Source organism: Pelobates fuscus, chromosome 1 (assembly GCF_036172605.1).
Source record: "Pelobates fuscus isolate aPelFus1 chromosome 1, aPelFus1.pri, whole genome shotgun sequence".
In the NCBI taxonomy this organism is placed as follows: Eukaryota; Metazoa; Chordata; class Amphibia; order Anura; family Pelobatidae; genus Pelobates; species Pelobates fuscus.
Window position 1 is genome coordinate 68795394 of NC_086317.1, and position 68400 is coordinate 68863793.

General features: G+C 41.9%; 1 protein-coding gene across 1 annotated transcript; it reads left to right on the forward strand.

The window, feature by feature from the left end:
- Positions 1-2342: 2342 nt before the first annotated feature.
- Positions 2343-40397, forward strand: BAZ1B (bromodomain adjacent to zinc finger domain 1B). The gene is made up of 19 exons (XM_063449561.1): positions 2343-2693; positions 8402-8518; positions 9453-9597; positions 10532-10730; positions 11117-11238; positions 14412-14609; positions 15132-16809; positions 18426-18564; positions 19011-19147; positions 20252-20360; positions 21123-21221; positions 21350-21527; positions 24731-24916; positions 28485-28632; positions 28997-29144; positions 29269-29390; positions 34354-34490; positions 37748-37851; positions 38947-40397. The coding sequence occupies exons 1-19, from the start codon at positions 2578-2580 to the stop codon at positions 39275-39277; spliced, it is 4413 nt and encodes a 1470-aa protein (XP_063305631.1). The 5' UTR covers positions 2343-2577; the 3' UTR covers positions 39278-40397.
- Positions 40398-68400: the final 28003 nt, after the last annotated feature.

Sequence of the window (68400 nt, forward strand, 5' to 3'; positions counted from 1 at the left end):
GCCAGCCAGCCAGCGCTTATTGTCACTAGCCATGTTTACCGGCCAGCCAGATCTTATTGTCACTAGCCATGTTTAGCAGCCGGCCAGCTAGCTCTTATTGTCACTAGCCATGTTTACCGGCCAGCCAGATCTTATTGTCACTAGCCATGTTTACCGGCCAGCCAGCCAGATCTTATTGTCACTAGCCATGTTTACCGGCCGGCCAGTCAGCTCTTATTGTCACTAGACATGTTTACCGGCCAGCCAGATCTTATTGTCACTAGCCATGTTTACCAGCCGGCCAGCCAGCTCTTATTGTCACTAGACATGTTTAGCAGCCAGCTAGCTCTTATTGTCACTAGCCATGTTTACCGGCCAGCCAGATCTTATTGTCACTAGCCATGTTTACCGGCCAGCCAGCCAGCGCTTATTGTCACTAGCCATGTTTACCGGCCAGCCAGATCTTATTGTCACTAGCCATGTTTAGCAGCCGGCCAGCTAGCTCTTATTGTCACTAGCCATGTTTACCGGCCAGCCAGATCTTATTGTCACTAGCCATGTTTACCGGCCAGCCAGCCAGATCTTATTGTCACTAGCCATGTTTACCGGCCGGCCAGTCAGCTCTTATTGTCACTAGACATGTTTACCGGCCAGCCAGATCTTATTGTCACTAGACATGATTACCAGCCAGCCAGATCTTTTGTCACTAGCCATGTTTACCGGCCAGCCAGATCTTATTGTCCTAGCCATGTTTACCAGCCAGCCAGCTCTTATTATCACTGGCCTTGTTTACCGGCCAGCCAGCTCTTATTGTCACTAGCCATGTTTACTGGCCAGCCAGATCTTATTGTCACTAGCCATGTTTACCAGCCGGCCAGCCAGCTCTTATTGTCACTAGACGTGTTTAGCAGCCAGCTAGCGCTTATTGTCACTAGCCATGTTTACCGGCCAGCCAGCTCTTATTGTCACTAGCCATGTTTACTGGCCAGCCAGATCTTATTGTCACTAGCCATGTTTACCAGCCGGCCAGCCAGCTCTTATTGTCACTAGACATGTTTAGCAGCCAGCTAGCTCTTATTGTCACTAGCCATGTTTACCGGCCAGCCAGATCTTATTGTCACTAGCCATGTTTACCGGCCAGCCAGCCAGCGCTTATTGTCACTAGCCATGTTTACCGGCCAGCCAGATCTTATTGTCACTAGCCATGTTTAGCAGCCGGCCAGCTAGCTCTTATTGTCACTAGCCATGTTTACCGGCCAGCCAGATCTTATTGTCACTAGCCATGTTTAGCAGCCAGCCAGCTAGCTCTTATTGTCACTAGCCATGTTTAGCAGCCGGCCAGCCAGCTCTTATTGTCACTAGCCTTGTTTACCGGCCAGCCAGCTCTTATTGTCACTAGCCATGTTTACTGGCCAGCCAGATCTTATTGTCACTAGCCATGTTTACCAGCCGGCCAGCCAGCTCTTATTGTCACTAGACATGTTTAGCAGCCAGCCAGCTCTTATTGTCACTAGCCATGTTTACTTACCAGCCAGCCAGCTCTTATTGTCACTAGCCATGTTTACCGGCCAGACAGATCTTATTGTCACTAGCCATGTTTAGCAGCCAGCCAGCTCTTATTGTCACTAGCCATGTTTAGCAGCCGGCCAGCCAGATCTTATTGCCACTAGCCATGTTTACCAGCCAGATCTTATTGCCACTAGCCATGTTTATCAGCCAGCCAGCTCTTATTGTCACTAGCCATGTTTACCGGCCAGCCAGCTCTTATTGTCACTAGCCATGTTTACCGGCCAGCCAGCTCTTATTGTCACCAGCCATGTTTACCAGCCAGCCAGCTCTTATTGTCACTAGCCATGTTTACCAGCCAGATCTTATTGTCACTAGCCATGTTTACCAGCCAGCCAGCTCTTATTGTCACTAGCCATGTTTACCAGCCAGATCTTATTGCCACTAGCCATGTTTACCAGCCAGCCAGCTCTTATTGTCACTAGCCATGTTTACCAGCCAGATCTTATTGCCACTAGCCAGTCGGCTGCAGTGAGTGTGTTTAGCAAAGCAATCAACACAAAGCAAAGCGGATACCCGGATGTTGTTGCTTTTTAATGCGCATGTATATAACAATAAAGTTCATCGTATTAAAAAAAAAAATCACAAAAAAAAAATCAATATTTAATGACATTCTGCGACCCCGTTGCGCGCGCACGCCGCAACCAATCTTAGAAGGCGAAGGTAGAGACAAAGGGGGCGGGGCCAGCCTTTTGCCGATTATCCAATTAGAGGAGCGCAGAACGTCGCGCCGGCTTAGCCCCGCCCGATAGGGAATCTGGCGGAGGCGGTTGAGAGGGCGTGGCTAAACGGTCATCGCAGTCAGGCTAGTGTGCGCCCCGACAAGGAGGCGGAGGAAGCCGGCGACGGAAGGGAATCTCCCGCCATTTTTCAATCCTTTCCCTTTATTTAGAGTTTGTGACGGAGGCGGGCGGGAAGCCGGCGGCGGAGGTTCGGACGGACGAGCAGGCGTTGTGTAGCTGCAGGATCTCGGGCTGAACGGGCCGGCCTCACAGGGACCGCTCTCCCCCGGACACACGCACCGCTCCCGGGATGGCGCCGCTGCTGGGCCGCAAGCCCTTCCCTCTGGTGAAAGCGCTGAGCGAGGCTCCCGGAGACGGGGAGGTGTTTACAGTGGAGCACTCCGGGGAGGCCTTCCGGAGCCGGGAGTATCCTTCCTGACAGGCCGTGATGGCGGGAGGGAGGACGGACAATGGGGATTAACCTGCTCGCTGCCGGGGACTGCCCAAACATCCCAATAACGGGGTCCGACAACTAGTGACCGGCTGTCCGGGAACTACAACTCCCATCAGGCTCTGCCAGCCTTCACGCTTGGAGAGCATCATGGGAGTTGTAGTTCTATAACCGATGGGCGAATTAGACCTCCGGGCAGCCAGGCACCTGGGATCCTAACTCATAGTGCTCAGGCTATCACACTACTACAACTCCCATGGTGCTCAGGCTCACACACTACTACAACTCCCATGGTGCTCAGGCTCACACTACTACAACTCCCATGGTGCTCAGGCTCACACTACTACAACTCCCATGGTGCTCAGGCTCACACTACTACAACTCCCATGATGCTCAGGCTATCACACCACTACAACTCCCATGATGCTCAGGCTATCACACCACTACAACTCCCATGGGGCTCAGGCTATCACACCACTACAACTCCCATGGGGCTCAGGCTATCACACCACTACAACTCCCATGGGGCTCAGGCTATCACACCACTACAACTCCCATGGGGCTCAGGCTATCACACCACTACAACTCCCATGGGGCTCAGGCTATCACACCACTACAACTCCCATGGGGCTCAGGCTATCACACCACTACAACTCCCATGGGGCTCAGGCTATCACACCACTACAACTCTCGTGGGGCTCAGGCTATCAGACCACTACAACTCCCATGATGCTCAGGCTATCAGACCACTACAACTCCCGTGGGGCTCAGGCAAGCTGAATGACAGGCTGTGTAGAGCAGGTGGTGTGCTGTAGGTTAGATATTACCACTTGTTTTACTGTCTGGGGGCAGCTGGTAGAAGAGGTAAGTAGCAGTTCGTGCCCATGCTCTCCACTGATGGGGGTTTCTTTGTTCCTGTTGTGTGGATGCAGTGAGTTCACTTATAGGGTATGCTGGTTGGAGAAAGGACTGTATGTGGTTTGTCCTGTTGTCAGGACAGAGTTCTCAGCCATAGAAGTGTCTGGTGTGGGATTGTGCCAGAATCTGATAGCAACTGCGCGTTCCATTCTGTTCTGTCTTTAAGGAAGTGAAACACTTGGTTATTTCATGCTTAGTGCAATATTATAGACTTGGAGTGAAGGACATGTCATACTGTTGGCTGCCTGCAAAGTGCTTCCACCTCCTATTGGAAGAGGTGTATTGCAAATTAGTGAGGTGTTCTTTGTTGTTTTTTTTCTTTAGTGGTCGTAGGCATAAATTACTAAAACATATTCATCATTCTGCTAAAGTCTGAATTTAACAAGGACACAGTTGTGTTTCATTAGGTATTCAGTACTTATATGAAAACTGTTAATCAGATCTTTCACACTTGTGTATCATTCTGTGCTACAACAGTCTAATCCTCTTCCCTTATGTACATTCCTAGCTATTAATGCATTGGCTTGCAATATGATTGTGTGCCTCTGTGCTCTTTTGAACTTCATGCTAACCTTCTAAAAAAAAAAAAAACACCTGCTTTCTGTTAATTATGCAAAATAAGTAAATATGTTTTAACCCTTTGAAAACCAGTTCAAGAAAATCTACTTGTTAAAATCAGCAAAGATTCTCTAGATGTATTTCTGTGCTATAGGGTACCATCGTTCAGTACTCTATATAAATGTATCATAGCTCTTCCTGTCTAGTAGATGGGTGGGAGGAGATTTGGAAGTTCATGTGGGAAATTCATTGGTTTCCTCTTTCCTGTGATGCGGTCTGAGGCCTTGTTACACCTTTTTAGATTTGTTCTATTGTGTGGTAGTGTGACTGTATTCTATGAAGTTTGTCTTAAAATCATTACATTTTTTTGTTTTTAAAAGGAAATAGTAATTCTGTGTGTGTGTATAGGAAAACTTTCGTAAGCCTAAGAAAGCATATTTGAAGTTTTGTTTTCTTTCAAGTGTTTAGCAGTTATTGCTCCATTGTTTCTGGGGGCTTTGTCTTCAGGGGTGATAGTTACCATTTAACGGGGGGATGAGAAAGCATCCGTAGACACTGTAATTACGTTCAACTATTTAAAAACTATAGATTCATGTTTAAGTCGCATGCTCCACATAAAGTATTCAGTCATGTCTTCCACATTTGATAGAGCTGTGTGAACACTTTCCTTCGTGGGTCTAACAATTTTTGTGTCATATTAACATGGGCCTATCTTGTATCACAATTGTATAGGTCTACTTAATGCTTGTTTCCTGCTGTGGTGCTGAGATGCCAAAATTAACTATTTCCTAAACTCTATGTAGTAGGCAGCTTTTCAACGTCTGTTGCATAACTATTGCTTGAAGTAGGACATACAATGAAAACATATGTGACATTCGACACTCTTATAGAAGGGGGGAAATGGAAATATGTATGTATTTTTATGCAGTTTTAAGGCATGGCTAGTGTAGTATTTGAACGTTTTAAGCAGTGTATGTGTTTGTTAAATGGTTTTACATTCCTGCTTGCATACGCTATAGTCTTTAAAGGGAGACTATAACAATTCTTGTATAAGGTTTGTGTCTGTTCAGTAGACACTGGGTTGTGAAATGGCCAGTAGGAGTACATCGTATTAATTAGCAGGTGTTTTCTGAACAGTAAGAAAACTGCTACACCCAGTCCCTCCATTTTAGTAAAACTCTGAATTTATGGTATCGGAGTTTGGGTTGTTTGCGTTCCTCGCTATTGGGGTAAAAAGGTGATGCCATTCGTGTAGTCCTATCAAATTGTCAGTGTGTGGAAACTTATTGTATATCTTTGTTAAGTAGACTTTTATGCTGACAACATGAAATCTAGTATTAAGTTTGAAATGTTGTGTGGGTCCCAATTTAGCACTGTTATAAAAGTGCCAGTTTCTCTCGAAATCTGTACTTTTTATAAACTGAAAGAGGACCCTCTGTTAACTCGTAATCCCCTAATGCAAGCTTAGCTTAGTGTTTCTTTACAGTCTGCTGTAATGGTTATGATGTAAGGAGGTCCCTGGCAATGTTTGCCCTCTTACCTGGATACCTCTCTTATTCCTGTGATATAATAGTCAAGCACTGTATTAAACTCCATTATCTCCAAACATAAAAAACACACATTTCCCAAACGCCCCAAAAATACCCTAAAACACACAATCCCCCGATGGCCCCGATCAGGGTAAACATATCGAACAATCACCCAGATCGGTTCAGGAATTTCGTGGAAGTTAGTTTTGGCCGACCGTACACATGGTCCCATTCCCAAAACCATTCCATAGAATCGCGGCTAAGTGCCGCTGGGGATCGACCGGGAACCGCATAGTTTTTATGCCGAAGATAGTTATAGGGCATTTGCCGCTAAGTCCCCCTGAAGTCTATTCGCGGTTTTGGTCCATGCGAACGGCTGCCAGTGAGCTAGTTTGGCTCTATGGAAAGTGCCGAGCCAGGGGGAATAAAATATGGGTTTTACAGTCGCTGACCTGGCCATAGTCTTTTGGCAAGAGGCTGGCAAGCAGGCCCTTCCAAGAACAAGTGACGAGGGTCAGTTTTTCACACCGCCCACACCAGTAACAGACAAGAGAAACTGTGACTAGGCAGTAAGACTGCAGGGACATGATCTGTAGACCAAAACGGTTTAATTAAAGACACTCGAGGCACCCACACAACTTCAGCTCATTGAAGTGGTCTAAGTGCATATTCCCAGGTCCTTTAAAGGGAAACTATAGTGCCAGGAAAACAAACTCGTTTTCCTGGCACTATAGCTTCCCCCTTTGTGAAGGTTCCTCCCCCCATGGTGTAGAAGAGGTTAAGAACACCTATCACTTACCTGGGTCCAGTGCCGATGTCTCTTCATTACAAATTATCTGCAGCCATTGACACAATAGTATCTCTGCCCAATGTCTAGAAGTTTCAGGGAAAAACACAGAGACACAGTAGTCCTTACTTAGACTCAGTATATCTTTTTATTAGTTTGGATTTCAATGAAATTCCAACATTGTCCGTGTGAGTATTTTTTATCTTTATGAAATACTCACTTGACAGGCCAGGTTGACAGTGCTGCTCTAAAGGAGCATTGTGTTTTAGTGGACCCCCTATTTTTTTTTTATTGTGTGTGTGTGTGTGTGTGTTTGTATATATATCATTCACAAACTTGTTTACATCTGATTTGAATAGTTAACATTTCATAGTGTGTGTCACTGACCATGACCATGCAGGAAACTCTGAAAGTGTGTTTACACTCTAAAACTGAACCTGTGCACAGGCTAGGACTCAAATGCCATAATGAAACCAGGGACATGCCAGCATTCTTTTTGCTTAAGTGCAGCAACATTTGAAATGTAAGATACCAACCTTTCAAGGCATAATAACTGCAGGATTCTTACAATCTGTATTGTTGGTGTGCATTGATTACTTTGATGGTTTTCTTTGAGTTGTGTATGTGTGGTGGGTTATATTTATTGTAGAGTGGAACCTTGGAACTCGAACTTAATCTGTTTCAGAAGGCTGCTGTTTACATTGCTGCATAAGAACGCCTCCACACCTGATAACCAGATAGCTTCATCATATCACCTGATAACCAGATAGCTTCATCATATCACCTGATAACCAGATAGCTTCATCATATCACCTGATAACCAGATAGCTTCATCATATCACCTGATAACCAGATAGCTTCATCATATCACCTGATAACCAGATAGCTTCATCATATCACCTGATAACCAGATAGCTTCATCATATCACCTGATAACCAGATAGCTTCATCATATCACCTGATAACCAGATAGCTTCATCATATCACCTGATAACCAGATAGCTTCATCATATCACCTGATAACCAGATAGCTTCATCATATCACCTGATAACCAGATAGCTTCATCATATTAATCTGCAGCAGCCTAAAAACAAATATGCTCCTTAGGTTCAGAGTTGGAAAAGGTTTAGTATTTTTGATTATTGCTTAATGTCTGCATCCATTCTGTAAGTTGATTAATCCGCCTCTGCACAGGCGACAAGTTGCATTTACTAACCAGCAAACACACAGTACTACACAAAACACTTAATTAACGCTCTAACCGAACTAAAAGGGCAACACAATACAGAAGTGTATAAAGCGCGAAGCAACCAACTGTGAACACAAAAGTTCAACTAAACAGGCAAAGACAAATCCGCCTCAGCGCAGGCAACCAAATGTATATACTGTGTTAAACCAATGCATAAGCCCCTGCGTGGGCAATCACTCGCTTTATTACAAATCAGTTTGATGCATGAAGATATATTGTGGAACCAATAAAAATATTCAAAACACACAAAAAAAAAAGCCATAAGAGGTGCTTCCTAGTCCAATGCTCATAGAGATGCATTGCTTAAATGCATCTGAGGAGATGCTAATTGTTGCAGCGTGGTGTTTTGCTGCGCATGGGCAGTAGCATCCTAATTCTTTCTTATTGAAAAGCATTGGATTTTCTAAGATCAAGCTTGTTCACAGCTATAGAGGTGGAGCTACATGCTCCAGACGGACGTGGAAGAAAATGTGAGTAAAATTACCATTTTACTGATATTGGAGGGGAACTGGGGATCTTTAATAGTTTAACACGATAGTGTCAGGAATACATGATTGTGTTCCTGACATTAGTGTTTCTTTAAAATAACGTTTCGGTCATGCCAAGGCTTGTTTGCATTTTCCTGACCTATTGTACTACAGAGAGTATGAAGCACGTCTGGAACGATATGCAGAACGGATCTGGACATGCAAGAGTACGGGAAGCAATCAGCTGACTCACAAAGAGGCCTGGGACGAGGAACAGGAAGTGGCAGAGCTGTGAGTAGTAGTACTTTAAGATGGCTTCTAATTTTTATGTATACTAATATAATTCTGAACCTGATTAGCTGAGTACGGTACAATGCTACAGTACTGAATGTAAACAAAGTACAATGCTAAATGTAAAAAGAATGTGGGAGGAAACATATCAGTCATGATTAACGTGTCCGCTTACAGTTGTAAACTAGTGAGTCTGTCCCTGGCCTTTATTTTTCAGCCAGTTTCTTGGTCATACTTTGTTTTGGGTGGTCTTAGGTGGGTTTTTATTTTACTGTTTAAATGAATATATATTTTATATACAGTGGTTTTCCCACCGACCTAAAACAATGTTTTATTTTTTGGGGGGGGGGGGTCGGTCTTGTGCAACATAGTTATAGCAGACTCTTATTTTACTGTGCCTCAGTGTATGTAAAGGTTGTAGGGTTTTTGTTTTTATTTTGAGGGATTTTGCAAACTGACCTCTGGCTGCCCTTGCCATAAGGAGAGAGCATCCAGAGGTAGATTACCATCTAGATCTGTGGTTTCTAAACCAGTCCTCAAAGCATGCCTAACAGTCAAATATTGTGTTTTTAGAAAAAAAGAGAGGAAAAAAAAACTGGGTAATGCCTTAATCATGTACCAATAGGTGTGTCTTGAGGTCTGGTTGTGAAACCATTGAGATGGTGGTGTAAGGATGGAAAAATCACAATTCTACTTTGACTAGCCCTACCTTGTGGTCTGATCTATCTATATCTTGTAAAATTGTCATGTTTGAATAAATATTGATTTTCTTGACTCGATATTTCCAGTTGCTACAAAAAAACCTTAGAATTACTACTTGGGATCTTGATTATTGTGCAGTTTGTCATGAACCCCATTAATACAAATGAACGTTACTTGACTTTTTTTTTTTTTCTCTCGTGTGGTAATTTTTTTTAAATTTTATTTTATGTAGCTTGAAAGAAGAATTCCCTTTGTGGTATGAAAAGCAGGTGCTAGAGCTTGTTCACCATAACACAATCTCCTTGGACAAATTGGTTGACCAGGCTTGGATGGAGATAATGACAAAGTATTCTGTAGGGGAAGAGTGTGAATTTGAGGTATGCACTTGAGGTTGGCTAATTGCACTATTTTGTGGTCTTCGCCTTTTCTTTTTTTTATTACACCACTAGCATTTACCTCTTTAAAATAAGTTATAGATGTTGTATAGTATAAGATTTTATTTATTATAGTTTTAAACTTTACAGTTTTGTCCACTTTAAATTAAAATATTCAGTGTTTTTTTTGCCACTGTAGTTTTATTTTTACCAGTACAATTCCAACTTAGAACTGAGCCCCATGAGTTTATAATCTAGTATTTTAGCACTTCTGAAATGTCCTTAACAAGAATTGAGTTTGGAGTATGTTTGTTTGTATTGCATCAGGACTTCTCATACCATGTACAAGGTAGTGCTTTCTGGTGCCTTGTAAGTACTGTAAGGGTCCTGCTGCTCTGTTAATGCAGCTAGCAGAACATCTGCAAATGTAATATGAGCCAGCTGCGTTGCTCCTGTCTACATCACAATAATCCTTTACTAATTGTCTCCAGCAGCCAGCTTAGCCATACCCTTTCCTTGCTGTACTAATTCATCCCACCACAACCCCTGCCTTTTCTCTGCTGTGCTATGACTTCACTGCTATCACACTGCCTCTTCCCTGCTTTACCCTTTGTTCCGAACGCCAGTCCCACCTCTTACATGCTGGGGGATGCCTCCCCCTTCCAACATGTAGGACACAATGTGACTGCTGCCACCTTGTGGGGAACATAAAGATGTTGATGACAAGCACCCAACACAATACCATAATTTAAAAAATAAGTTCAATGACTAGGACCCCGAAGCAAAACTGGTTTTGATTTGGGGAAGAATTTCTTGTAGAACCTATCTGTGCATGTGTGGTGTGTATTGGTTTGCATGATAAAACTAGCTTATGAAAGTCTGTGGTGGTTTATTAATGGTGTAAGTTAAAGTCTCATTTATATTAAATTTTGCATAGGTGGGACCAGAAAAGTACTTGAAAGTGAAAATTGAACAAATGCATCCTCTAGAGACTGATGAGATGCTGGCTACAGAAAAAAAGGCTGATGCTGCTTGCGATTCTCCATCAAGTGATAAAGAAAACTCCAATCGGATAGCTCAGGACAACCAGTTGAAAGAAGAAAGTCGATTAGATACACTGAGCAGCCTTAGAGAAAGTATGTACTGTGGCTATTTACAAGTCTCCTTTTTGTTTCCTGAAAATGTTACCTTGTGCTGGGACATACCTGTGACTTGACCGGACAGAATGGCAAAATTGTTTCTAGAAAAGCCTTGCTGCAATTCATTCACTAAAGCTAGAATTGATAGGGGAATAAATAAAAAAACTCTTTTAAAAATAATGGAACAAATTCTCCCATTCCGATATCTTTGTAGCTTCTGTATGCCTAATACATGAGCATTTCTCTTGCTCTCCATGCTCTAGAAATTCCTATTTAATAACCCCCTCCTGTGACACTGTAAATCTATATTTCCTTTTACCGTATGTTTTGTATTAACATGAATTCATAAACCTTTTCAACCTTAATGGTTTTCTATTCTGCAGGCGACAGGGCTAGACGCTCTCCTCGTAAACTTCCTGTAAGCTTAAAAAAGGAGGAGAAAAAATGGGTTCCACCCAAGTTCCTGGCACACAAATATGACGTGAAGCTACTCAGTGAAGACAAGGTAAAGTACATCAAGCTGTGTGATCGCCTCCTCTTTCTGTCCCACACACTTAACTGTTTCTCTGAGTGTGTTTTCTCTCTTTAGTGTTGTCCTGCTTTTACATGCCTTACTATTCAATATATTAAACCGCACATTTACTATTTACATGTTGAAAATGTCTGTATAAATAAAAAGTTCATGATTGTCATTCCTTGCACCAATTATAGAAAAATAGTAGAATATGTCAAACGAATGTGTGGTGAGTGTGCTTGTAAACATGCTTATGTCTATATATCATATGTATGTATGTCATTGCTAAACACAGAAATCTCACTTTAACAATGCTCTCACTACTGCAAGGGATTCTGGGTAGGCAATTGCAAATGAGCTCAACAAAGAGCCTCATAATTACACTTTATACATGGATTCCTTAGTGTGTCTGCTGTATAGAACAGCTTTGAAATACAACTCAGGAAGAGGAGCAAAGCCAGTGAACTCATGGATAGCTGTTTTGTTGTTAATGCTTGGGGGGGGGGGGGGGGAGATTGGTAATATATGTAAATGTTTTAAAGAAAACATGAGTGAGCAGGCAAAACACACTTCTTTTATTTCTTATGGGATTCATATTCAACTGTAGGTTATAACAGAATGGCACAATCTTAAATGAAAACATGGCAGCAAAGAAAAAAAATGAAATGACCCCTGTTAAAGTCTGCATACCCTTAGTTCTTAATATTGTGTATTGTCCCCTTTAGCATCATTGACCACGTGCAGTCTTTTGTAATGGTTGTCAATGAGGCCCCTAATTCTGCCAAAAATGCATTCATGTCATGCAAAGTCTTTGGTCATCTTGCATGAACCACATGTTTGAGATCTCCCCAGAGTGGCTTGATGATGTTTAGGTCAAGAGACTGTGATGACCACTCCAGAACCTTCACCGTTTTATGCTGTAACCACTGGAGGGTCAACTTGTGCTTAGGGTCATTGTCATGCGGGAATGTCCACGAGTGTCCCATGCGCAGTGTATTTTTTGGGGGAGTATTTTTTGATAACTTGCAACATTCATCTTGCCATCAATTTTCACAAAATTCCCCCGTGACTTTAGCGTTCACTCACCCTAAAAACAGTGAGACCTCACCATGCTTCAGTGTTATTGCTTGTTCACTATAGGCCTTGTTGACCCCTCTCCAACCACAGTGCTAATGGTTGTGACAATAAAACTCTATTACTGTGTGCCTGTAGCAGTGAGGCGTGTCAAGGTGTTGTCGGGCATATTGTAACCAGGCTTTTTTTGTGGCATTGGTGCAGTAAAGGCTTCTTTATGGCAACTCGACCATGCAGCTAATTTTTGTTCAATTGTTGTATTGTGCATTTTCCAGAGCAGCCTGTCTTTCCCCTAAGGTTACCTGTGTGTTTTTCTTTGTATCCCAAAGAATTCTTCTGGCAGTTGTGGCTAGAATCTTTCTTGGTCTACCTGACCATGGCTTGGTATCAAGAGATCCCCGAATATTCCATCCACTTAAGTGATTAAACAATACTGACTGGCATTTTCAAGGCTTTGGATATCTTTTTTCATCTTTATAAAGTTCCATTACTTTATTACGCAGGTTCTTTTCTGCTCCCCATGACTCTGTATCTAGCCTGCTCAGTGCATCCATGTGAGAGCTAACAAACTCATTGACTAATTATACACAGACACTAATTGCAATTTAAAAAGCCACAGTGTGGGACATTTACCGTTTTTAATTTACCGTATTTTTCGCTCCATAAGACGCACTTTTCCCCCCCTCAAAAGTGAGGGGAAATGTCTGTGCGTCTTATGTAGCGAATATGAAGCTTTACTTACCTGTCTTGTAGCGTTTCTCGGCAGCACAGGGCGCACCGCGGTACTGGAACTTGAATTTCATGTTCCGGTTTCCGGGGGGACTGAAAGGAAGTGCGCACTCAGCTCAGTGTGCGCACTTCCTTTCAGTCCCGCCGGAAACCGGAACATGAAATTCAAGTTCCAGTACCGCGGTGCGCCCTGTGCTGCCGAGAAACGCTACAAGACAGGTAAGTAATTATGGGACAAGGGGAGGGGGACAGTATGGGAGGGGGGATGAAGACTATGGGGAGGGGAGGGGGGATGAAGACTATGGGGAGGGGGACAGTATGGGAGGGGGGATGAAGACTATGGGGAGGGGAGGGGGGATGAAGACTATGGGGAGGGGAGGGGGGATGAAGACTATGGGGAGGGGAGGGGGGATGAAGACTATGGGGAGGGGAGGGGGGATGAAGACTATGGGGAGGGGAGGGGGGATGAAGACTATGGGGAGGGGAGGGGGGATGAAGACTATGGGGAGGGGAGGGGGGATGAAGACTATGGGGAGGGGAGGGGGGATGAAGACTATGGGGAGGGGAGGGGGGATGAAGACTATGGGGAGGGGAGGGGGGATGAAGACTATGGGGAGGGGAGGGGGGATGACGACTATGGGGAGGGGAGGGGGGATGACGACTATGGGGAGGGGAGGGGGGATGACGACTATGGGGAGGGGAGGGGGGATGACGACTATGGGGAGGGGAGGGGGGATGACGACTATGGGGAGGGGAGGGGGGGGGGAATATTCTGAACAAACTGTCCCTTAGTAAGAAACACTATGGGACAGTTTGTTCAGAATATATTGTTTTCTGGGTTTCTTCCTCTAAAAACTAGGTGCGTCTTATGGTGAGGTGCGTCTTATGGAGCGAAAAATACGGTACATTTTAATCAGAGTGGGTCACCTTGTGTGTCTGTAACAAGTCCAAACATTCACGGGTATGTAAACTTTTGATCAGGGCCATTTGGTGGATTTCTGTTATGATTTAAAAAGAAGCCAAAAAAGTGATATGATCACTATCCTTCATATAATCACTAAGACACTGATCAATAAGACTTTTATTTTTTGTTTACATGATCAGTCATATTTTCAAAATCAGTGCCAACGTTTCACAATTTCTGCCAGGGTATGCAAACTTTTGAGCACAGCTGCATATCATGTTATCAACAGCATGTATGGTTGCAGTTTTGGGGGTCCTCCTTTAACCAGACATCTCTGGCTTCAACTGGACATTCAGGTGTTAATTGGAGAGAGGGTACATTTAATCTATCTGGGAATTTTGACTTGAGTGCTTTAATAGAAAAAACTAATTTTACTATTTTCATTTTTGGCATTTAGGTAATCAGCCATGTTCCTGTAGACAGCTTGTATAGATCAGAGCGTCCACCCAATAAGGAGATCCTTCGTTATTTTATACGTCATAATTCGCTGCGAATTGGCACGGGAGAAAACGCACCATGGGTGGTGGAGGATGAACTTGTGAAAAAGTATGCACTGCCAAGCAAATTTAGCGACTTTTTACTAGATCCACAGAAAGTAAGTTGTGACTTTTTTAAATGTTATGTTTAAGTATTTTGGTTCTCAATTTGTGGTTTTGCTGTGGGTTTTTTGTTTTTGTTTAGTTATTTGCACATAGGTGATCTTTATCAATATTCCTCAGTGGTAAAGGAAAATATCATCTTGGTTACTGAGCATGCTTCTAAAAAACAAACCAGGTATTTCCACCTTTCAAACCATATAAAGAGGTTGTAAGTATGCCTGAAGTATGGAAAGATGGCACATTCTGTTGGCACTGCTTCAGTTTTAAAATGTCTGTTTTGGAGTATTATCTGATACTGATATTTCGTCTGTTTAATGTAAATGTTTTCAAAAGAGCAGAGTGCTTTCTATAGAGCATGCTTACAAAAAAAAATTGTGAGATGGGTGGGATTTTTTTAAATTTTAAATCTGGAATAAGGAAGATACAATTAACCAGTCTGTATAAATGGACAACGCTCTAAGCTTCAGATTTTTTTTTTTTTACCTAATTTTTATTTTTTACATTTTTTTTCCCTCTAGTATATGACTTTGAATCCCTCTCCTGGAACAAAGAGAAAAAGCTTATGTTCTCCAGATCGAAAACAGGCCAAGAAGGCCAGAACAGATGGAGGTAAAAAGTCTCCACTCAGCCCCACAATGTGGTGCCAGGTTAACCTAAAGAAGACAGTACTACATGGGTCTCCGCTGAAATTGAAGAATCTGGGTGATCATGCCTCACAGGAGGAAATAGAACAACTGATGAAGATGATGAGTTCAAAATCCAATTTCAATGGCAACAAGAAAGGTGGGAGTCTCACTGGAAAGAAACAAGATAAGAAAAAATCCAAAGGAGGGAAGTCACAGCTTCTGAATGGTCAGAAAATATCTGGTAAGGCTCGCTCTCCTAAAAAGAACTTGAAGAACCCAAAAATGAAGCAGATGACTTTACTGGAGATGACCAAAGGCTCCTCTAAAGTGTCACGGCCATCAAAAGGTAGCTCTGGCACTCCGAAATCAAACAATAAACCCCATAAGCAGCTACCTCCAGTTGCTCTCCATTTAATCTCTTATTACCGCGACAATAAAGATCGTGAAGATCGCAAGAGTGCACTGTCTGCTTTCATCTCTAAAGCAGCGAGAATGCTTTCTGCAGAGGACCGGAACAGACTACCTGAAGAACTGCGGGAGTTGGTGCAGAAAAGGTATGAACTTCTGGAAGAGCGGAAACGCTGGTCAATGATGACTGAAGAGGAGAAAGAAGAGCACATGAGGCAGAAAAGGGCAGCATTGAGAGCACGGATCAATGAGAAAGCTAAGGAGCGCAAAGCGAAAGAGAGAGAGGAGCGTCTGGAGAAACTGAAGAGGTATGAAGATCAGGAACTGACTGGAAAGAACTTGCCAACCTTCAAATTGGTAGATACCCCTGAAGGTCTTCCCAACACACTCTTTGGGGATGTAGCAATGGTGGTAGAGTTTTTAAGCTGTTACTCAGATCTTCTACTGCCAGATGGACAATATCCAGTGACCTCCGTTTCTTTAATGGAGGCTCTTGCAGCAGAAAAGGGAGGCTTTATGTACCTTAACAGAGTGCTCGTAGTGCTTCTTCAGACTCTTTTGCAGGATGAGATCGCTGAAGACTATGGGGAATTGAACATGAGGTTATCAGAAATTCCGCTTACCCTGCATTCTGCTTCAGAACTTGTACGCCTCTGCCTTCGTAAGTCAGATTCCCCTGCTGGAGAAAGTGAAGGGTCAAACAAGGAGGAAGAGGACAGCGAGGGCTCTCCAGTCTTTCAGGATGATGAAGTGGAAGACGAGTTTCTGGAAAAGTTGGAGACATTTGAGTTTTTCGACCTTACCACAGAAGAAAAGCTTCATATTCTTGCTGCTCTCTGTCACCGTATACTAATGACTTACTCTGTGCAGGACCATGTAGATGCAAAACAGCAGTGCTCTGCTGAGCTGTGGAAAGAAAGGCTTGCTATTTTGAAAGAGGAAAATGATAAAAAGCGAGCAGAAAAACTAAAACGAAAGGAACTTGGGGCTAAGGGTAAGGAAGAAAGTGTGCCCCCCAAGATTGCAAAAAAGCCAGAAAAGGTTGTAAAGGCAGACCCAGTGGATCAGGAAGCAGAGGATATGATCAGTGCTGTGAAGAGCAGGAGACTACAGGCCATGCAGGCAAAGAAAGAGAAGGAGGAATCAGAAAAGCTGGCAAAAGGTGAGGGCTGTATATTTACTTTACAGTGGTTTACCAGTGTCTTTAGTCTTGCATGGAATTAAATTTTACAGCAAAGCTGACTGCATATTGCATTTTTATTGCTTTCCTTATATTGCATAAGTTAAAAAAAAAAAAAAAAAAGTTACAGTCCCAATATATACTTGTGAAAAAACTTTTTATCAATGTGCAGCAACCCAGTGGAACTTTGTGACTTCAAAAGTATAACAAATACATACGGGTGCATAGTAAATTTTCCAACCGTAAATGTGTTAAAAAATAAATATGAAGTGTAAGCCACTTAAGTGCAAATAAAGAAACATGTTATTTGCTAAACAGGCTTAGCAATTCTTAAAGGACCACTATAGTGCCAGGAAAACAAACTTTTTCCTGGCTCTATAGTGTTGATAGGTCCCCACTCCCACTGGGCTGAAGGGGTTAAAACCCCTTCAGCCACTTACCTTTCTCCAGCGTGGGGAACTCTCCTCCCTCCGTCAGTGCCGCATGCGCGGCAAGAGCCGCGCGCATTCAAACCGCCCATAGGAAAGCATTTCTCAATGCTTTCCTATGGACGTCCAGCGTCTTCTCACTGTGATTTTCACAGTGAGAACAGCCTCTAGCGGCTCTTCTCGGAAACTGCTATGTTTACAACTGCATGGTAAACACCAGAGGGACCTGGGACCTGGCACCCAGACCACTTCCTTTAACCCCTTAAGGACCAAGCTTCTGGAATAAAAAGGAATCATGACATGTCACACGTCATGTGTCCTTAAGGGGTTAAGCAGCAAATGAGTTGTTTCAACCTAAAACAAAACTGATATAAAGAGGGGAAAAAATAGTGCAGATCAGTAAAATAAACAAATTTAGATGTTTTCTATATGAATAAAAATTACAAGAAAGGAGTAGATAAGTGTCACTCCACTGTCGGGCATAGGGAGGACTAATTCCTAGGAGCAAGCTTCTTTGACTGCAGATGAAACCACAGCCAGTCACCTGAATATTTCTAATTGAACTTTGTTCCAAAGATAATTAAAATTAAGAGCACATCTGCAGCTGTCCCAACTCTGTATTCCTTTGCCTCCTCAGTCTGGACCTGGCGTTTTTCGGGTATGCTACGGGTATCGCCTAAGGCTTTTAGGGCTTTTTCAAGTGCATACTGAGAACAGCTGCAGAGGTGCTTGGACTTTCTTACATTTCTTTTCACCCAATTTCGTTTCTGTTCCTTTTTAACTTTAATTATTTTTGTAATAAAGTTCAATCAGAAGTAACAAAAAAGGGAGTAATCGAAGCTATGCTTCTAATAAAGATATACAGCAGCCACCAATGTAGGCAATCGGACAGCTAGAACGCTTTATTTTTGAGCAAGTAGTGTTTGGACTCTAGGCTAGAACTTAGAGGTTCCTGATTGGTCTCTTAAATTTGTGTGGGGGAGGTCTGCCTACAACTGGAATTAGAAGAACAGTCGAAGATTCTTCACAAGCGAACCTTTTCAGATATTTCAAAATAGGCTTCCGCGTCCCCTTCTGAATATTATTAAGCAGATGATATTTACTCTGATGCCGGTGCACTAACATTCTACATACATAAAGATGTTAACGTTTCTAATCTCTCCTATGCAGAGCGAATGGAAAGAGAGGCTGAGGAGGAGAGGCTACGAAAGCAGAGAGCATCACAGGAGAAGGCATTTCACGAGGGAATTGCTAAGGCCAAACTTGTGTTAAGAAGGTCTCCGATTGGTACTGACCGGAGCCACAATAGGTAAGTAAGAGATGTAAATTTAAAAATAAAAAGGCTTATTTCAAGTGTCAATTTCTGGAGTGTAGTTCACTTTTAAGATGTAAAAACAGAATGCCCTGCTGTGTGCTGTTATACATTCTTTAAAGGAACTCTACTCTCAACTTCTTTTCAATGAAGCAGTCATGAGGGCTTGAGTTTCTGGGTGCCATCTTACTTTAAAGGCAGACTCCAAGCACAGTAACTGCTGTAATGGTTATGGTGATTAGTGTTCCCTTAAGTTTTAAAACTGCCTTTTAATGGTTGACCAGTTTAAGCTAAGACTATTCCCAGGGATTTCAGCCCACACAACTTAATGGGAAAGGAGCACAGATTGCATCATCCTTGTATAGGAGCTTGGTTTTAAAAACATCTGGATTTTGGTCTCGACACGCTTTTATGTCCTAATGTTTAATTTGCTTTCTTTACAGGTATTGGCTTTTTTCTGATGGTGTTCCTGGGGTTTATATTGAGAAGGGATGGGTTCATGACAGCATCAATTACAGTTTCAGTCTTCCTGAACTGGAGGATGAGGAGGAGGATGAGGACGACAACCAGGATGCTGAAGGTAAGTTAACTTTAGAAAATTGTCATGCAAATGACACTAGGTTGTTGGTTTTTGGAGCAGTGGTATTTTTTTTAGATAGAATATATCTAAAATATATCTATATATCTCTGACAAATTCATTTTATGTGTTTCATCTGCACTAGCCATGCCTAAGAAATTATGCTCATTTTTGGTGTACTGTTACACTTTTGTGGTGTGAGAAAAATAAAGAATAAAAGAATAAAAAAAGCAAAGTATGCTTATGACACGCATGCAAAAGTCATGAAAAAATGGCAAACTGTCTCTCTGCATGCAAAAGAGAGCACGCATTGATTGTGTGTATGTACATATTCTTTGGAGCTTCCCATTGAAGTCATGCTGTGGCATCGTACAAGCAGGTGAAGAGTTCAACTTTTGCTAGAGCAAAGCATGTGCTAGTGCAGTGGTTCCCAACCAAGTCCTCATACTCTCTAACAGTCCAGGATTTAGTGATTTCCCAGTTGTGTCTAATGTGTTTTTATAAAGGGGGTGGAAAACGACTTTAGACTCAACAGGGTAATTCCTAAATCCTGGACTGGTATGGGGGTATTTGAGAACTGGATTGGGAACCACTGTGCTAGAAGGATTCACACTGGCCTCTAGAGTAGACCATAAATTCCGGAGTTGGTCTCCGAACAGCTCACTCTAACCCTTCCCGAGTGGCATCTCTGCAATGCTCTTTCTCTAGGGGAAATGGCAACTAAGAATAAGTATTCTTGGCTGGCACTTGTCCTAGGTTCTTGCAATGTCAGGAACGTTGCAAGACTTTTTTAAATTGCACAATTTGGTTTCTCACAATAACTAGGGCTAGGACACGGTAGGTACAGACAATGCAGGAAGCAGGTAAATATGTGGCGTGCATCGAAATTAAAGCTGTACTTTGAATGAAACAGTTGTCTTGAAATTATGCATGTTCCTTCAATCTAGAGCAGCTCTTAACCTGTAAATGTACCAATTAAGAAATAAATGGCTATTAAATGACGTTTGTTAAAATTTTTGACTTAACTGTTCCATAAGCTTATACACATATAAACTAGTACAAACAAAGGTTGAGTTCTAATTTTTTCACTCTTTGGTTTTGTGCAGGTAATGCAGAGAGTGAGGATGCAGAAAGCAGTGTTGGTGGCCCTGAGGATTCTGTCCAGAAAGAGATACAGGTGGAGACCACTGTTCCCAAACAGGGGCAGAACCTATGGTGCGTACACAATCTGACTTGAATGTTGCAATTTGCATTAAATGTCCTTTTAAATAGTCACTCAAAGCACCATGATCTCTTCAGTGACTTGAAGTGGTCATAGTGCCTGGCCTTTATATGTGCAGCATTTCCCTATAAAAAACTGCATTATGTAGCAAAATTCTGATCTGCATGTATTGAGATATATCCCTTGGCTGCTGGACGTGTAACTCCACTTCCAGCAGTATAATTTCTGTGCATAATGGATATGTCTTCCGCATTCTGGCAATGGGCAACAAGTGGTGGCAAGCAGTGACACATTAAGTATTTCTGACATGTAAAGTTATTAACTTATGTTATTGTAAGGATGCAAGAGCACACCATTTAATAACATTAGAAGTTGAGATGTTCTTGGATGTCTCCTAAATGCAGTACTCCTACAGTACACCTAGATGGCCACAAAACGCAAACAGATGCAACTTTCTCTTTTTCTGTAAAAAAATAAATACATGTATTTCTCTTTAGTCAGTTACAGATGCCGGGGGGCAACATGTAGATAACTCTTTGCCCTATAAATGTGAATCGTGTCATACTCAAACTGCTTGCTTTACCTGTATTGGGGGGGAAGGGGGTGTTAATTTCTGTAGAAAAGGAGATGCACTGCTAATCTGATTTTTGAAAACTCACTTTTTGACATCTTTGTAAATCCTCTTGGATATAGTGTGATGGCTCAAATCACCATAATGGCTCTGTGTCATGAACTGTTTCTACTTGTTTGTTCAGGTTCGTTTGTGATACCCAGAAGGAAATGGATGAACTGCTGGAAAGCCTACACCCCCAGGGAGTTCGAGAAAGCCAACTGAAGGATCGTCTGCAAAAGAGGTTAGAAACCTTTGTCACAAATTGTTACTCTTGGAACCTGCAAGTTGTTTTATTACCTCATCACATAGTCCTGCATGCTCCCACATTCCATCTGTAGTACTTAATTTAAGCTTGAACCTTGTTTTCAGATATCAGGACATTATGCATTCCATACACCTTGCCCGCAAGCAGAACCTTGGTTTGAAAACCTGTGATGGCCATTATGAGCTTCTTAAGTTTCTGCGAAACGATGTGATTGAGGTGGCAACAAGGTTACAGAAGGGAGGCCTAGGCTATCTGGATGACACAATAGAGTTTGAAGAAAAGGTAATAAGTTGTGCTTTCTCTTCCACGTGGCGTCTCAAACTTTTCAATATATTTGTGCTGGTAGTTCCAACTTCCTTATTTGGACACATATTTTTTCAGACACTCTAGTGTTGTGAGAAATGGATGGATTTTATTTGTTCGCAATGATTCCAAAGTTCCACGTGTGAAGAAACTGGTTACTATGGATATTTACTTTCTAACGAGCAACTTTTGTATAGGGATTGCAATCTGTGCATTCCGATGTTATATGAAACTGCATAGTTAATCAGAAAACTGACATCAGAAGTGAATCGCAGAGAATTTATAGGAATTGCTGTGCTTGTTAACCCCTTAAGGACCAAACTTCTGGAATAAAATAGAATCATGACATGTCACACACGTCATGTGTCCTTAAGGGGTTAAAGGACCACTATAGTGCCAGGAAAACACTTTTTCCTGGCACTATAGTGCCCTGAGGGTGCCCCCACCCTCAGGGACCCCCTTCCTGCCGGGCTCTGGGGAGAGTAAAGGGTTAAAACTTATCTTTATTCCAGCGCCGGACGGGGAGCTCTCCTATTTACAATGCTTTCCTATGGACGCTTGCGTGCTCTCACTGTGATTTTCACAGTGAGAATCACGCAAGCCCCTCTAGCGGCTGTCAGTGAGACAGCCACTAGAGGATTTGGAGGCTGGATTAACCCTATTATAAACATAGCAGTTTCTCTGAAACTGCTATGTTTATAATAAAAAGGGTTAATCCTAGAGGGACCTGGTACGGAGACCACTTCATTAAGCTGAAGTGGTCTGGGTGTCTAGAGTGGTCCTTTAACATCAAAATGTTATTTTGGCTTACAATACTAGTGTCAAAAGTGATGCAAAAGGAGGGCAATGTGATACCTGGCATGCAGAAACCCCCTCCCCCCCCTTTTTTATATTTTTTTATTTTTTGGGGTTTCCCATATATTCTAGGTGTTACTCCAAACACCATGACCACTGATTTTGAAGTAATCATGGTGCCTGGAGGTAGTATGTGCAGCACTTCACTATAAAACTGTGAACATGCAGAATTTAACCCACCTACTGCTGGAGGTGTAACTCCACTTCCTGAAACATTATTGGTGTGTCTCCAGCCAGCCCGGAACAAGACTTCCAGGTGGCTAATGTGTACGTTTTGCATCTAATGCTAGCTAGCCAATAGTGGCATGGCAAAACACGTGGATAAAATACTAATTTAGGGGGCGGAGCTTACTAGCTGGACAAGATGGACACAATATTTGTCTGCTCCCAACAACACACAAACTAAAGCCAAATATTGCAAAAAAGCAAGAACTTACCACTGCTGACTACCTCATCATCCTGACCAGGGTGAATTTATGCGTTTCCGGTCGCCCCACGCCAAAAAGCAAGGCTGCGACCTACCTCCAGCCGCCACGCTTCTCCCTGGAGTAGTTCCTGGGCGGCTCCCTGGCACACAGTGGACTCTGGAACACCCGATACTCACCCCTCCATCTCTGGAGCACACAGGGGCCATGGGTCGACTGTCCCAGAAGCCCAAAGACAGGAACATAGGAGTCATGCTCCAAAAACCCTCGCAAGCTAAAACAACCCCGGCAGGGGACCACCTTGAAGCTGCCACATCACAGCAAGCACTGGAGGCTCCTGAACCAGGGCCCACTCAGACACCCGAGGCGGCCCTATAACCCCCCCCCCCCCCCCCCCCAAGAGCACACAGGTGGGTCAGCCACAGCAACAAAGGACTATCTCAAAGCGTTGCTGACAGACCTGCACAAAATTATGGATCCAGGCAGTCGCCACAGAAGGCACAGAACGAGAGGTTAAATCAATGGTTACCACGCTCAACAAATTGGTCCTCCAGCTTCAAAGTAACAGCACTCCATGCTCATACAACTAACCACACTGGAGGATCGTAAGTGCCACAACCACGTGAAAATCCGCGGATGAATTGCCTCATTATACCCGGAGGCTATTGGCCACTATATCACCGCCAGGGCTGGCCAAGAAGATGACCCTGGATGGGGCCTACAGAGTTGCTGAAAACCCCAAAAATACCAACTCAACGCCGCAAGATGTTACCTTGAAATGCACCTCTTATGCAGACCGAACCCGCATCATGTCTGCCCTGAGGTCCAAAACTCCTGTACAATTTGAGGACTCACAACTCATGTTTTATCAAGAACTCTCCAAATCTACCCTGCAATGGCACAGGACCATGGCGCCTTTTAGAACTAAACTACATACGGTGGGAATACCCTACCGATGGGGACCCTTAAGCTACCTACAAGTGACCTGGAATGGGACAGTTCATATACTCCGATCCAAAGAAGAAATCGGAAATGTTGATCACCATGGGCCTCACACCACCGGCACCAGCCAGCGCAGTAACCTGGGACCTGGTTCTGAGCATAAACAGCATACCTTTAAAATTACATACTAACAGGTCCTTTTGGAGGAAACCCAGCTTACACACCCATACAGCTATAACGGTAAATCTGATCGGCGGCACGCAACCAACTCGCCCGCTTGGTTAGGGGCATTTCCTATCTGTGCAAACGCCATGTAACCTGCTTTTACTATCTTTGTGTCGATGCATCCCTTAACACTCTCATATGTTCTGCCTTATGCCCACAACAGCAAGTGCCACAGATCCCATTCCATGCGAACACCCACTATATGTGGAAGCATTCCCGATTGGAAGATCCTCAAGGGGTACAAGGGAAACCTACATGACCGAAATAAAGCCACCTGACCCACTCGGGCCATACAGGCCTCTCTACCTCCTGTCCTACTTATAACTGCAACCCACTCTTCATGCTCAGTATACCAACTTCACTAACATGACCACATTACTGACATGTTATGTTATTGTCCGTTATGTCTATTAATGAAAAAAGTGCTGCGTCCTCATATGCCAAGTATATGTAACCATCTGTTTTAAAATAATTTCCTTGCTTATGCTCTCTTTGCCACAATAGCACCATTGTTACTACGTGCACTGCAAAAATAAAGAATAAAAAGGCCATTTGTCTCAGTATATTTTAAATGGACTTCTTGCCTACACTTTCAAAGTTAAAAAAAAAAAACACTTTAAACCACTTACTCCTGAATTTTATTTGTTCCATGATAGCCTGTGCTTTCAGGTAAATGTTAACACCTGGTAGCCCTTTTTATAGAAGTAATGCTCACCATGTGTCTTCTCTTAATAGGTCCGTTCCCTGGAGAGTCTGAAGGATTTTGGGGAGTGCATTATATCTCTTCAAGCAGCTGTTATCAAGAAGTTCCTCCAAGGGTTCATGGCACCAAAACAGAAAAAACGCAAGGCACAGTCTGAAGAATCTGCAGCAAAAACTGAGGAACAGGATGAGGAAAAGAGAATGGCTGAAGAAGCAAAGGTTATTGTTTGCTTGCTAAGATTGCTTGTGAATGTCCCTTTTCTTTTCCTTTCATTATGCCTTTCTCAGTGATGGTTTGCTCTTGCTATTATAGCTTACACTTGTTTCTGTACAACCTTTTCGATAAATGCTTTTACTACTGACACGTCTTACCCTCTTAAGGTTTTCAAGAAAAATGCTGACCAAGTTGCTTAACCCCGTTACGACACATGATGGAAATATTCCGTCATGATTCCCTTTCATTCCAATAGTTGTGTCATTAAGGGGTTTAAGGAACACTGTAGGGTCTGGAACACGTGTATTCCTGACCCTATAGTGTTAAAAACACCATTTAGATGGCTTGCCCCATTTAACCACCTTAAAAGGAATTAAAACTTATTTCTAGTGCTGCACATGCCCTGCCCCAATCCTCCTCCTTGCTGGCATCAGAACTTACAACTTATTTAAAAAAAATATATTTTAGCCAATTCAGTGCTTTCCCATAGTAAAAGCATTAAATTGGCTGAAACTGGAAAGGAGACGAGGGCCAAACACCAGCTTGGCCAATCTTCACCTCCATGAGAAAAATTCAGACTCCAGGCAGAGAGTGAAAACGCTGAACAGCAGTGCTGCCCACTGTGCAGCACTTCACCAGTGGCCACTGGAGGTATCCCTAGGGGACAATGTAATCATTGCCTTTTTCTCGGAAAAGGCAGTGTTTGCATGAAAATTCAACAAGCTGTTTTGGTGACTATAGTGTATCTTACAAATGTAATGTCTCTCTAGCTGTGTGAAGACAACTCACTTCCCCTCCTTGTTGTTAAATGCTCACATATCCCCGATCTGGAATGAAGAAAACACAAACTACATGGCAATCGTGAGACAGACTTCTCAGGTGCTGTAGGCGTATTTTCCTTCCCTTAATGTTGTCTTTCAGTGAATGTATAGGTGGTTGTAGGATCTCTGCATCTATACGATCTTATTGTGCTATAACCTATATACTGATACTGTTTTTACTGTTCCTTATTGGATGCAATTTGCTAAAGCATATTTCTTTACTGGAGTTTGAGACTCTTAAGTCCTGTTGTGGGTTCACACTAAAACTGTGCCAGCAATATTTATGGTTGTATTTTGGGGGACTGGGAAGATAAATATTTACTTGAGCTAAAGGTTTATAATGCTGAATGAAGGATGCATTTTTTTTTTTTCTAGTATGCAGGATATATCCTTCAAATCTATAGTGGGTTTTCAGACATGCTTAAATAAACTGTTTGAAAGCTTAGCCACTGTTCAGAGAGCAGTAATGCCACTCATCGTCCTTTTGCCTTGTCAGCTGTGAAGACTGCAGGATAAGCGCATATTCCTGTTGGGTTATTAACACCCTGGCTTAGTTATTCATTAGTTTGGAAGCATGACCGTGAGCATGGCTTAGCCTCTAGATACATATTTGGAATATACTGTTCAGTGCCCAGTTAAAACAAATGTGGATGGTCTCTAGCATTTTTTTGTTCTATGTCACAAGAAGGGTACACAGTACTTCATGCCTCCCTTTATAGCCCTGCATGGATCAGGATCAGACTTTGAGTGCTGTCGTTTTGTTTGCATTGTTTACGTTCCAAACATTTTTCCACAAAGAACATCAGGTTCCTTAGGAAGGTGGAAATAGCTTTGTTTATGTTTGTATCAAAGTTCCCCTTTTATGGCCATGTGAAGACCCACTATTACAGCGGGCATAAATATAGAATAATTTTGTGCAGTGTCCACATGGTGGCAGCGTCTGCTTCAGTCATGGTGGATTTTAATTTTTTTTTTTATTTTAAATGGTAGACTTCAGAATGTACTGTATGTTCTTCAATTATCTGATTTTATAAATGTCTGATTTCCACCACAGAAATCTCATTACATATTGCTCATTCTGCCCTCTCGGTTTAAATTTATCCCTACACTCCAACTCTGCCCAGTCACAAATAAGATTACCTGTGATGGGAGAATAGCCTTTTATATATGTTGTACTTTATTAATATTATTGGTATTTATATAGTGCCAACTAATTCCGCAGCGCTTTACAATATTATGAAAGGGGGAAATTTACAATAAATGAGACCATTACACAATGACACAGGAACAATAGGTAGATGAGGGCCCTGCTCAAAAGAGCTTACAGTCTAGAGGAGGTGGGGTACAAATACACCACAGGGCAGCAAACAAGGTGGGAAAGTAGCAGAACTGGAGGAGAGTGGAGTATGGCTCTTTTATGAGAGACAGACAGATTTAGAGAAGTATAGATAAGTTACTCTGGGAGTACACAAGTATTTCTGAACAGATGTGTTTTGAGGGACTTCTTAAACAATTGGAGACTAGGGAAAAATCTGATGGGGGTAGGCAGGCTGTTCCAAAAGAAGGGAGCCGCCCATGAGAAGTCCTGCAAGCCAGAGTTAGCAGTAAGGGTGCAAGCAGCAGAGAGGAGGTCACTGGCAGAGCGGAGAGACAGAAGGGGCATATCTATGAATCAGGGAAGAAATGCAAGAGGGGCTAGTGGGTTAGTGCTTTATAGGTAAGAGTTGGCATTTTGGATTGACACCTATATGATACAGGAAGCCAGTGTAAGGATAGACAGATGGACGACGGGTGAGAAAGATCAGCCTGGCGGCAGCATTCATTACCGGTTGTAGCGGGGCAGTTTGGATTTTGGGGAGACCAACTAGGATAGTTTTACAGTAGTCCATGCGAGAGATTACCAGAGTATGAACAAGCTCCATGGCAGCATCTTGCATGAGAAAGGATACCCTCCTGCAAAAAGTATTTTTTTTTTTTTTATTTTTTTTTTTTTCTGTGGTAGCAGTTCTTTACAAGGGCTGGATATACCTTGGCAAGCTGTAGGCTTCATTCTCCACAAAAGGTGTACCAGTCTATTAACCCTATGAATGATCTAGTTTCCCAACCCTCCTCCCCTCCCCCCCCCCCCCTCCCCCCCCCCCCCCATTGGATAAGGCTTGCCAGTCTGCCTACAACATGCTCGCATATTGGAGAAGACAACGGTTGGCTTGCTTTGCATCTGTTGTTTTAGTATTGTGTCAATGTTCATTTGTCACATGACTGTAACAGACCTAATGTGACAGGATAATCCTGTGCCTGTATTTTGTGGTCTCTTCTGATTTAACCCTTCTTTAGATGGAATTCCTTCCTGGCCACAAGTTCCTGAACATTGTACAAAATAGTATCTGAAACATTCTAACATAATACAGTATACTACAAATTACTGATGGCAAAGCAAGTTGGTTAAACAACCTGTAGGTTTATGTTAATCAGCAGTCCAGCTACTATTCCCATGTGGTTCAGAAATCTTCCAAAAAAGGGTCTGGATTCCAATCCTAGGAACTGTAGTTTTTCAGCAGTTGAAGGGCTGCATTTTTGTCTTTTTTTTTTCCATTTTTTATATAAACCTATTTTCTCCATTAATGCCAAGATATGCTGGAACAGATTAACATTGGTCATATAGTTGGTTTAGTGTTTGAACACCTAAACAAAACTATGTTAGCGACATAGAATAGCTTGGAATTTAAAATTTTTTTTTTTTCATATTTTACAGGTTGCCTCAGCTGTGGAAAAGTGGGCGTCTGCTATCCGTGAGGCTCAAACGTTTTCCCGCATGCATGTGTTGCTTGGGATGCTAGATGCCTGCATTAAATGGGACATGTCTTCTGAAAATGCTCGTTGTAAAGTCTGTCGCAAAAAAGGTAAATCGTAAGCCAGACTTATAACATGTGCTTGAGTATGTACGCTAGGTTTGGCAGATCACCTTTATTTTTATGAACAACCTTAACTAGTTCATGCTTATGTGCCGTTTATGTAACTCACTGCCCTGTAGTATACAGTATTCATGTGCTGCAGTAATGCAACAACTGAACAATTTGTGTATTTTTGGTTCTAGTCTTCATGTCTTCCACCGTGCATTCTGCATATTGCTGGGCAGCACTTTTCATACAGTATTGTGTTATCTGGTAGATCTGAGAGGCCTAACTGGAAATTGTAAAATAAATGGTGTCTGGATAGTAACATTGCTGTGCTGAGTCTGACTTAAACTTTCAATCTTGTTTGCAGGTGAAGATGACAAGCTAATACTCTGTGATGGGTGTAACAAGGCATTCCATCTCTTCTGTCTGCGCCCAGTATTGCTTAATATACCAGAAGGAGAGTGGCTGTGTCCAGCATGCCAGCCAGCCACTTCCAGGCGCAGTGCCCGTGGCAGGTAAGGACCCAGTATTGGCAGCTCTTCATAGTCTTGGCGTGTATAAGAATTTATACCAGGTATTAGAAATTTGGTTGTGAATGCAGTCTTTATAAATAATGGTTCTTCTGTCATTTCAAACCAGGAATTATGCTGAAGATTCCACAAATGATGAGGATGACGAAGAGGAGGAGGAAGAAGAATCTGAGGAGGAAGACGAGGACTCGGAGGATGATGACGATGACAATGAAGCAATGGGATTGAGATGTAAGTAAAACTGTGGATACTTATTTAAGATCTCTTCTTGTAATGTCAAACTTTTTATTTCATATAATTTTTTAAGTGGTGGGAAAACGGGCTGCTGTTTGCCTGCTAGTAGTGATTGGTTACTCCATGAAAGCAGGGCTCATTGTATACTGGTGAATCCATTAAAACAAGTTCTGCTTCCACAACATGTTGATTTTAATTTTCCATCTTATCTTTCAGTAGTTCATTGGTACACATAAAATAAATTGCAACGGTCCAGTGAAATAAACATAGGTGTTAAAAATGGCCTGTGTTAGCCTCTTAAGATCAGACCATGTATTTGTAATTTGAGGCCTGGAAGCTTGTTTGTGCTTTTGAATTGTTCATTGCAGAATGTCAGCAGTTTTACCAAATGTCAATAAGCTTGTCCATACTATGCACAGCAGACCACTTCTCTTCTCTACCTTTATTATAAATAGTATTAGTACAGCGACAAGCTTCTGTGCTGGCATTTTGGATAGCTTTTTTTTTTTTTTTTTTTTTTTTTTTAAACTTTACTACTTCATATAATTTAGAAGGCAGTGCACATTTGTAAATTAAAGGGAGTTTCCGGGCAGTACAATAACTTTATTAGAATGCAGTTATTATGCCAGGAGGGTCCCTGTCACCGTTAAGGGCTTAGCTCTGATGTTTTTCTACAGATTTTGTTAAAGGCTTCAATCAGTAAACCTTGGACAGGGAGGCCACTGATTGGCTGATACTCCTAGCTATACAGTGGCTCCTTGTTCACAAAACCGCTTGAGATAAATACATATGTACCGCACTGTTCAAATACAATGATAAAAATCACAATTTAGTAGATCTATCCTCAGAGTGCTAAACTACCAGAAAGTAAATGGACCAGTTGACTGACAGCCAGAGGGGTGGAACGAGGTTTATTTAGAAAACTGCCAATTTCTACTGAAATCTGCATTTTATTTTTTAATGGGGCACACTCTTCACACTTCTGCAAGGTAAAGTTATTTTAGATGTCTGGAGTGTTTCTTTTACGTGTAATAGACTGCACCCATTCCTTATGCCAGTGCACATCCCAGTGGTTTGTCTGCTTGACACTTCTGTCGGATGGCTGTCACTTTTAAACATTTGTAGGAGGCAGTTTAACCCAGGCAGAGAATGTTTTGCTAGTTCCTTTCTGTATTTGCATTAAGTACCTGCCAGAATCTTGTTTTTCATAACTAACCTTTAGGTCATATGGTAAATTGCATTTTATTTAACCCCTTAAGGACCGGACTGTTTTTGCGATGTTGTACATTTGCGACCAGGCATCTTTTTACACTTTTGTGGTGTTTGTGTTTAGCTGTAATTTTCCGCTCTCTCATTTACTGTTCCCATACAAATTATATATTGTTTTTTTCAGGACAAAAGGGGCTTTCTTTACATACCATTGTTTATATAATCTCATGTAGTTTAATTTTAAAAAAAGTAAAAAATATGATGAAAAATTGAAAAAAATACAGGTTTTTTTACTTTTATGTGAAAAACATTTTACTCATCTACAAAAGCGAATGAAAAAAACTGCTAAATAGATTCAAAATTTTGTCCTGAGTTTAAAAATACCCAGTGTTTACATGCTTTATTGCTTTTTTTGGCATGTTATAGGGCTATAAGTACAAGTAGGATATTGCGGTTTCAAAACATACATTTTTAAAATGTATCAATAGTGACATTGTAACACTATTATCTGTCATAAATCGCTAAATAACACCCCACATGTACATATTTTTTTAAAAGACAACCCAGGGTATTCAATAAGGAGTATGTCCAGACTTTTTTAGTAGCCACTTAGTCGCAAACACTGGCCAAAGTTAGCGTTCATATTTGTTTGTGTGTGAAAAAAGTAAAAAAACTAAATTGAACGCTAATTTTGGCCAGTGTTTGTGACTAAGTGGCTACTAAAAAAGACTGGACATACCCCATTTGCAATACCTTGGGTTGTCTTCTTTTGCAAATGGTATGCCATCATGGGGGTAATTCTCATTCCTGGGCTACCATACGCTCTCAAAGGCAACGTAACCAACCTGGCCATTTTCAATGTAAAAATATTTGACCCTGTAACTTTCATAAACTCTATAAAACCTGTACATGGGGGCTACTGTTATACTCAGGAGACTTTGCTGAACGCAAATATTAGTGTTTTAAGACTGGAAAATGTATCACAACCATTATATCATCAGTAAAAGTGCTGTTTGTGTGTGAAAAATGCAAAAAAAGTCACTTTCACTGACAATATAATCGCTGTGATATGTTTTACTGTTTTGAATCACTAATATTTGTGTTCAGCGAAGTCTCCCGAGTAAAACAGTAACCCCCATGTACAGGTTTTAGGGTGTCGTAGAACGTTACAGGGTAAAATACAGTGATTGCAAATTAAATTCTCTGGACTTTCGGCCTGGGTTGGCAGGCAGGTCCCTTGAATTGCAATCAATAAAATAACTTAATTATGTAAAAATATTACATAAATACGCACGTAGAATTTAAATATATATGCATATTTATATATTTGAAGTCTAAGTGTATATTTATATAATTATTTATGTAATTTTGTATATGGACATATGAATAGTTCGTATTCTTTTTATTTATTTATTTATATATACATAGATATATACAATTTCATTCTAAGTGTATTTTGATATCAAAATACAGTTAGAATAAAATTTCGTATAGATATATAATTTTTTTAAAATTTTTTACATGTTTAATTTCATTTAAATTACTTATTTGTATTTTATAATATATATAGTTATTATATATACGTGTGTAATTTAATAAGTGCATTTTTATAGTAATATATGTACATATTATAAAAATACACTTAGCAGGACATTATATATGATATATAGACATAATATATATATATATATATATATTATACCTATATAATTATTTTTTTTTATTTTAAATTATTTTTTTTTTCTGATTTTACACTAGCAGGGAGATTGCCTGTCAGCACACAGTCCCCCTGCAGGTGGATACATGGACACCTATTGTGACCATGTGGTCGCCCTGTTGGGCAATCGCATGGCCACAGGGGTCCTAATTCGCCATGGGGAGACTGTCTGGGCTGCAGGCAGTCTCCCCACAACGGGAGCGACGGTCTTGAACCGTCCTCGGTCCTTAAGGGGTTAAACATGAGCTTTCTGTATTGATTTGAGAAGTGCAATAAGATATGGCTGCTTTTCTTGTTAGCTGGCAGTGTCTACTCGACGCACAGCAATTTTTCCTATTGCAGATTTTTAAGCTGCTGCCTTAACCACAGAGCATTTCCAGATCACCTCACAGGCCTCTAGGAAATCTGCACCACCTCAATAAATGCTGTTTTCTAATATGGTTATTGGTATTCTGTATGCATGTAACTGCTATCTATGATGTCTTTAACACTTCCATAGCTTAGTGGGCACAGTAAAAAAAAAAAAAAAAAAAAAATATGTAGGTGGTGGAGGCCATGCTATGCCTTTTCTGAAAAAAATCTCAAGCTTGCATTCCTGAGTCGTTATTTTTACTTAAAAAAAATAAATAAATAAAAACCCTAATCTGCACGCAATAAGAACCCTCTCCCAGTACTAGAACGGTCCTCTCTAAATAAGCCAGAAGGTTAAAACGATACTTAGAGACTGTCAGGACATATAATGCAATACACCCATTTAAGTTTCACCAATTAAAGTGCAGTGAAGTATTTTGCTTTAGAGGTAAAGGAATGTTTGTTTTCAATTTTTTTATGCAGTAGAGATGGGGAGAGAGGACTTTAAATTACTCAGTTTTAGTGTAATTAGAGGTTTTTCTGCATCACCTATAGGCAAACTATTAAACCGTGGCCTCCTTGGTGAATCAAGCATTAATAGATTCCCTGGTATGTGCTAGAAGGGATACAAATTATCTCTCTCTCGCTCTATCGCAGTCTGTCTGTTTCTAAATGGAAAACCGCATATAACAAGGTCCATACTGGGGCCCAGTGCAATCCTGATAGAAAAAGGACAGGAAGAACTTTCCACTTTGAGCTTTAGAAGGCATATTTGACCCTGACTTGACCACAAATGGCACAATGTATCCTGATAAGGTTTCTTATGAGAAGGTTAGGTTTCAAGTTGGCTGTGTTGGAAAGGGTTAATTGTAGCCTTTGCCTTACTATGGAACTTCAAAGAATGGGACATTGTTGGCTCTTGCACACAGGAGCTGCCCGCACAGCATGCTGTCGGCAGTCGTTTCATTTACAAGAGGCACGTTTGTGTGCGAGTGTGGGACATAAAGATGAAAGTCTAGGGATCCAACAGGATCAGAATTTCTGTGCAAGCGACAGCCGCCTCTCTAGGGAATGCAGTTATAGAGAGGCAACAGGCGTTAAAGCTCAATGTTTAGCCCCTGTCGTAGTAACCGGACACGTGTTTGCCCCCATCCCCAAGTCGGTTAAGTTCCCACTGATTAACTTGGCAACTGTGAGATCCCGCTGTGTGGCCTTCTTTTTGTTTGCTCTCCACTCATCTCTCACCGGCAGCAGCTGTATCGCAGTGTTTAAGTGGGGGAGGGGGGGAGGTGGGAACAAATGTCCCTTTCTTCCTCCACAGTTGTCTCTGGAGATCAGACCTAACACTTTGCATCTTTATAACTTGTGTGTGCCCTTGAGGCGTTCCATGAAGTAGTAAGTGGAAGGGAGTGTAGCATGACCCAGGATGCCTAGTTTGTTGGTGTAATAAAGTGCTGTATAAATTGAGGCTGACATGCTAGTGAAGTAAAATAGTAATTTAATACAATGTGTCTTAAGCCAATCCATTGGACTTTTATCTGTTGTAAATCTATATTTGGTACACGAGGCATTAATTATGTTTTATATCTCACATACTCCATATTTTTTAAAACCTGCTGTAAATCTATTTTATTGACTTCATACTGATTTTTGGGGTTGTTTTGCTTTTTGTCCCTTTTTTAGTGAGATCCCGTAAAACAAAAGGCAAAGCAAGCAAACTCCATCGTCAGCGTGGGCGTCCTTCCAAGCGCAGTCAGCAACCTTCTCGCTCATCTCGACAACGCACACCACCAGACAATGATGCAGATGTGGAAGAAATGGTAAGTCTGGGATATGTCATTATCCTAAGAGATTGAACATTCTGGTAAGAGAAACGACGCACAGTGTTTGAAGCGTGGATTGTCAGAAATTTAAAGTGTAGGGATTTAAATGCCTGTATTGCAGGGCTTCCCAAACTTTTATGGGCCGAGACCCACTTTTCAAAACAGTAATTTTTCGAGACCCACTTGCTTTTAATGCGTATTTTAAAAAGTGAACACCATGGCAATCAGCTTCAGAGGCATACAATTGGCACACCATGGCAAACCGCTTTAGAGGCATACAATTGGCAAACTATAGCAATCAGCTTTAGAGGCATACAATTGGCATACCATGGCAATCAGCTTTAGAGGCATACAATTGGCAAACTATAGCAATCCGCTTTAGAGGCATACAATTGGAACATCATGGCAGCTCTAAATACATAAACTTGGCATATCATGGCAATCAGCTTTAGGTGCAAAAACTTGGCACATCATGGCAATCAGCTTCAGAAGCATACAATTGGCACACCATGGCCAACAGTCAGATGCATAAAATTGGCACACCATGGCAATCAGCTTTAGATGCATAAAATTGGCATAACATGGCAATTTGATATATCATGGCAGTTTTAGAGGCAGAAACGTTACACATCATGGCAATCCGTTTTAGAGGCATACAACTGTTTACTCACAGACTCAGTCAGAATCAGAAATGCTGTTGTCCTGCTCTTTCATCCAGGCACCTCACGTTGATTATCCTAGTGGTGGAACTAATGTAGAGAGGACCCTGGTGCAAGTAGGTTTTCTGGGCCCCCATCTAGTGAAAGTGTGACCAAAAGGTAGATCTCCATCTGTCGGAGAACTTCACAATAATATGCCAGATGGAGATCTACCATTTGCACATCATTGCAGGGTTATATTTGTGAGCAGTGTTTGAATGTAAGCATGTTCTTGTATTAAGTATATGTGTGCATGTATGGGTGTATTTGTATATACTGTTGCTTATGGAATGTAGTGGTGTACTTGTTTGTAATGTTTGCGTTTGAATGCAGGAGTGTTTGTATATGTAGTGTAGGACTTTAAATGCAGGTGTGCTTTTTGTGTGTAGTGTTGGTGTTTGCATGAAGGGGTGTTTGTAGATCATTTTAGTGTTTTAATGCAGGGGTGTGTTTGTATGTAATGTTTGATTGCAGTGTGTGTGTGGTGGATGCAGTGTGTGTATATTGTGTTTATAAAATATACATATACACAATGTGCGTTTCAATGCAAGTATATTTTTTTTGTATGGAGTATGTGGGCAGTGTATACACACACACACACAAATACACACATTGACACAGCGATACACATGATGACACTTAGTTTCCCACACACAGATACACAGCTACTCATGTACACAGATACACACAGACACACGCAGAGACAGGAGGTGAGTGTGACAGTGTGGGAGGGAGTGTGTGTACTGGTAACAGTGTGGGAGGGAGTGTGTGTACTGGTAACAGTGTGGGAGGGAGTGTGTGTACTGGTAACAGTGTGGGAGGGAGTGTGTGTACTGGTAACAGTGTGGGAGGGAGTGTGTGTACTGGTAACAGTGTGGGAGGGAGTGTGTGTACTGGTAACAGTGTGGGAGGGAGTGTGTGTACTGGTAACAGTGTGGGAGGGAGTGTGTGTACTGGTAACAGTGTGGGAGGGAGTGTGTGTACTGGTAACAGTGTGGGAGGGAGTGTGTGTACTGGTAACAGTGTGGGAGAGAGTGTGTGTACTGGTAACAGTGTGGGGGCAGGGGGAGAGAGGGTTACGGTGGGTGGGCAGGGGGAGAGAGGGTTACGGTGGGTGGGCAGGGGGAGAGAGGGTTACGGTGGGTGGGCAGGGGGAGAGAGGGTTACGGTGGGTGGGCAGGGGGAGAGAGGGTTACGGTGGGTGGGGGGCGGGGGGAGAGAGGGTTACGGTGGGTGGGGGGCGGGGGGAGAGAGGGTTACGGTGGGTGGGGGGCGGGGGGAGCGAGGGTTCCGGTGGGTGGGGGGCGGGGGGAGCGAGGGTTCCGGTGGGTGGGGGGCGGGGGGAGCGAGGGTTCCGGTGGGTGGGGGGCGAGGGTTCCGGTGGGTGGGGGGCGGGGGGAGCGAGGGTTCCGGTGGGTGGGGGGCGGGGGGAGCGAGGGTTCCGGTGGGTGGGGGGCGGGGGGAGCGAGGGTTCCGGTGGGTGGGGGGCGGGGGGGAGCGAGGGTTCCGGTGGGTGGGGGGCGGGGGGGAGCGAGGGTTCCGGTGGGTGGGGGGCGGGGGGGAGCGAGGGTTCCGGGGGAGCGAGGGTTACGGGGGGCGGGGGGGAGCGAGGGTTCCGGGGGAGCGAGGGTTACGGTGGGTGGGGGGCAGGCAGAGAAGGGGTTACATTGGGGTGGGGGGGGGGGGGGGGCATTGTTTGAGCTCTGTGCCCTACCTTCATTAGACTAAGTGAATATTGCACATTCAATTATCCTAGGAATACTTCCAGCAGGGTGAATACTTCCAAACAGAGTGGACCAATGTCCATGCAGAATATAGTAGTAAAAAAAGTGCTCTGGGCACACCTGGAGGTTTCTTTGAAGGGCAGTCTTTATTTGGAGTGCAGAATAAAATACGTTTCCACGTGACAAAGGTTCAGTGTAGTCGAAACGTATTTTACTCTGCCTATCCAATCTCCAGGTGTGCTCAGAATGCTTTTTCACTACCAATTAACATTCCAGTTTTCTCCATCTTCTCACTAGTCAATTTACCTTATTGCCTCCCCCATTATGTATGCCCCTTTAATTTATTCTCTACCTTCGCATACATTATTTGGCTCCTCTGCACATTCTATCTCCCTCCACACAATTGCTTCGTAACATGCCACTTTGACGATTTCTAATAATGTGGTTGCTTAGTAATTCATGTGCTACTGAGATACTCTTCTAAAAAATAAAGTTCTAGTTTTAAAACCTGCTGCCTAAATGCACATAAAATGTGCATGAAAACTGCTGCACACACAGCACGTCTTGGTACTCTTTGGAATCTAAAAAGTGGATTTTCACTCTTGCAATGATTTTAGTTTTGCTCAAACAAGACACTTTATATCAGTATTGCAACTAGCTATAAACTATTTAATATGCTGGTTTAAACCGTATAACTGTTTAAAATCCATTTATAAAGATATATTAGTCTCATTTATGCAGAACAACCAATAACATATCTATATTGCTAGCTGATCATAATACAACTGTTTACAACTTTATTTTATAAACCAACCTTTTCATTCTTTCTTAGATACGTCATAGTAAGCCCCCCTCCAGGCGCCAGAACCAAGAGCTGCAGAAGTGTGAAGAACTGTTGTCCAAACTTATAAAATACAGATTCAGCTGGCCTTTCAGGTGAGTCTGTTTACCATTACAGTATACCAAGCATAAGTGACATTGTCCCAAATGGTGTACACAATGTCTCTCAGGATGACAATTGGGCTACACTTCATCAAGCAAATACTTTGATTTGCAGTGAATGTTAAAGGATCACTATAGTGCCAGGAAAACCTACTCGTTTTCCTGGCACTTTAGTGCCCTGAGGGTACTCCCCACCCTCAGGGTCCCACTCCCGCCAGGCTGGATGGAGAGGAAAGGGGGCACTTGCCTTTCTCCAGTGCCGGGCTCCCTCGGTGCTGGAGACTCTTCTCCTCCTTTCCCCATCATCGGCTGAGTGTGCATTCAGCCAGTCTCCTAGGAAAGCATTCTCAATGCTTTCCTATGGACGCTGGCATCTTCTCACTGTGAAAATCACAGTGAGAAGTGCGGAAGCGCCTCTAGCGGCTGTCAATGAGACAGCAACTAGAGGCTGGGTTAACCCTAAAGTAAACATAGCAGTTTCTATAGTGGTCCTTTAATATGTATCTATTTAAATAAAACCGTTGCAAGCAATAAATATAAAATATAGTGTTAGCGCTTCTACAGGAAATTATAAATAAATAGAATAGACTTATTCACAGCAATATTTAATAGTATCAACAGACGCATCAGCTCAAAGTTTTTGCATAAAACATAGATGCACTTCGCAGTGGCATCTGACATCGCAATAATGTCAAAACTACAAATCAAATGCCCTTGTGATGTGTAAAATACAAGCCAAACCTAAAAAAAAAGGCCAGCAGGCTAACTGTAAAATATACCCCTAAAATAAAACGGTCTGCTTTTATATTTTTAATTGGAAATTTGTTGAAAAATCATGATTTTGGCCTGGTCATTCATACTTCAATTGTAAAATTAGCAGTGACCCTTCCATTCCATCTTGGAAGTACTTCAGAGTGCTTTCTAGATTTGCTATCCCGCAAACGGTGACAATTATGAAGTGCATATTCCAACCAGTGGTTCCCTATACTAGTTTCCCATGAGCTGTTTGGATCATTCATATAAATCTTTTATATGAAAACCCATTTTTTGTTCTCATTTATTTTTTATTTTTGTTTATTTGCTATTCAGGGAGCCTGTGAGTTCTGAAGATAACGAAGAATATCTCAAGGTTGTCACAAGCCCTATGGACTTCCAGACCATGCAGAGCAAGTGTTCATGTGGTAACTACCAGACAGTGCAGGAATTTCTCAATGACCTTAAACTGGTATTTGGGAATGCAGAGATGTATAATGATCCAGGAAGCCCTCAGATGTCTTGTTTGGAGAAAACTGAGCAATGTGCTAAAGACCTCCTCAGCAAGCACCTCCCAGGACATCCTTACCAGAGGAGGCATCGTAAACAGCAGGCTCCCCAGCCAGAGCCTACCAACGCTGGCAGGGGGCGCAAGCGGAAGAAATGAATACTTTGACTGGAAAGGGGACGGGGTAGGGGTCAAGGGTTTGAGGGAGAGGAAAACTGGAGGTTGTGGGGACAAAAGCTGTAGGTCATTCCCCCAGATCTGAAGACCAAAACCTGCTTTTGTTGAAAAGGAAAGAATTTAAGGATGGCTCATTAAAAATTTGGATGTGTGGTTGATTCTTCTCTGGCGTCTGCTGAAGCCAAGTTAAGGACAATTACAAATCAAAGTTGATTAAAACCAAAAACATGGTTCCCATTACTCAACCTTGTAAAATTTGCTGCTACCCAATACTATGTTAACCCTTTTTAGTTATTAATGTCTGCAGGCTCACTGCTGATTTTTTCTTTTTTTAAGTTTATGTAAATGTTAGGTTCTACAGTGCTTTGATTCAAACTCTGTTTTTGTACTTGAAGAGTCAGAGCTGCACATAGAACAGTCATAAGCACTTATTGATGTATTCAGGCAGTGAAAAAATTGAGCTTTCAGTTCCTCACCACCACTCTGATCTCTAAAATAGCAGAGTGTTCCTGGCCCTGTTTACATTGTTTCGTAAGATTTCCACACCGACCACTGTTTAAACCTAGAATGTAGTGGTGTCTTGTAATTTCTCAAATCTGCTCTGCTCTCGTTAATGTAGAATAATACCATATTTTTGTAAACATGTCCCAGACTCTCAATTGGAGGCAGCGTTGAGGCTGGGTTAGATCTTGTACCCCATGTCACCAGCACCCAAGTATTGTATTGTTTCTGCCGCCCTATCTCTTTAAAGGCTACCAGCAAACCCTTCTAACACAGGCCGGTTTTGGAGAGGAATGAAAACAGACCTTGCTGTCCCCTCTGCCTCCCCCTCCCTTAATAAATAAATAAATAAAAGATGGGTTCTTTTTAATTCTTCTTCTATGCCGACACAGGTATCGACCGTCAAACAGGAAAGTCACTTTTGTGTAATTTTTTTTTTTTTTTTGTACTGACCTATTTCCCCCCCTATTTTCTAGATATTCAATGTTTGCTTGTGATCTTGTATAAAGGGAGACTTTGTCTGGATTTGGCACATGTACAGTACAGTTTATATGAAAACAAGTGTTTGCCTTTATTAATATTAAAACAGAAGGAACCACGTATAACTGTTGTAAAGAGTTTGCTTTTAAGCCATGTATCTATTTCTTCCTTTTTAAACTCTACAGTTTTCTAGAACATGTCATGTCCACAAATATAAACCACCTTTGTGATCTTTTAACTGTTTTTAGGGATTTGTTTCAAAATAGCAAAGAAGTCTAGAGTTGTGTCCATTTTAAAACTGGATGCACAGATAATGCACTACCATATGTGTAGATAAGATTATCCATGAAAGGACATGCAGACAAATGTAAGCCAATCCTCGCAATCCCATTAATTTCAGAGATTGATCAATACTCTAGTCAAGGAGCACATTAATGTTTGTTCTTATCTCAAAAGAAAGAACAGATTTAAAGTATACAGAAATAAAAAAAAGTGTGGATTGCTTTCCTTTTCTGGGCAGCAGTGTTAATTTTGTCATCTAATAATGTTGGTAGACTCAAATTTTTGATATTTAGTAGACTAAATGAACTCACATGACTAAAATGACACAAACGACTTTAGTCAAGACTATGACTACAACTAAATTTGCTGCCAAATTAACACAGGGGGGAGGGAGGCGACAAAATTAACCACATGGAGGGCGGTTGGGGTGGGTTTCAGGGGACTTAAGACATCCAGGGGGCTTTAAGAATGAGACGCATGGAGGGACTTGTGGGGCAAATTAGATGATTGGAGGGGTAACGAGACTCCCAAATGGGGCTATGAAGAGTAAGATGCACAGAGGGGAGAAAGGGCAAAAGAGTCTTTAACTAAACCCACTGGAGTTTAGTAGTGTCGACTAAAACCTACTGGAGATTTAGTTAACTAAAAAAATTCAGATGACTAACACACAACTAAAACTAAAATGGCTTTTTAGTTAAAAGACTGACTAAAACTAAATTGAAATTTGCTGCCAAAAATAACTGCTGAGCAGTGCTGACTTGCAGTAATAAAGCCTTTCTTTACATTTAGTTCAGATGCAACAACCTCCAAAAGCCCTTATGTGATTTAAAAATATATATATTTTTTTTAAATAATTTTATAAATCTATTATCCATGAATTTACCATAGAATGGGTCGATTCAAGCTTGCAGTGCCCCATTTAAATCCCTGGTTTAGGATCGGATCTACCTCCAGTTGCTTTGTGTCCTTTTCAAATGGCTTTTTTTTTTTTTTGGTCCTAATGTGCTGAGGGCCAACCCAGAGTTCTGTTGGCATGGATTTAGATTAGGAAAGCTAGGTGTTTTTGCATTTACTATTCATTGGTAAATTTACTGTTCAGGTGAATAAAAATAAGAAGCCCTCTACATTCTTTATTGTGGTTTCTCACCGGGTTTAGTGAAGGGGACCTATTGTCAGTGAGTCAGTAAGCAGTGAGTTGTGGATTTGCTTGCCACTAATTTTATGTAATGGGTACTCCACAAACTATTGGCAAATGAGAGAGTGGTTACTGAAACGCCACATGAGGTAGAAACTGCCTGCAGACATGTTACTACTAAATGCAAGCTCACATGTTTTAATGTACCGTATATATTCGAGTATAAGCCGAGTTTTTCAGCACATTTTTTGTGCTGAAAAACCCCAACTCGGCTTATAATCGAGTCAATAGTCTGTATTATGGCAATTTGCATTGCCGTAATACAGACGGGGGGCTGTGAGAGAGCGTTACTTACCTCTCCTGCAGCTCCTGTCAGCTCTCTCCTCCTCCGCGCCGTCCGTTCAGCACCTCGGTCAGCTCCCAGTGTAAATCTCGCGAGAGCCGCGGCTCTGCAACACATACACACACTGCACTCACGCACTGCTGCACTCGCGCGCGCGCACACACACGCGCTGCACTCACGCACTCGCACGCGCTGCGCGCGCTGCACGCACACGCGCGCTGCACTCGTACGCGCACACACGCACACGCTGCATTCATTATATACACACGCTGGAAATAAATATTCAATTAATATAATTTTTTTAGGATCTAATTTTATTTAGAAATTTACCAGTAGCTGCTGCATTTCCCACCCTAGTCTTATACTCGAGTCAATAAGTTTTCCCAGTTTTTTGGGGTAAAATTAGGGGCCTCGGCTTATATTCGGGTCGGCTTATACTCGAGTATATACGGTATGTCTTTTTGAAACCTGTTATGTCCCCATTCTCACACCTTATTAATTCCTAAACGGAATCATTCTACTGGGCACCAATGGGTCATTGATTTAGAAGCATGAACAGTGTTATTAAAACTGCATGAATACTGTATTCAGAAAATATTGAGACCCCCACATTGCAGCCTCATACTGCATTTGTTTTATCATTTTTTTTCCCCACATCAATCTACACGTCAATTTTTTTTTATTTTTTTTATTTTTTTTTAAATATCCCATTAATATAAGTATTCATACCTTTTTGCTGTGATATAATACTTCAAATGTAGCTCAGATGTATGATTAGGGTCCACCTGCGGCAATTCAAATCATTTGGAAAGGAGCACCGCTATCTATATATGGTCTTATAGCTGATATACAACTTTATCCAAGCAAAAATCAAGCAATGAGGTCAAAGGAACTACCCGCAGAGCTCAGACATGATTGAGTCAAAGCTCAGTTCTGGAGATGGCTAAAGAATGTGAACAATTTTTTTTTTTTAATTTATTTTTGTTGTCCACGAAATCGATGAATTGAGAAGCTGAATCTCTTTCACGCCCCCAAAGCTAATCATGTCTCACAGCAAGCATAGGATGCCAAGCTAAAGTTTTTTTTGGTTTTTTTTTTTTAGCCAAAAACTTGGCCTAGCATCACAAGCCATGCAGGCCGCTTCACAAGATGGCGGAGGCTCGTTGGATGATAACAGCCCACTCTTTGACCCAGGGCACGCCAAGTCTGGCGAAAACAAGACGAAGCAATGTCTCCCCGAAGTCCTGGACACCTTATCCACCAAACTAATCCACTCCTGGACGGCCTTCTGGACCTGGATGCGAGAACAACACATACAGAAACCAAAATGGCTGAATACGCAACAGCTCACAACGATCTAGCGGACCATGTGCAGCAACACACAGAATCTCTGGAATCAAAGGTGATTTGCTGTGGAGGATAGATCCAGGAGGAACAACCTCCGATTAAGAGGAATTCCAGAAAGAAGTCCCTCCGGCTGACTTACCCTGATATGTCCGCAGCCTACTGAATGCTATTGCCGGCCGATATGCTGCTACTGGACCGGGTACACCTGGTCCCACGCCTAGAGATATCTTGCTGCGTGCTCACTATTTTCATGTTAAAGAAATCATCTTAAAGAGCAGCCACACAGTAGTCTAAATCCTTTCACCAAGTGACTGCAACCCTCCGAGACAATATCAGGTACTGATGGGGCTACCGTACCAAGATGTTGATTGTGAAGAACGGGAAACTCACCCACTGCAAACCCCTGAGGAAGGCCTGAAGATCTTGCAAGTCTGGGGTTTGAAAATATCACCTATGAAGGCCGTGCCGACCTCGCCTGCAAAACTGACCCAAGAATGGACAGCCACTTAGGCAGAGATACTGTGAAAACAACGAACTTTACTCACTACAAACTATCCAGGTTGCTGGTTTACACAAGTATTGCAACCCTGTTATAATCCATAGATCACCTCAGCACACTAGCTTCATGTGATCTCGCCTCCTTCTATTGCTTAATTAACCCCGTTAATTGTTCTGTTATACATTATCCTACATGTATCTACCAAGCCCCACGATGGGTGGGAGAAATCACTCAGATCCACACTAGCCTAGTTAGAGAGGATAGTGATAAATCTGATTGTGTCTGGAAACAGTCTGTGTCCAAGTAGGCAAAGTAGCTCAGAGAAAATAGCCGGAGCTGCAGAGATTGAGTATGCCCAGTAAATTCCCACAACCGCCTGATTAGGGTACACTCCCTTGCAAGTAGGGGGATCATGGGCTCCTTGCCCTAGGTAACATTTAACCATCTTGGCACTCCATTGCAGTACACTCTCGAGATACACTCTGCTTAGGGGGCCTGTTGCCCACAGCTATTACCAGGTCACAAAAGTGGGGTAAATGCCTAAACTGTTTACTATGTTGACCACCTACTCCATGTTCTGTTGTGTTCAGTGTTATACATTTTACTACATTGCTTCTCAACTTTATGTATTCAAAACTACTTTCGAGCCCAGGTAGCCACTAACCCTGTATGGTAGATACGGATACCCCCATAGTGCAAAAATATTGCACTGTTCCCCCTTGGAGGGGACTAATGTACATACTTTATTTCACCCTCCCCTGATTGCTAGTCAACCAACATGATCTGCAACCAACGATCCGGCATACAGCACCCCCACTTTGGTACCACCAATATGAAAATATATTGTCACAATACCCATGGTCTAAACACCCCTCACAAGTGTCGCAAATTGCTAAAGGATCTCAAATGTGCCTCTGCGGACATTGTGTGCTTACAGGAGACGCATTTTGTCAAACTACAAATGCCCCCCTTTGGCAACAACCACTACCCAAATCAGTTCCATGTGGCACACACCTCTAAAGCTAGAGGTGTATCCATACTCTTCCTCAAATCACTTTCTTTTGAATTACTCAAACTTACCACTGACAGTCAGGGACGGTATATCATAGTACTATACACAATCAATGATATAATTTACACTATCATAAACATATATAGCCAAAACTCCCAACAAAGGGACTTCTTACATAAAGTACTATCTAAAGTAGAACACATCAGAACAGAACTTATGATGTTTTGTGGGGATTTGAACCACATTCTAGACCATTCCTTGGATACGTCACTACACCCCACTGCAACTAGGCACCAGCACCTCAAACCGCATTGCCAATCCCTGACCAAATTACTACTTGAGTTCGGTTTGTATGATACATGGCGAGTGTTGCACCCATCAGACCGTTCTTACACCCGTTACTCCCAAGCGCACAAAACGCATTCAAGGATTGATCTTATTTTGGCCACTGGCCCACTATTGACCAAACCTCATGTCCATATTAACACAATTTACCTCTAGAGGCTTTGCCCCTTGGAGATTAAACAAATCAATACTAAGGGATGACACATTCAAACAAACGATGCACACCGCGCACTCAGAATATTTCTCTCATAACACTCATGATGGGACAACCCCCCCACCCCCCAATGGTATGGCAGGCCCACAAGTCAGTCATGCAAGGCCTCTTCTTAATTTAAGCTTTCTACCTCAAAAAACAATCGCCCAAAGAGCACTTGACACTGTTGTGTGATTGCCGATATGCCACGGCAAAACACTACTGCAGGCCTCTACTGACAACCTCACCAAATGACATGTCCATGGCAAAAACGACATGATGCAACAAATCCGAGGGTATCACCAAAACAATAAAACGGGTAAACTCTTGGCCACCATATTAAGGCTCAAACAAGGGCACAGAAAAATCCTCTATATCCTAACCAATGGGGGGGACAAAACTCTACAACCCTCAAGACATAGCTGACGAATTGGCACAATACTATGCAACATTATATAACCTAAAAGAGGATTCTACCCTATACCAACCCACGAACATAAATAGTTTTCTAACCAGAATTCCAATGCCGATCCTCTCCCGAACACTCAAATACAGTCTCCAAACCCCAATAACAGAACGAGAAATAATTAACATGATATTTGCATTCCCTCCAGGGAAATCGCCAGGACCGGATGGTTTCCCCAATATTTATTATAAAACATACACAAACACGTTGGCCCCACAACCTACACAACTATGCTCACGCAGGAGACACCTGAAGACATGATCATGGTGCACATTACCACTCAAAAGGACAAAGTCTGTGCCCAATCTCCCTTTTAAACACAGACATACAAATATTCACAAAAAATATGTGCAAGCAGGCTGTCTACAATTTTGTGAGGGGAAGACAGGGGAGTGACGGCACACTAAAGGTACTTGACCTGATGCAGACGCTGCGGGGAGGGGGGCACAGTGTATTACTCTCCCTAGATGCAGAAAAAGCATTTGGTAGACTACACTGGCTTTTCCTCCTCACAGTGCTGCAAAAATATGGTTTCCCGGGAGAATTTATATCAGTGGTACGGGCCTTATATGGCAATCCAGGTGCCAAAGTGTCGGTAGGGTGTTTTACCTCTGCCCCATTTCACATTTCAAATGGCTCTAGACAGGGTTGCCCCCTTTTGCCCTTATTGTACGTATTAGCGCTGAAACCACTCACGACACTTATCAGAAACAACCCTGACATCTATGGCATACAAATAAAAGATACTGAATACAAGCTTACGTTGCTTGCAGATGACGTCCTCTTTACTCTAACGCGACCCCATATCTCTATCCCATCATTTATCGAAATACTACAAGAATACAGTAGGTGTTCTTTTACAAACTTAATGTAACTAAAACACAAGCTATGGGAATTAATATGCCAAAAAAATTACTACAAAGCCTAAAATCCCAACATAAATTTGATTGCAGATCAGACAATCTGACATTTTTAGGGGTTGCCTTCACTCCCAATGCCTCCTGTATTTATAAAGCGAACTATATACGGTTATTGAAGGAGGTCAAAACGACACTAGATAACTGGCAAGGGAAATATATCTCATGGACTGGCCGTCTGGCGTCCATAAATTTAAATATCTGTTCCGCACATTACCCATTTGCCTTCTTAACTCATATTTTAAAGACACATAAAGACTGCTTATCTGTGCATACAAGATACCTAGAGTAACGGCAACCACGTTATATATAAAAAAAAACTGCAGAAGGAGGGATGAAAGCACTAAATTTACATACCTATTACCAAGCAGCCATCATCAATAGCATAATACCAACCCAAACTCACAACACACCACCCCAATGGGTGACATTAGAAAATGGGGTGATGCAAACACACACAGTACTATCCATGATATGGCTACCCAAACATATTAGGCCCAAACAGGTGACAATGCTACCTACTACGGAGACAACCATTTTTGTGTGGGATAGGAATAGACATAAATTCTGTTATGAAAACAGAAGAAAGCCCATACTCCAGGGCTATGCTCATCTCAACCTTACGCTCAGCAATACCAGATTTTAGCCACAAACTTTGGGAACGCCACGGTGTACACTTTATTCACCAGCTTTTCCAAGATGACCAAACATTACTATTGTCAGATATACAACACAGATATGGTCTCCCATCGGTGGCGCAATTCTCGCACCTACAAATACACTCATGGTTAAAACAGCAACATGCTTGGAATGATGGAAATGTACATGAACACCGTCTGACGAGCTTTGAGAGAACAATGCTTCAAAATTACGCCAGCAAACAAAGCATTCTCAACATTATATTCTAGCATACTAAAACACGACTTAACTCTAAGATACCCCTTTGTCGTAGCATGGGAGAAAGACCTCGGTCTGACATTCACAGAAAAAAACGTGGCGGGAGATATTTATTACTCCTAAACGACTTACACGTAGCGCAAATCACACAGAGCTGTCACGAAAAATTTTGTTTCATTGGTACTTGCTGCCAACATGCCTCAAACAAATATACCCTGAGGTATCAGACTGTTGCTGGAGGTGCACATCAGGAACGGGCTCCATGCTCCATATCTGGTGGGAATGCCCAATATTGATACCATACTGGAAAGCAGTAGCCACTTTAATTCATGGTAGCACAGGAATCACCTTACCTATGACACCCGATTGTCTGCTGCTCCATAATTACCCACCCAAATTACCCATCACATATACCAAATTAACATCACAGCGCTGGCTATGATAGGTAAAACCTGGAAAAAAACTGAAGCACTGACTATAACACAGTGTGTCCAATTGATTGACACAACCCAATACTATGAATCCTAGTGCAGGGCGGCTCTCTCTACCAAAGCTACATTTTGGAGCTCGACCTGGCACACGTGGAATGTTTTTAGTGAACATGGCACCCTAGGTCAGTCAATTGAACACGACTCGAAGTCTGGACAGCCGAGTTCCTAATAACTCAACTTTCCTTAACTCAAGCTTCCAACGGCTTATTATCATAAAATGCCATTCGCAGTTGCTATCGGAAAGCCAAGGCATGCAACTTTGACCTAACACATGTTGTATTAAGCTGTCTCTGCCCCATCTACCTTGTCCCTTTCCCATCCTAACCCACGCCCCGCATCCCTGTTCATTAAAATAATTCATATTGCTGCATACAATTGTTTTTTGTACCAGCTATCATTTATCTTCTGTATCATTTGTATGACTTGTAATACAAATTGCATATTATGAACATGAAAATTACATAATAAATTAATTGTTTTTAAATTGCTTTAACTCTCTTCTTTGCCCTGCTGTGCCCCCCTCCCCCTCTCCCACTCCCCAAAACTAATCTTTCAGCTGATAGCTTTGCGTGTTACTTTACAGAGATATAACAGTTAAGGAATGAATTATCCCCCCTTATCTCCTCTCTATCTCAACCTCACTTTGACCGTACCATCCCTACCCTCCAAGCCATTCCTCCAGCTACTGAACAGGAGGTGGCTGCACTTCTCCTTTCCTCTCGTCCCACCACATCCCATCTCACCTCATCAGATCTCTTGCCCCTTGTCTTGTGCCGTCCTTAACACACATCTTCAACTACTCTCTCCCCTCTGGTGTTGTCCCTGCTCCTCTTAAGCATGCTACTGTTGTACCTGTCCTAAAAAAGACATCTTGACCCAGCTGCCCCTTCCAACTATCGTCCCATATCCCTGCTCCCTTTTTCCTCAAAGCTTCAGGAAAAACTTGTCTTTACCCGTCTGACTTGCTTCCTCAATTCTAACTCTCTCCTTGACCCTCTTCAGTCTAGATTTTGCCTCCTGCACTCCACTGAGACTGCTCTTATTAAAGGAACACTATAGTCACCTAAATTACTTTAGCTAAATAAAGCAGTTTTAGTGTATAGATCATTCCCCTGCAATTTCACTGCTCAATTCACTGTCATTTAGGAGTTAAATCACTTTGTTTCTGTTTATGCAGCCCTAGCCACACTTCCCCTGGCTATGATTGACAGAGCCTGTATGCAATGAAAAAAAAACTGGTTTCACTTTCAAACAGATGTAATTTACCTTAAATAATTTTATCTCAATCTCTAAATTGAACTTTAATCACATAAAGGAGGCTCTTGCAGGGTCTAGCAAGCTATTAACATAGCAGGGGATAAGACAATCTTAATTAAACAGAACTTGCAATAAAGAAAGCCTAAACAGGGCTCTCTTTACAGGAAGTATTTATGGAATGCTGTGCAAGTCACATGCAGGGAGGTGTGACTAGGGTTCATAAACAAAGGGATTTAACTCCTAAATGGCAGAGGATTGAGCAGTGAGGCTGCAGGGGCATGTTCTATACACCAAAACTGTTTCATTAAGCTAAAGTTGTTCAGGTGACTATAGTGTCCCTTTAAAGTTACTAATGACCTAATTGCAGCTAAATCCAAAGGCTACTACTCCATACTAATTCTTCTCGATCTCTCTGCTGCCTTTGACACTTTTGATCATGGCTTCCTTCTCTAAACTCTTCAATCTCTTGGTCTCTGTGACACAGCCCTCTCATGGTTCTCCTCCATGCTCTCCCAATGTTCTTTCAATGTCTCCTTTTTCAATGACTCCTCCTCCCCTCATCCTGTCTCAGTCAGAGTCCCTCAAGGTTCGATTCTTGGTCCTCTTTCTATACTGCCTCTCTTGGCAAACTCATTAATTTGTTTGGATTCCACTACCACCTGTATGCTGATGACACCCATATATATTTCTCCTCTCCTCTAACTGCCTTTCTTCCATCTCTGACTGAATTTCTTCCCACTTTCTGAAACTCAATCTCTCTAAAACTGAGCTCCTTGTCTCACCTCTTCCTAATACTGATCCTCCTCTTTCACTCTCCTATTAAGTTAGTGGTACACACATTAGCCCATCCTTGCAAGCTCACGATCTTGGCGTTATACTTGATTCTGGCTCATTAAAATCAGTTGTACTCCCAGAACTGTGTCGTCTAGTTACTGAGAGGGGAAAGGGCTAATCACTGCTCAGCACCTTGTAACAGCTTGTGGAAGATTCAGCAGGGAAAGTTATTGTAATGACTATAGCTCCCAGGACTGTGTATTGTCCAGTCCCTGGGAGGGAATAGAGATAGTTCCCTACCGTGTTCCAGGGCTGAGAGGCTCCAGGAGGACCACAGTCAAGCCACAGTAACTGCGACAGAAGCATTGAGGTTTTACCTGGTTCCAGCTAGGAAGCGGTCCTTGGCGGAGGGACCCAGTCGGTGTACAGGGATCTTCGCTACAGATCTGCAGAGATGAATGGCAGAAACTTCCCAAATCCAGCTGTGCAAAGCTTATTGCATCATGCCAAAAAGACCTGAGGTTATAATCACTGCCAAAGGTGCTCCAAATAAGTAACCCTTTCTGTACTCCCCGGATTCCAGCACCGATGTCATCCGAGGGGGGACGAATGCGCAAGCGCAGGCCCTCCTCATAGCAAAGAATTGCTGCAATGCTTTCCTCTGGGGATTTTACAGACGCTGGATGTCATCATGCGATTAAGTCTCCTAGCCAGCAGGAATTGGCTCTTGTGGCTGACTGACAGTCACTAGAGGCAGTCTTAGTCCTGAAATGTAATCATTGCAGTTTATCTAACACTGCAATTAATTACACTGCAGGACTAAAGGGGAGAGGGACATTGCACCCAGGCCACTTCAATGAGAGAAGTGGATGTGGCTGTTTTTAGTGTCCCTTTAAAAAGTCTAATATTTCAGTTGTTCCAGTGTATTATATTTTTTGCAATGGTACCAAAAATATGTTTTTTGCTCTATCATTATAGGGTATTAAGTTAGGTTAATATGAAAAAAAATATGACTTTCAATAATTGTAGCAGAAAGCTTTCAACATAAATTAAGCTGTATACTTTTTGAATGCACTGTTTATGGAGCATGAGCTAACCAGGGGAGCTCTGATGTGGTGTAAAAACTGCTTAAAGTTTTGCTAAACAATAGGGTTTTGAAGTAACTGTTCTAATAACACAAAAAGCTTGCTATTCCTTATCGGCATGTGTGCTACCTTGTGTAAATTCAACATGCATCTTCGGGAAATATTAAAAATTAAAGGAATACTATTGTGAGAAAATCAGCCTTTTCTAACTTTGTTCGTGTAAAATTTCGGATGTTTGCTTATATTTCGTTTATTTGTTCGTTAGTTTTCAAACTACCGAACGACCGACCACCCCTCTGGCTCATTATTACTAAAGGAAACCGTCAATTAAGCGCTCTCTATGTGTGGCCGCCGTTCGTATAGCCAAACGCCACGTGGAAGAGAAAACGGCGGCCATCTTGTTGGCACGAAAGGAGGCAGCAGGATTTGGTCGTTGAGTGTCTGGAACTAAAATCGGACAATCGTCTTCCCGAAACCCTGCGCAAACTGGCGAACGCCTACTTCCTTTTCTCGAACAGCTAAGAGTAGTTTGGTTCCCACGAACCAGGAGAACAATCGCTGCTGTGAGCCAGAGGGATCCATTCGTGCATTTGTTCGGTTTTGTGACTTAACAAAATAGACCGACCTCACAGCCTAAACACACAAAACTGTTTCTGGAGAGGAGCCTCGTGTGCGGTTGGTCAAATGGGACTTCCATGAAATTTGAAAACCTCTGAACCGATCTGGGTTATTTTTGGATATGTGAAAAAATACACTAATTTACATACACAGTATGAAATAGTGAGAGTGTGTAGCGCTTAATTTAGTGAACTTACTCCACAGGAGATCCCTCAGAGTATAAAGGGTTGATAATCTATTTGAACAAAAATAGAGAAAAATATAGTGCACACTGTGTAAAACGTAGTATTAATACACCACACAATAAAGGACACACTCACGTGGTTTAGAGCCTATTAGGATTGGCTCTGATCACTTGCGCCTTGTGTCCTTTTAGGTGACACACACCTTACTCTCCAAACGAAATTTTTCCTCAAAAAGGAGAGAGAAAGACAGGGGAAAATCGCCCTAGTATTGAAATCTTTAACGTAATCTGATAGCAAGTTTAAAAGCACATAGGTGAAGATTGCTTCTCACCTGAAAGAGAGCCTGTGACCTGGCTCAAAGTAGATCAGCAGATGAGTCCTTTTAGGGATGACTCTTTCCCTCTTTGATAGGATGGAAAATGCACCAAATATGTATTCTAATAAAAAAATAACTATTTATTTCACAAATTATAAAATCAACTGATACATACAATATAAGGTGAATCCGAAACGCGTTTCGCCGGTTCCGTCCGGCTTTCTCAATCGGTATTTTCCATCCTGCTTACTTCCTGGTTATAAACCCCGCCTTTCGTCCTGATTGGATGCCGGAAATTTGGTGTCATCCAATCACGGGCGTCGCTGCGAGGGAGGGCAGAGTATTTCCAGCTGTATTAATTTATCCCTTAATGCGGACGTCATCACGCACGCACGTATGATCGTGCGGACGGCGTCACTTCCGGGAATGTGAAAGGGTTGTATTTCTCCTGTTGATCTATGAGATCCAATCATTTTCTTCTATACGTGTCACTTCCGGTCTCGTAGGTTCTCTCCTTTAGTCTGTTATGACAGTTCAAACGTCCATTTTAAGTGATGGCAAAAGTCCTGGAAGACCGGAAAGGTCATCCATAGCATTATAAATATCCTTCAATCCTAGAAATATGCTCATAATGAGCATAGATGACAGACAATAAAGTGCATTAATGGACTATAAATATACCAAGGTGATAATACACATCTATACATAGAGGGGGGCATATTACAAATTAAAAGATAAAAAAATTGCATAGAGGGGGGCATATTAAAAGATTAATAATATGATACATATGTGTTAATGATGTTTTAAGCCACTAAAAATCTTAAAAATAGAAATATAAAATATATATAGAAAAGTATCAAAAATGTGCAAAATAGCAATTTTCATATAAATAAATTATATGTAAAAATTATAAAAAGTGGCATAGTTCGAAGTCATCATTAAGACCATATGGTTGCATAGTGTTCAAATTAAAAATCCATTTCATCTCTGTTTGTCCAATTTGTTTATTGAGATCGCCACCTCTCCAATTACCTACTATTTTTTGAATTCCCATAAACTCCATTAATTGGGGGTTACTGTTATGTTGATTCTTAAAATGCAGGGATACACTATGATTCAGGAAACCTTTCTTGATGTTTCTGATGTGTTCCTGAATCCTAGTGTTCAGAGTTCTATTAGTTCTACCTACATAGGCTAATCCACAAGGACATGTAATCATATTGATTACTCTGGTTGTATGGCACGTGATTATTTGTTTTATCTTGTAACTTTTGTTTTTATCTTGTGGGTGACAAAATTCACGTACTGTCCTCCTATTGTTGTTGGAGCCCTTGCAGGCCCCACACATACCACATCCGTAGAATCCAGTTTTTTCTTTAAAAAACTGGTTTCTTAATTTCCTGCAGGGTATGTGATTTTTTTATCAATGTCCTTCTGAGATTCGGTACTCCCCTATAGACAATATCCGGTGTATCTGGGAGTATTGAGTTTAATATAGGGTCATTTTTTAGGAGTGGCCAGTATTTTTGGATGATTTTCTTTAAACGTCTGTTGTTATAATTAAAATCACAAATGAACTTTACATTCTGAGGTTCCATATTTTCTTTTTTTCTTTTGTACTCTATCAGTTTTGTTCTATCTACAATTTCTACTTAGCTAAGGGCTTGTCTTAAGAGTTCTTCTTTATAACCCTTTTCCCTGAAGTCTTCCATTATTTTTTCCGACTGTTCCTGAAATTTATGTGAATCAGTGCAATTTCTCTTCATTCTCAGTAGCTGCGCCTTGGGGGCGTTTAACAGCCAAGGGGGGAAATGGCAGCTATTCTCCCCTATATAACTGTTCACATCCACCTTTTTAAAGTGGGTGCAGGTCTTGAGTATATTCTGTTCAACATAAATATTCAGGTCTAAAAATTCCACAGAATTCCTATTAAAATTGCTTGTGAGTTTTATGCCCCACTCATTATTGTTCAAGTGATTTAAAAATGACGTGAGTGATGTCTCGTCTCCCTCCCAGATAAAAAATATATCATCGATATAGCGGCGATAGGTCACGAGGTTCGCATCCCATCTATGGTCACCATAGATAAATGTTTCCTCCCAATACGCCATAAACAGGTTTGCATAGCTGGGCGCGAACCTCGTGCCCATCGCCGTACCGCAAATTTGTAAAAAGAATTGATCATCGTACCAAAAATAGTTGTTCGTTAAAATCCAGTTGATCCCCTCTATGATAAAATCTATCTGTTTCTGTGGAAATTTTTTGGAGACTTCCAGAAAGTGCTTAGTTGCTTCACAGCCTTTTGTATGAGAGATTATTGTGTACAAGGAATTGACGTCTGCCGTTACCAAATAGTAATCCTCTTTCCATTGTATATCTTTAATTACTTGTAATATATTAATGGTATCCTTCAAGTAACTGGGACATGTGCAAACTATAGGCTGTAGACATCTATCTATATATTGGGATAGTTTGCTTGAGATTGACCCTATCCCAGAGACTATTGGTCTCCCTGGAGGTCTATCTTTATCCTTGTGAATTTTAGGTAAGTAATAAAATACCGGGATTTTGGGGTATTGTACATTTAAAAATTTGTACTCCTTTTGATTAAGAATCTCCATACTTTTACCTTTTTCAATCAGATTGTTATAGCTGAGTTTAATTTCTCTAGTAGGGTCTGTTTTTAAAATGCAGTAAGTGTGTTTATCATTCAAAAGTCTCCATGCTTCTTTATTGTAATCTTCCATATTTAAAATTACAATACCCCCCCCCTTATCAGCCGGTTTGATTACCAGAGATTCATCATCTCTCAATTCTTTCAAAGCCTGTCTTTCTTGGATGCTTAGGTTATAGTTTTTCATTTTAGGTTTCTTTATTTTATTCATTTCACTCATCACCATCTTTTCAAACGCCCTCATTTCGTCTGAAATGAAATGGCGAGGAAAAAATGTGGAGCCTTCTTTCAAATCTGTGTGTATAGTGTCTGATTCATATTCAACTACAGGATTCTTAGTGGCCGGATGCTTTAGAAAAAACTTTTTCAGACACAATTTTCGTTTGAACCTGTTTAAATCAAGATACACGCTAAATCGGCGGAGCTCAGCCACCAGCCTGAACGGACGCCATACATGCAAGCTCCTCCAAGCGACAGAGAAAAAACCCTAAATAAACCCAAAACGAACACCCAGACGGAACCCAAAACCCGCCAGTCACGTTCCCCAATATCCCACAAGGCGATAGATGCCTTTTTTTCAGCCAAAGGCCCAACCCGGACGAAAACGGAAAACCGGGGCCTACCCCACGTTGTCCCTGCCAAGCCTAGAAGCACTCCTCCGGCAACGGGCGAACGACTGCTCTCCCCAGGCACCACCGGAGGCCTCACCCCACACGCCAGCGATGGGTCGCCGATCGCAAAAGACGGCAGTGGTGGAGCACAGAGACATCGGAACGATGTTCCAGAGGCCCATGCAGCTCCAATCCACACCCGCGGAGCCCGCGCGGCAGGCCGCTGATACAAGGCCTGAAACCCACACTAACTCTCACGAACAAGAAGGAGCGGAGGGGGCGATGGACACTCACCTGCAGCCGTCAGAAGCTCCCACAGACACTTCACCAACGACCAGGCAAGATCTAAAGGTACTACTGATGGACTTTCACAAAATACTAGCTGCCGAACTAGCTCCAATTAAAAATAGCATGAAGGCCATCACAGACCGGGTACAGGCCTCGGAGAGGGACATAGCAGAAGTCCAGACACAGGTACATGAACTCCAGACCTCGGTCCAACAATTATGGTCTCACCAAAGGGCTGTCACCTCACACATCACAGCAATGGAAGATCGTCACCGCCGCACCAATGTTAAGATAAGGGGTGTCCCAACTGCAGTTACAGCAGATGAGCTCCCTCACTATGCCAGACGGTTGCTGACTTCCCTCTTGTCCCCTGCGGTAGCCAAAAAAATGATTCTTGAAGGAATATACCGCCTACCAGGACCCAGGGGGACACCGACAACGGCACCAAGAGATGTGATACTAAGGTGCTCTACAACACAAGATAAAATACTCATAATGTCATCTCTCAAGGGCAAAACCCCCCTGCAATTTGAGGAAGCCTCCCTGTCGTTTTACCAAGATCTCAGTAAAACTACCCTCCTGTGGCGAAAAACGTTCCAACCGGTGACCAGCCAGCTTCAATCAGCTAAAATAAGCTATAGATGGGGAGCAAACGGATCCCTGACGGTATCCAGGAACGATGGCGTACACACGCTCACCTCCATGGAAGACACTGCATCATTCCTAACGGCCCTGGGACTGGCACAGCTACCGGACACCACAAGACAAAGAGCCTGCACCTCAACGTCGACCTGGAACCCGGTGCATGCAACACCCTTCATCCCGAGAATGAGGAATGAGAGGACGGCAGAACCAGGAACAAGCACCAGTGAGGACCCAACATAAGACGACAGCCCGGCCGAAGACCAGCCAGCCACACCAGCCGGTCTCTAAGTTCACCTTGAGACTGTCTCAGGACATTATGTATATCCCATTGTTCTCCCAGTTCCCCCCCCCCACACACACCCTATACCAAGGGCCGTGCAACTGTTTATTCACACCAATAATAGGGCACTGCAGATACATAGGCAACCACACCTAAGGTTGGGGACATCACCAGCACTCTACCCCCATAACGGGGAATAGCAGCACCCCACCACATTCACACATGTGGCAACCGCCACACTTCTCCCACACTCACCCCCCCCCCCGCAGCTCCCATGGTCAGGAGCCACTACACACTACACTAGGCGTACTTTATATACTCAACACCCCCACGGGACTCACACAACTTACGCCTTGTACCGAAGAGGCTACAAAACACGCTACACCACAAGCCCATAAGCTGCACGAACAAACCATAGGACCCTCTACGAACAACCACAGCACACCGACTCTCACCCATAGATCAGCTAATACACAAACACCTCAGAACAGAGTGATGACACAATAGCGATCAAGGCTTACACAAACATGTTAAAAAAATAAAATAGTGCGAGAAAGTAATGTGACCCTGCTCAAACGCAAAATGTCTAAGTTCCTCTTACCGAATGCTGTAACGACCATACTTCGCACTGAAAAATAAAGAATAAAAAAAAAAAAAAAAGATACACGCTAAATCTGTCTATTGGTTTGGTCGGAGCAAACTTTAACCCGTTAGTCAGTAGACTTATCTGCGGCTTTGTTAGTACTTTCTGAGAAAGGTTGAAGATTCCATTTTGTTTGGATTCTTTTCTCTCCTTTCTCTTTTGTAAAAATGTTCCTCCTCTACTTCCCCTTCTTCTATACTTCGTCTCCGCTTGCTTGGGGATAATCTGGATGTTGGAATCTCCTTGTGTCGACCTTTCGTCTGCCTGTGCCAAAAATCCTCATCTGTCTGAGGTGTGGAGAGGACTTGAAATCTATTATGTATTGTACCTTCATCTTGTTTATGGGGAGGTCTATAGGTCATCCCACGTCTATCACTGATGGTAGCCAAACTTGATCTAGGTGTTCTTGTTTTTTCTTTCATTGGGGATTTAGGTTGTTTTCTTCTACCTACCCTTTCCCATCCATCAATTGTACGTGTGGGTGTTCTTTGTACCCTCCATGATGGTCTTTCCCTTTGAGAGCGTTCTTTGCTCCTTCTACGGGTGGGAGTCCCTCTTATTTGGTCCCCATCTGCCCTTCTCTTGTTTCTATGGAAATCAAATTTATCATTCCTATTCCATTCATTATTCCTGTTTTGTCTTATATTACCATAGGATTGATCTTTCCCTTTCGCATATGATCTAATTTGTTTTTTTGCATAATCCTCTTTATCTCGTAAGTACTTCCTTTTCTTAATCTCAATAGTGTTTTTTTCCACTTTTTCTAAATTTATTTGAATTTCATTCATTGCCTTGTGGATTAGCCTATGTAGGTAGAACTAATAGAACTCTGAACACTAGGATTCAGGAACACATCAGAAACATCAAGAAAGGTTTCCTGAATCATAGTGTATCCCTGCATTTTAAGAATCAACATAACAGTAACCCCCAATTAATGGAGTTTATGGGAATTCAAAAAATAGTAGGTAATTGGAGAGGTGGCGATCTCAATAAACAAATTGGACAAACAGAGATGAAATGGATTTTTAATTTGAACACTATGCAACCATATGGTCTTAATGATGACTTCGAACTATGCCACTTTTTATAATTTTTACATATAATTTATTTATATGAAAATTGCTATTTTGCACATTTTTGATACTTTTCTATATATATTTTATATTTCTATTTTTAAGATTTTTAGTGGCTTAAAACATCATTAACACATATGTATCATATTATTAATCTTTTAATATGCCCCCCTCTATGCAATTTTTTAATCTTTTAATTTGTAATATGCCCCCCTCTATGTATAGATGTGTATTATCACCTTGGTATATTTATAGTCCATTAATGCACTTTATTGTCTGTCATCTATGCTCATTATGAGCATATTTCTAGGATTGAAGGATATTTATAATGCTATGGATGACCTTTCCGGTCTTCCAGGACTTTTGCCATCACTTAAAATGGACGTTTGAACTGTCATAACAGACTAAAGGAGAGAACCTACGAGACCGGAAGTGACACGTATAGAAGAAAATGATTGGATCTCATAGATCAACAGGAGAAATACAACCCTTTCACATTCCCGGAAGTGACGCCGTCCGCACGATCATACGTGCGTGCGTGATGACGTCCGCATTAAGGGATAAATTAATACAGCTGGAAATACTCTGCCCTCCCTCGCAGCGACGCCCGTGATTGGATGACACCAAATTTCCGGCATCCAATCAGGACGAAAGGCGGGGTTTATAACCAGGAAGTAAGCAGGATGGAAAATACCGATTGAGAAAGCCGGACGGAACCGGCGAAACGCGTTTCAGATTCACCTTATATTGTATGTATCAGTTGATTTTATAATTTGTGAAATAAATAGTTATTTTTTATTAGAATACATATTTGGTGCATTTTCCATCCTATCAAAGAGGGAAAGAGTCATCCCTAAAAGGACTCATATGCTGATCTACTTTGAGCCAGGTCACAGGCTCTCTTTCAGGTGAGAAGCAATCTTCACCTATGTGCTTTTAAACTTGCTATCAGATTACGTTAAAGATTTCAATACTAGGGCGATTTTCCCCTGTCTTTCTCTCTCCCTTTTGAGGAAAAATTTCGTTTGGAGAGTAAGGTGTGTGTCACCTAAAAGGACACAAGGCGCAAGTGATCAGAGCCAATCCTAATAGGCTCTAAACCACGTGAGTGTGTCCTTTATTGTGTGGTGTATTAATACTACGTTTTACACAGTGTGCACTATATTTTTCTCTATTTTTGTTCAAATAGATTATCAACCCTTTATACTCTGAGGGATCTCCTGTGGAGTAAGTTCACTAAATTAAGCGCTACACACTCTCACTATTTCATACTGTGTATGTAAATTAGTGTATTTTTTCACATTGAATTACGACAGGATTGGAGAGTTCCTGTTTTTTTGTGTGGGAGCAGCTGTCACATTAGAGCACTTGATGTAATTTATGCAAAGCGCCTGTAAACACAGAACACTTTTGTTATATTATTTTTGGATATGTTGGTCACCCAGATCAGGGCTATTAGGGGATGTGACATTTGTGGGGGTCCTGTATGTTTTGGGGTGTTTTTCAAGTATTGTGAAAATTGTGTTCCCTCTGCCTAGAGATAATTAAGTTATTACTTTATCTGACCCAAGTATCTCCAGGTCAGGAGGGAATTAACTGTTTGTACTGGGAGTGTCACTGTTTGTCCATGTACTGTATTGGTTGTAATAAGTTGTGTCCCTGTTTTCCATCAGGTCCAGGGGGTGATCCTCTGGCCTGGAGAATTGCATGAAAGCCAGTGTGGCTCAATAAAATGTAATTCCTGTTACATCCTTCATCATTTTTCGGCTGATGTTTGGTTACCTGATTACTGCTTTGGGGAAATTCTACTTGAACGCTGCATCTACTCTGGAATAATAGACGAATGGAAATCCAAACGGCGAGCTATAATCACTCTTAGCCGTTCAGGTAAAAATGACGAACCCCTAGCTACCACTTCAGGGTTCGTCACAACTATTTATTGTATTCCTGACACTATAGTGGTAAAATAACTATTTACATCGCTGTCCCTTTCTTCTTGCAGTGAAAAAGGTGAATATACTCACCTTGATTTTCAGAGCGGCACCAATCACGCTGTGACTGGCTCCGCCTCCATGGCTGAGATAATCAAACTTGATGATCTCAGCAAATCCAATGCCTTCTTATCGGAAAGCATTAGAAGGGTTTTGTGCATGTGCGGCAAAACACAGCACTGCGCCAATTAGCATCTCCCCGTAGCATCTCTATTAGGAATGTGGACTCAGAAAGCACCTCTAGTGGCCGTCTGAGTGACTGCTACTCGAGGTGTTAATAGACACCAATGTAATCCCTGCCTTTGTCTGAAAAGGCAGCGTTTACATTGAAAGATCTGCAGGGACGTACTGTACACCAGAACCACTGCATTAAACTGTAGTTGTTCTGGTGAGTGTCCCTTTAAAGTCAAAATATTTTATTCCTGTTTCGGGAAAGATTCCTTGCTTCCTCCTGTCAAGTCATGAGCTCTGATTACATTTGTCCAATCCAATACTTTCGAGGACACAGAGAGCATGAACAGCAATCACAATGCTTTGCGAGTCTTATATGTTATCATGTGATCGCCACAACTGTGAAGACATTAAGATGCAGTGAATTTTGTGCTTTGAATGAAAATTAACTGCTTTAATAGGACTAACACCCCATCCATATCTTAAGCCCACTCCCCCTTCCAATGCCTACCTTTTCCCTTGGAAAGGGTCCTTGGCCTCTGGTGAATGCAGTGTGAAGTATGTGCGTTTTTCTAATCTTACCACTACCGCGAAAAATGGAACGCTCCTGTTATTGTCAGCAGTAAGAGCGCATGTACATTGGAGGTTCACACACCTTAGACTGCAATCTCCAGATCACTGGAAAAACAAATATAATACCTTGCAATTGCAGCACTTTAGTAAGGAATATATATTAATGTTTTTTTTTTTTTTGTTTCAATGTTATGGTGCCCTGCTCCCAGTTGCTTATGGCTGGCCTTGGGCTTGTAGGCAATTAATATCAAACAACTAGAATCATCAGTACATGGAGAAATTTTAGTGCTGCCTCCCAGAACCCCTTTTTACATTGAGAATGAATGTAACTCTTCCATTTGTGTGACATCATTCTCTGTAGTTTAACATGTGTATATGTGTTTTTTTGTTTTTTTACATGCCTTATCTGACCTTTGTACAATCTGACACTTTTCTCATGGGTGATAATATATTTAGCTTATTATCCTGTTCACAGAGGGGGTTCACAGCTCCTTTGGCATAGCAGCCTTGGATCGGAAAATTGAATGTGGGTGGGCACACCTGGTGTACCCCCTTGTGCACAGACACTCTGTAACGAAGGGCCTGTGTGTCCTTATAGTGTATTTGGATCGCGAACTGCACTTTTTAATCATTTCATGTAAAAAAATATGCTAACACTTAACTCAACAGTAATTGTCTATCAATGGTAAGACTCAAGGCTGCTTTGCATAATTCAAAAGCATTTTATATAAAAAAAAAAAAAAAACCTGTCCTTTATAAATCCCTCTATGTATAACATTGTCCCATTGTGGTAGATATTTCTCCTATCTTTTTTTTTTTTTTCTTCCTCCTGTTGGTTATTTTCCGTTACTACACACATTTTCTTGCATGCTTTATGTTTCTTGTACTTTGTATTTCAATAAAAATAAAAATATTTTAAAAAATTATAGTAATTTAAAAAAATGTTGCTCTTATATTAAAAAAGTAAGAAACAAAAAACCTCCACTGGGTAATGCTCCACACCCTTATCATAATAAAGCTTTTAGTTCCAATAATTATTAGGATCTAAAAAAAAATGATTAAATGGACGCTTCAAACAACGCTCCTCTAACCTCCAAACAACGCTCTTCCTCCATTTACGAAGCTGGCGTCTGGCATGGCGCTATACATGCTTAGGTCTATAGCCTCACAAACAAAAAAAGAAAAAATAGAATACGATAGCTTGAATAACAGTTTATTTTGTGCCTTTTCATGAGGGAAACTGCAGCTAATGCAATACATATCCCGTAAGTTCCTGCTGGTTACTTAGTAGACCACTTGGTCAACAGTTTAATGGGTGCCTTTTATGAGTGAAACTTCTAGTGCTCAAATTTATATTTTCCTACAATGTTGATGTGCCAAAGGATAATGGGACATTAGTAAATATCAGAGTGCCAGGATTGGCTGAAAACCATTCAGTATTATCCTAACCTGACAAAGCTCACAGTAACTATTTGATTTAGCTTACATTTTATAATGATATATTGATACATTAAATGTGCCGGCCTACTCCTGCCCTTTAAAGGATTTAGTACTGATCCTCAGATCAAGTCAGATCTCCATTTCTCTTCAACACTAGAATATTTCTGAAGGGAGAAATTTGAAAGCCACAATCAGCGAGCAGATTGCATTACGGTGGAGTTCTTTTTTGTGAATAGAGAGCCAAGTTAATAATGATAAAGAATCAAGAATGACGAACCAGATGAACATTGTTAAATGTAGCAAGAGAAAAGAGAACTCAGCGAAATCTGTCCAGATACTTTACTCAGTGATGTTCACAGTGAACCTGGGAGGGTTTGCATGGATGGATGGGTCCCAATTAGTGATGTCCCAAATGGTCCGCCGGCGAATAGTTCCTGGCGAACATAGCGTGTTCGCATTCGCCACAGACGGCGAACATATGCGATGTTCGGTCCGCCCCCTATTCGTCATCATTGAATAAACTTTGACCCTGTACCTCACAGTCAGCAGACACATTCCAGCCAATCAGCAGCAGACCCTCCCTCCCAGATCCTCCCACCTCCTAGACAGCATACAATTTAGATTAATTCTGAAGCTGCATTCTTTTTTTTTTGTATAATTTTTTTTGTGTGTGTTTGTGTTTATTATACATTATCCTCCATAGCCAGTAACCTGTGTTTATTATACATTATTCTCCCCATAGCCAGTAACCTGTGTTTATTATACATTATCCCCCATAGCCAGTAACCTGTGTTTATTATACATTATCCCCCCATAGCCAGTAACCTGTGTTTATTATACATTATCCTCCCATAGCCAGTAACCTGTGTTTATTATACATTATCCCTCCCACAGCCAGTAACCTGTGTTTATTATACATTATCCTCCATAGCCAGTAACCTGTGTTTATTATACATTATTCTCCCCATAGCCAGTAACCTGTGTTTATTATACATTATCCCCATAGCCAGTAACCTGTGTTTATTATACATTATCCCCCATAGCCAGTAACCTGTGTTTATTATACATTATCCTCCCATAGCCAGTAACCTGTGTTTATTATACATTATCTGGTGTAACAGTAGTGTACATTAAAAAAAAAAAAATACAGGGGGCTTGTTGTCACCCTTGGTGTTGTACGTGGCTGGGTGGAGGAAGAGACCTCCAATGACATCAGTAAGGACAAGGAACGGGACATGGCTAGCTTGGTATCCAACCTTGTGCAAATGGGGAGTTTGCGGTTGTGCAAATGGACTGTTTGCGGTTGTTTGCGGTGCGTTAAACGGGGAGTTTGGTCTGTCACTGTGAAGCGGGCGTAACCCTTACACTACCTGATCGATACAACATCATACCTGATGTTTTAAAGCACGTTATTCCAAACAATTTAGGAATGTTAGGTGATTTAGGCCCTTTATGGATTAAAACCAGACTCTGCATCAACTGTGCAATTTTCCATGGGATTTTTGCCATGGATTCCCCTCCGGCATGCCACAGTCCAGGTGTTAGTCCCATTGAAACAACTTTTCAATCACTATTGTGGCCAGAAAGAGTCCCTGTGGGTTTTAAAATTCGCCTGCCTATTGAAGTCTATGGCGGTTCGCCCGGTCGCGAATATTTGTGGAAGTTCGCGTTCGCTGTTCGCGAACAGAAAATTTCATGTTCGCGACATCACTAGTCCCAATGAAGAAAATCTAATTGACAGCCATATTGAGCTGAATGTGAAAGTGGCAAACCATCTGTTCTCCATCTTAAAGTGCAGCTTTAACTCTAAAGAGTTACTGGTGCCAGACCCTTGAGTGATTGCTTTGAAACCTACACCACTTAACATAGGTAGCTAGCCCAGTGCGCCACCTCTAAAACAAGTGCTTTCCACGAGGTTCTTTTAAATATACTTTCCACTCAAAACAGTGTTTCAGATGTATAGTATGGACTCTTTCAAATTCAAATCTGAATCTCACCACATGTTTGAGAACTCATTTTTAAGGTCAGACTTATGAAGTGTTTTCTATTGTAGAAAATAATATCTGTGATACATTACAGGGACACTATAGTCGGCAATTATAGTCTTTAGCTTTATACGGCTTTAGCTCAGCCCATTGTTACCGTTAGGGCATGTCATCAGGTCCCGTGTATCATGCGCTTTAATGATGTTAAGGTGTAATGACACGTCCTAATGTCTGTGTCCTTGCAGCCCCCCACCCGGAGTTATACTCACCTCACCAGATACGATCAGGGAGACCGCCTGACAACCCACACAGTTCCCTACAAGCCAATCGTTTGCGATAGGAGTTACGTGATTGCGGTAACAGCCTGTCAACCCGATCACTGATACAATGTCACATCTAGGATGTTAAAGTCCCTTGGCATACCAGTCCTATTTTTTAAATTGAGGTGTGTATATATTCTGCATGTGTTATTTATGGGCGCTGCTATTGCTTGGTAGCGTTTTATTTTTGAGCATGTCGGCTGTTATATTGTTTATGTTCTTAAGTAGTTTTCACCTATGAATGTGGGCTGTGTATGGGGTTGTTTGTGGAATTGCGTGTGTAGATGTCTTACTGTGTTTGGTGGTCTGTGTATGTGTGGGGCTGCTTGAGGTATTGCATGTGAGAGGATGCTTGTGGGGTTGTGTGTGTGTATGTGGATTGTCAGTGGTGTGTCTGTTTGTATTATTTGTATGAGAGAGAGGCTTCTTCTGCAACTCCCTGTATATCTAGCAGTTTGGGTTGCTTCCCTGGGTCCAGTGAGGACCGAGCTGATTAGGTATAGATCAGGTGTAGGAGCTGTGATAGCTGCTGTGGACTGCTCTACTCCATGGCGGATTCCTATTCACAGTTGCTGGAAGGAAGTCATTTGAGATCACTACCTCTAAGTGCTGCAATTTATAAATTGAGGTTTGAATTGGCAGATAGCTGAAGTCTCACTGGAACTCCTGTTTGGCTCCGGCAGCATTGAGTGCTGTGCACGACACACATGCCATAGGTTGCTGACCTCTACTATAGTATAGCTAAGATAATGAACTTACATAGGGCACTACTTTTTGGATAGGTGTAGTGAAAACTAACGTTCCTTTTTATCAGTGTAGCTGGCACTAGCAGACATGAGAATATTAGGCTGTCAGCCAAACACCGGACATCTTAACCTTGTCTTAAAAAGATTAACCTGAAAAACGCACTCTCAGACAGCATCTTAGTACATCTCATGGGCAGCACCAGTTCACCCAATTGCTAAGGAAAACCACACCAAATCAGGCATGAGAAGCAACTCAAGCAGCGGGTAGGTGCTGTGTAGAACAGTGCAGGGTATTATCCAGTCTCTCCTTCATCTTTCCACTATTACAAGCCATCATTTTGCAGGCAACAATAACAGCAAGAGAATGCTTTACCCTAAGGGATTATGCCCCCCACTTATCAATCAGGAAATCTAAGGTAACCCCTCAGTCAGAAGGTCTGCTACACACATATATACACCTACATTCACGTTTCCTGCAAGTCTATCTCAGTCTAGTGTTCATTGTTACTATGTCACTAAAGACAATCTAAGAGCTAGGTTGACCTATGTGTGTAGATTTACCATCAATCGCCCCATCTGGAACCCAAGCTGATATGTATTACAACAGTTAATGGAAATGGAAATCATAAAAGTAGATAGAGGATGACACCCCCCAATCTCGCTATCTGATGAGCAATGCAATGTGTAACTTCCTACTAGTTTTGATATGGCGCATTGCTTCCTCAGGAAAAGGCAGCCGAGAATAGGAAAATATATACTGCACTAGGATTCCTGACACTTGTCCTCTGCTTAAAGATGTTGAGTGAGTTAGGGTGCAAGTGAGAATATATATTTAATTTTCCTTTGTTTTTGTTTGTTTGTTTAGTTGCAAAGCCTAGTTTCCATCTTGGCTGAGTGGTTAATGTGAATACACGTTGGCTGAGCTGTGAGATACCAGGGTGCTGTCTCCTCTACGTCTCAAAGTCCAACGGATTAATCTGCCTCGTGTTAATGTGATACCAGTGGAGAAAAGTCAGGTCAGGTGATGGAGCTTACGCAACCTTCTGCCCAAACATCTCCCATCACAGCATGCGTGAGAAGAGGCGGTATCACTGCCCAGATAGCAGTAAAGAAAGTTACCTGAAACCAATCTGGAGCATGGAACAATAACCGCCTGTTAGCCATATCTCATTGTAATGGTGGGGCTTTGGGTGAGTATGGCAGGACGGGTCCATTTTCACGCTTTGTGGACTGTCTCCAAATCCCAACTCTGATATACAAAGTATCACCTTGTCTGTAAAAAGCTGATACGGTCACTGAAGGAACGGAAAGTATTAAATGGTTTACTTATCCAACTTAGGAATTAAAAGCCAGCAGACAAAAATAACAAAACACACATTTCTTTACCCATCCTTCTATCCTTCTATCAGCTGTGAAGTAGGAGATATCGTTCAGTTTCAAATTCACTTTAATTAATTTTGTTGGCAAGGCTGCTGTTCACCCATTCAGACTTTACTGCAGTAGCCCAGATACTGTGTTTATTTGTCATTTCAGAGTATATTTAAAGGAATAGACCAAGCACCGTAACTTGATTGCTCTCAGTCAATGAGCTATGTTTTTCTTGAAGAAATTATGGCTTTCCAGCATTTGTAGTCAAAGCAGGGAGCAGCACCCGGAAGAAGCCATGTAAGAAGTAAAACATTTAAAAATGGTCGGCAAGCTAGATGTGGGTGTGCCAGGGTGCTACTGACACCATAACCATTACAGTAAGCTGTAGTAAGTATGATGCTAAGATTGTTCCTTTAAAGGGATTCTCTAAACAACACAACCACTTGCGCTTCGTTAATACTTGTATTAATCACTTATTTTAGCAGTAATTAATATGAAGGTTTGTAGCTATGTGACTGGTCTCCAACCTCAACATCTTAGGGAAGTGGTTCCATTGATTGGAACAGACAACGCAGGCAACTGCTCTCCATAAATGCTTACTGGAGCGCAGACTTATAATATTTATTTTTATATTTGTTATTTTTAGCGTGCAAGATAATACAAACAAGCCTGATTTGCCACGACAGCATAGACAAGCATATTAAGTATATTCACAGTTACATTTTCCTGACACATAAGAAATACTTCACATTTGTCATCAAGGGGGCAGGGCCAGCTCCAGCGCACCTGCACGGTGCTGGAAATAAGGTGAGTTTTATTCCTTTTTAGGGAAACTAAGAGGGGAAGAAGGCACCTTAATGGTGGGTTTAACACTATAGGGTCAGTAATACATGTTTGTGTTCCTGACCCTATAGTGATCCTTTAACCCCTTAAGGACCAAACATTTGGAATAAAAGGGAATCATGACATGTCACAAATGTCATGTGTCCTTAAAGGACCACTCTAGGCACCCAGACCACTTCAGCTTAATGAAGTGGTCTGGGTGCCAGGTCCAGCTAGGGTTAACCCATTTTTTTATAAACATAGCAGTTTCAGAGAAACTGCTATGTTTATTAATGGGTTAAGCCCAGGGGCGTATTAGCCGCGAGGCAAAC

What these genes read in the sequence shown, in the direction of transcription:
- BAZ1B (XM_063449561.1), top strand. Translation starts at nt 2,578, where the DNA reads ATGGCGCCGCTGCTGGGCCGCAAGCCCTTCCCTCTGGTGAAAGCGCTG. An exon ending in ACTGAGCAGCCTTAGAGAAA is followed by an intron (nt 10,731 to 11,116) that starts GTATGTACTGTG and finishes TCTATTCTGCAG; the next exon opens with GCGACAGGGCTAGACGCTCT. An exon ending in AAGGATCGTCTGCAAAAGAG is followed by an intron (nt 21,222 to 21,349) that starts GTTAGAAACCTT and finishes CCTTGTTTTCAG; the next exon opens with ATATCAGGACATTATGCATT.